This window comes from Dipteris shenzhenensis, chromosome 1 (assembly GCF_047967505.1).
Source record: "Dipteris shenzhenensis isolate YYH24624 ecotype China chromosome 1, Dip_SZ_1.0, whole genome shotgun sequence".
Lineage (NCBI taxonomy): Eukaryota > Viridiplantae > Streptophyta > Polypodiopsida > Gleicheniales > Dipteridaceae > Dipteris > Dipteris shenzhenensis.
In genome coordinates this window covers 38,379,617-38,451,705 of record NC_141596.1, presented here as the reverse complement: position 1 = coordinate 38,451,705, position 72,089 = coordinate 38,379,617, and the positions used below count along the sequence as shown (strand labels likewise).

Genomic DNA, 72,089 nt, shown 5'->3' with positions numbered 1-72,089 from the left:
AAGGCCACTGTGCCTGAACCCCAGTTATGTACACAATACTCAATATATATATATATATATATATAGGAATGGCATAGAAGACAAGGGTGGTTCAACACCCACCAATCTGTGTGTTCCTACTTGGCTCTCACTCTCTCTTATTTTTTGCAACTGTTGTGAACTCACAACTAGTATCAGACCTTTGGGGTTCTCAGTCTCCTTCGACGTAATGAAGAGATCGCATGAGCTTTCTAGTCATGCACTCTTGAGGTAGCAAGCCAGGAAGCAACAATGATATCCAAAGTTTGAGATGGAATTTCAACCTCATGTCTTTAGCTTCTACAAAAACAAGCATTAGAGAGGAGAAATGATGCCTTTTGTTGTGCATGTTCGATCCGCACTTTTGCGTCACTATTTTTCAATTTGTATGTTCCATCACATTCAGGACAGCTCAAAACCCCTTTTTGTAAGCTTTTGCGAGATTCAGAGGAGGATTGAGAGAGCTCTATCTCTCTGTGTAGTAGCAATTGTCTCGTTTTATCCATGTGTTGGATCCAACTCCACAGGTCACTAAATCTTATTCCATTTGTGAATCTCTATTGTTTCCATCGTCTCCTTTTTTGTGCAGGTTTCTCCAAAGTTCCAAGACCTTCTCTATGAATGCCATGTGGTAGATAAGGGTCACCCCTTATGTTTAATTTGCCTAAGTTTCAATTTCAAGTCAATTGCAAGGGTCGATTGGCTTTTACCCCCTCACCGGATAAGATCATGGAGTTGTGGCAGAAAGGAGAAATGTGCAAATTGCATCACTAACTCCGAATATGCAGTAACGTTCATGTTTTGAGGCATCTCATGATTTATTTTATAGCATCAGTCATTGCTATGAGATCATGATTTTGGGCATACCTTAAGTATGAAAATCACTCTGGTTGAAGTTTGAGCCATGTGCGCTCACTCATGGTTTGCATTGGGTCACAGTGGATGCTTTATACTCCATTTGGATGCATTGTGGTCCTTGTGGGATGCGCTGATAGGCCTAGATTGCCTTATGGGATACTATTTTGATGGACACTTAGCATATGGATGCTATTTTATGATGAGGGACAACTTTGACACATTGCAGTTGATGCACTAATAGTGCTATGCTCTCTTAGATGAGATATTGTTGATGCATATGCCCATTGATGGTGTTTATGCTTGAGGCATTTGGCACATTTTAGCATTTGGATTACCATTGTAGTTGCCATTTTCTTTTGAGCCAGATTTTCTCATATGGATGCAGAGTATATGCATATGAGTCTGTTGCATTTTGATGCTTTGACCTTTGAGTTTTCGTGATATTGCACTCTATTGTGGCATTCACATTTGGGTACACCTAGTATTTGGTGTAATTCTTTCTTGCAGGTAGCACTAACATTTGGGATTTTGCTTTATTTGCATCACGGCATCCTCTTCCATGTCTTAAAAGGAGTTTTTTAGCATTAAAAAGTTTGATGGGACAAACTTTTTTTTGTGGAAAGAACAAATAAGGGATGTGCTTATTCAAAAGAAGCAAATTAAACCCTTGGGAAGGGATTGCAGCTAAGTCTGCAACTATGTTTGCAGATGATTGGGATGAGTTGGATGCATTAGCAAAGTCTACCGTTAGACTTCATCTTGTAGAGTCATTTTATTTCACAATAGTAAATGAGAAGACTACAGAAGATTTGTGGAAGAAATTACGTGCCACTTATGAGAAGGAAAATGTCTCTAATAAAGTTTACCTCATGAAGAGGTTGTTTGAGCTACAGATGAAGGAAGGGGTCTCCATTGCTTCTCACTTGAATGAACTCAATGTTATTTTCAGCCAGTTTCAAGCTCAGAAGCTAAATTTTAAGACTGAGACAAAGGCAATATTCCTCTTATGTTCATTGCCATCCTCATGGGACACCTTCTATATAGTTATCAGTAAATATGCACGTGTTGAAATATTGAAGTTTGATGATGTTGTGGGTAGCTTGTTGGCCGAGGAGATTAGAAAGTCTATGGAATGCAACAAGCAAGATGGAGCCTTAAATGTGCAAAGGGGTGGATCACAATCCACAAGAAAGTTCCAAGAAAGAGGAAAGTCTCATAGTAACTCTAGGGCACAAAACATTGAGTATTATCATTGTGGCAAGAGCAGCCACATGAAAAAGGATTGCTACAAGCTGAAAATAGAGAAAAATGATAATAAAAAGAATGCAAATTGGGGTGCAAATAATATGGAAGAGGGTCCAAGGGAGGACAAAGGAAAAGTGAAGATCGAGGACGTCAATGTAGTCCTCACTGCTGCTGATGATAGTGATAATGATATTCTCTTCATGTCTAGTCTACTTGCATAGTTGCTTACCACTTGAGATGATGCATATTCCTAGGATTGGATTTTCGATTTTGGTGCTTCATTCCATGTTACTCCCCATAGGGAATGGTTCTCCACTTATGACAGTGGAAAGATAGGTTGTGTGCATCTTGGAAATAACTATGCAAGTGACATAATGGAAGCAAGTGATGTAAAGGCTTCAATTGCAAATGGATTTACATTTGTTTTAAAAAATGTGAGACATGTGCCTAAGCTGACCAAGATTCTAATTTTAGCAGGTCAGCTAGATGATGCAGGTTTTAAGACCATCTTTGGTTTTGGAAGTTGGAAACTTCAAAAGGTCTCTATACTTTTGGCTAGGGGTGCCAAGTGTGGGACTCTATATCCCTTACATGTATCAGGGATGTTTGATCATGTTGTTGCAATAAGTGAGCATCCAAGTACTTCTTTGTGGCATTGCCAGTTGGGCCATATCAGCCAAAATGGAATGAAACTCTTATGTCATTTGGGTTATGTACTACATTTGAGTTTTTTATACTTTGAATCCCTAAGAAAGTGAATCCTAGGAAGGCACGAATTAAATACCTTTTGAATCCTCTCATGGTCAATGTTCACGTACTGAACCCATGATCCTCTACGTCGATAACAAAAGTGCCAACGCTCTTGCAAGTCTCTAGCTACATGTAGTAAAGTCTTCTAAGTCATTTATATGCCAACATACAAAATAATGGTGAGGCTATCATGCATGTTTCCTTAATTGGTAGTTGAGATAATACAAGATAGTTTCATGTTCACATTATTGACTATTTTTTGGTTCTCTCTACATTCGACGTGGTATTTTATGTGGTGATTATTTTGGGAGAGCAGTACTGCATACCTTAAAGTGAATATCTTGGGTGTTAAAGTACATTGCATGCATCGATTTAGTACATCCCTGTTATCCCATATTTTCTTTATTAATGAGATCTCATCAAATTGATAGACAAGTCTATCATCCAAATGGAGCAAGATGTAAGCATGAGCATGCTCATCTTCCTCAGAACTTTCTAGATTGGATGCTCTCCCATAAATACATGACAAAAATCTCTTGATCATAAATATATCATGCTTAAAGTTATGAGAAAGATATTCTCCACCATTGTTAGTTTGTAGGCATTTAAGCATTCTACCTAACTGATTTTCAACCAAAGCCAGCCATTTTTGAAACATGTGGAAGACATCGCTCTTCTAAGCCATAGCATAAGCCCACACTTTCCTAGATGCATCATCAATGAATGTCACAAAGTACTCAACCCCACCTAATGACTATGTACGCATGGGACCACATACGTTTGAATGCACCAAATCAAGATTGTTAAGCTCTTTCTTTCCCCTTCTTTTATGGGCTGATTTAGTTTGCCTCCCATAGAGAAGCAAGGACCATAAAAGGTCATAGGGGCCTACTCTAGGATTAGAGAAAAAGAGGCAACTAGAACAAGGTGGCCCACTAAGGCCCTACCTTTTGGAATTCCATTATAAGCTTGACTTAGGATTCACTTGGGTTCAGAGGGGTGTGCCAATCAGGTATTTGGGCTGCCAAGTCATCTTGGATACTTCTTCCACACAACAGTTTGCTCCCGTGTTGGAGAGCATCAAAAGGAAGCTCCTTTTTTGGAGCTCAGCCAAGTTGGATCTTGCCTCTAGAGTTGTGATGGTCAACCAGGTCCTCTTGGCCACAGCCTAGATTGTTTGTTCATGCTGGTGCCGTTCTAGGGACTACATCACTCAGCTTAGGAGACCGATGATCAGGATTTTTCTTTGGAGTGGGCTTGATGGCACAGCAGATGCATTAGCCAGGGTGGCTTGGGAGACCCTCATCCTCCCTACATAGGAAGGAAGTCTCAATATTATTGATCCAGATTTACAGTGCAAAGCTTTACTCTGCAAGATGGTGGTGCACGGACTTATGCTAGGGCGAGAGCCGTGAAAGGAATTTCTTACTAGCAACATACAGATGTGCACACCTTTTTCAGGAGGAGACTAGATGAGTAGTATTAGGTGGATTTTTACCACAACACACCTTAGATCACCTTCGTCCCCTTTCATGGTTGCCATACTGAAAGCATGGGCCAATTTCAAGAGCACTCTTCGGAGGATTCCTCCTTCCTCTTGTGAAGAGATTGATAGGCAACCGGTCATGTGGAATGACAGTATATTGGATGATCATGGTAGACCACTTAGTGCCTCACTCTACATGCAGTGGTCCAGGTGGGAGAGGGGACCCACATCATCATTGGGGTCATGGAAAGCTTTCCGCAGGCTTCCAGAGGAGACCAAATCTCAATTGACTGGACATCTCAAAGGGAGTGCAGGGAGGGTCTTACAGATTGAGGCAGCCCTTCCAGCGGATTGGGTAGACACAGATGATATGCCACTCACTTGCTCCACTTGGGCAGGTACTTTTACGAGAGGCGGTGTTCCTCTTCAGGTTTTGGCCTTTTGAGATGCACATGAGGATGCTTTGGTTTTTAGTGTGCATGATGGTGGCAGATTGCTCAGGTCCACAGAGGACATCTTGCTTGAGTCTACTTTTCAGCCTATCAGGGTGGTAGGTCTTTTGGTGCAGGGATCAGATTCAGAGTGGTTCCTCGACCGAGACCCCCAGCTACTCTCCACTGGATCTTGGAGGCTTTGGCTCTACGGGGGAGTTCCCATTAGGTATTTGCAGTGGGACCCTGGAGAGTGGGACTGGATTGATTCAAGGCACCAAGAGAACAACATCCCCTTCTTTCGTTACATGGTTAGTAATGCCAGAAGATTCTAGCTCAGTAGTAGAGGTTGGAGACCTTCAAGAGTTCCTCATTGGGAGACATTTGATATCACTGTGGATTTGCAGAGGTGCTTCTAGAAGTGACTCTAGAAATCCCACATGAATAGAAAGATCACTCTCTTCTTTTGGCTATCTATCCATGGTGGGATTGCAGTGAACCTTTGGAGATCTAGGTTCGGAGCCGACCCTACTTGCCCTCGTTGCCTCTCTACCTTGGAGACTATTCAGCATTGCTTATGGGATTGTAGACAGGCGAGGATGATTTGGATGGGGGTAGCTAGGATTTTCAGTCACTTTGCCCACTCCCCATTCTTTATGACATGGGGCTCAGTGGCTTGGCTTTCTCTTACAGGACCTCAAGTATTCTATGAGAGACTTGACTCCTCTCGGGCCATTTCGATTTGACATCATCAAGTTGAGTCCTGTTCTTTGGATGTGATACCACACCTTCCTTTTGCAGCTACACATGCCTCTATGGATACCTCTTGGGAGATTCTAGCAAGCATAGAAGCCTAGCATATTTGGAGAGCTAGATGCACAGAGGCATTGGAGGGAACTCAGGTTCATCCCTTGCACACATTGGCTAGTATCTGGGCAGACACCATACATACCTTGATGGCCGTATGGATGAGTATGCATGGAGACTCCCGTGCAGCCTCGGCTAGGAGGGCTTCTTTCTTCAGGGAATGGAAGGATTCTCCTTTCTTCTCTAAGACTCCTACAGGGTTGAGGTGGCACTTTCACCCTCAGCCTTGGTTGTTTCCACCTCACTTTGAGGGGGTTTATTTATCCTCATGATTTCATGATGTATTCCACTTTGAGCTTGCTCTCGCGGGTTTTTTCTCTTACTTAATAGAAGTCTCTTTCTTGGAAAAAAAAAGTAGCTTGATAAAAAGGGGGGGTGTTGAAAAATGTGGTTCCATAGAGTAAGTGTGATGTAAGTGTAAATTAGCTTGATAAAAAGGGGGGGTGTTGAGAAATGTGGTGCCATACAGTATGAGTGATGTGAGAAGAGTGGTATGGAGAAAAGTTATGTGATTGGTAGAGTAGATTGCATCAATGGAGGGATGATATGTGTACTAGCAAAGATGATTTTGATCTTGTACTTGCCTATTTAAGGAAGCACCCTCTAATGGAATGGTATCACTTCTCTTTCACCTTCTATCTTGTCATGTTGTTTCCTTTTGACCCTCCCTAGGATTGGTATCTAGGTAGATGAGTGAAAGAGAAGAGAGAAAAGTGGTGAAAGAGGTGTGTGTGTGTGTGTGTGGTTGTTGGACCATTAAATAAAATTGGGGACGTGGCTATTTTGGCAAGAGTGGTGTCATACAAGAGACAAATAGAGCCTCCATCTCAAGAGAGAAATGCCCAAGGGATGATTTTTAGCGAGCATCTTTTAGCGAGAGCATGCCCAAAAATGGCGAGTGCACTCTCTCTCTTCTCTCTTTGAATGCATGTTTCCCTCTCTCTAATCGCGCACTCATCCCCCCCCCCTCTCTCTCTCTCTCTCTCTCTCCATCTTTCTCTCCCTCCTTCCCTCTCTCTCAGTCCCTCTCTCCTCACCTCCCTTGCTCCTCCCCCCCCCCCCCTCTCTCTCTCTCTCTCCCTCCCTCCCTCCATGACTCTTTCCCTCCACACACCTCTCTCTCTTCTCTCTTTGCATGTCTATTTCCCTCACTCTCATCTAACATGTACTCTCTCTTCTTCTCAACTCCCTTGCTCTCATCTCACATGTACTCTTTCTTCTTCTCTTCTCAACTCCTCTCTCTCTCTCTCTCTCTCTCTCTCTCTCTTTTACATAATTGCAAGAGAAGGGTGCAAGAAATCTCTTGAATATTTTTCTTGTGACGTAGGTCAAGGTCTAACTAAGGACATATATTAAACGCTAAAATAAGCATATGGAGAAACATGACCATTTTGCTTAAGTGATAGAAATGGTTTATAAGTAGGATGATGATCAATTATGCCAATAGGCATTGTTGGAGATGGTGTCCTTCACCCCTCAATTGAGATAAGGAGACCATGTTTTATTAGCAGGCATCATGCTACAAACATGTGGCATTGGTGGGATTTAAATCCATAAGGCCACAAAGGCCTTGGATATATTGGCTTGATTTGGGAGACAGAGGTATGTGTGGCTAGGAGACGAGGGATTGGCACCCTCCTACACTCGGAGTTGTCCTTAGGACACGTGGTAGCCATGCATACACATGGTAGGTGTTCCCTGAAGGTCTGTGGTGGATTTTTAGGTGGCCATTGCAATTACAGGACTATGGCAACAAACTGTCCTGATCCGTTTATGACTCTTTATGACATCTCTTTATGACTCTTTATGGCAACGACGACATCTCTTTATGACTCATGTCTGTCCCTCCTGTGGTCATTGGCAAACGTTCTACCCATATAGCGTTTGGTGGTGGCTTGCGTTTGATTGGCCCGACCTTATGTGGTTTGCTTTAACCAATTGGTCACATTTGTTTGCACCAGGGTTTGTCCACAAGGTGGTGTTGGAGGTGGTGGCCTTCACCCCTCAATTGAGGTAAGGGGAGCATAGTTTATTGGTGGGTGTCAGACTATAGTACATGTGGCATTGGTGGGATTTAAACCCATAAGAAATAATGTGGCCCTAGTGGCCTTGGATATATTGCCTTGATTTCCACTCTCTTCCTTATCCCTCCTGGGACCCTTTGGAGAGAGAGATGGGTATGCATGTCTAGGGGGAAGGGATTGGGACCTCCGACACTCATCGGTGTCCTTGGGATACATGGCAGCCATGGAGGCTGCCAGTAGGCATGACTATACATTTGAGCTTACTAGTTGTTGAAAGCAATCTAAGTTTGCCTTCTTAAAAATTACACCAAACACATATACACAACCCAAAAAAAAACACACCCACATAAAGTTACTTTATACTATTCAAAATGATTTCCATGTGGCATTTCAATCGATAAAATGCCATGTGGCAAGTGTTGCTCCATGTGTCAAGTTTTTTCCAACCGTCGAAGTGTAGAGGATGGTGGGAAGGGAGATGCGGGGAGAGAGAGAGAGAGAGAGAGAGAGAGAGAAAGAGAGAGAGAATGTGCACATGTGCGCACACACACACACACACACACACGGGTCTTTTAAATTCTCTTGCATCATTTCCATACATGGGCCTAAAACTGTATAGCTTGAAATAGACTTTTAATTGCCAATTTCCAAATATTATCACTTGAGTAGAAAGAGTTTGAATTTCAAGAACTTTTCATTTTTGAACCACCTCAAGCAAAAGTTATGAAAAATTACTCAGAATTTCAAGTCCTGTGGCTCCACAGAGCCATTCTAACGGCCTCTTTAAAGTTAATCTGCCGAAGATGCTGCATTTCTTCATTGCACAACTTCATGCAAGACTCGGGTGATCATACTCGAGGCTTGCATGAAGTTGTGCAACGAAGAAATGCAGCATTTTCGGCAGATTAACTTTAAAGAAGCCATTAGAATGGCTCTGTGGAGCCACAGGACATCACACAGGTTTAGCCACGAGCAGTTGGTGCTTCTTGTGGATGAGTCTCAGATGGTGGCTCCAGCATTGGCTCCGACCATGGGTGATGCACATGCAGATGCCTTTGTTAGGGATATGTTTGCAGCCTATCTATCACTATAAGAATTCTGATGCCAAGAATGACAACTGTGCACTCTTGCTCAGTTGTGCGGTTACACTGACCCCTCACTTGCACCACCACAGAGGGTTTGGTGTTACTACATGGGGGAAGCTGACTATCCTACTGTAAGGATTGGGGGCTGAAAGTGCAATTCTGCTTTTGGAACGGAGTTTGGATAGAGAATATGGGGACCTTTTGAAGTCCAAGCCCATGCTTGAGATATTGTCTTATACCTGCCAAGTTTCCTCCACGATATACACCAAGGTCTAGTTGTAAAAACTACCTCCATGACTACGTTTGATGAAGGGGACTACAAACGTGTGGCTACTGTGTTGAGGGTCTTACTAGAGGAATTTTTCCAGATCTGCTATGGTAATCACGGTCTGAGTGTTGGGTAAGAATGGTCCTTTGTTGTTACTGCATGTTTGACAGAGATACCAATTCCAGTTGAGGAACTGCAAGCATCTTTTGCTAGTTTGAAAGGATACATATATCCAAAGATGGTTAGTGAAACTCATTGCATTTTAAGAATGCCTTTTATATTACTCTAGATGTTCAGGGCTCATCTTGGGATTAAAAGGCTTCTTAGCTGGTATCCAGAGGTTCCAAAGGGATTTACCTTGCAGGATTATGTGGATGAGATCATTGGATGCGTATGAAGGTATTTTTGAAGTTAGGGCTCAAAGAGTTGAGATTGGGTGACCTACTTTGTCGTCCTGAAGGCCCAACCGATGTGTTGAACATTATGGTGCCTCTACTGCTTGATCCTAGAGTAGAGAGGGACACAACACAGTTTTTTGATAGGAATGTTGGTTCAGTTGACTCAACAGTAAAGCGAAAAACCGAAAAACTATTCAAGGCAAAAGCTGGCACTAAAGCAGTTGATCATAGGATGTAGATATCTGAGGAGGTGAGCATTCTCTTTCAGACAAAAGGTGTGAAGCATGGTATATCATTCTTAAAAGGGGAGGGCAGTCTACTCTCAGTCTGTGAGGCCACCCAACTCAGCAGAAAAGATCGAAGGTCATGGATCATGGTGTTTGTGCTATTGGGGCCGATTAGGCAAAAGGACAGAGACATGAAACTATTCTGAGCCAGGTTTCCAAGAATTTTGTTTTTACATGGCAAGGGGTTGAAGAAGTTTCTCCCTGCTGCAATCATCGACTTGTACAAAAGGGAGCCCAAAGAGAACTGAGTGAGTATTTTGCATGACTCTAGATGCTTGTGTCATTGGTGAGGGGCCGTGGTTGACCAGCAACAACTATAGTTTTTCCTTGGTCTTTTTCATTTCCTCCTTTGAGCCATAATTGGAACCACGAGTATACCCTCCTCTGTCCATTCACAATGAATCCTAAAGGAATGGCTAGGAGGGGGAAGGGAGAGAGGAGCATGACATGCTGATTAGGAGGCAGTTCTACAATAATTTCACTATCTTGATCGACAACTTTGGAGGAGTTTGCCACCATATTAAGCAATAATTTCAGGCATTCAAATCCACCCTCTTTCTTAGTTTGTCAACTCAAAAGGGTGGTCAGATTTAGCAAAGCAACAGGGCACCACCAATTTTAGGGGAAAATCGAGTGTTGGAAAAGGGGGAAAGAATCACTCAATTCTCTAGATCTCCGGCAGCTCCAACAGACTCTCTCACAATGATAGAGTCTCACAATGATGCTATCCTCTCATAGAATACACAACACATAGAGTACATCAGAGATAGAAGAGAACTCAAAATATATGCTCAACAAAACATCCAGCAAGGGTTGGGATAAACCAGAACTGAGATCTCTCTGCTCTCTGTGTGTATGCGCTGCCTGTGAATGATGAGAGAACGAGCCACTGGAGGGGGGTTTATATAGCCCTAACATTCAGCAAGGGTTGGGATAAACCAGAACTGAGATCTCTTTGCTCTCTGTGTGTATGCGCTGCCTGTGAATGATGAGAGAATGAGCCACTGGAGGGGGGTTTATATAGCCCTAGGGTAGCATGGGGGACCGACCCCTGCTGTCTGCACTGACTATGGTACGGCCAAAAATCGACATGCTTGGGCCGACACCACCTTGCAAGGCAATGAAGCAGGGATGGTCCTCGTAGAAGAAGAGAGAGGCCAACGCTGCGTCCTCGATCCTCCTCATTTCCTTTTCTCTTCCGGTGAAAACGAGTTTGGGCGCTGTGTATTCCTGTGCAGTGAGGAAATCCTGCTGCCCGGGCGGATCTGAAGGGTAAAATCGTTGTGCTAGTTTCTTTAGAATTTGCCAGGCTGCAAGCTGGTCCGTAGACCAGTTTGGGGGCGGAAGAAAAACCTCCCCATGCCGCCGCCGCCGCTGCTGCTGCTCCTGATGATTCTGATTCTGCCCCGTGACTAGTAGGCTTCGGGTCAGAGAAAGCAAGCTATGATGGGCAACTGTTGTGCTACGACAACAGAACTTGCGCAATAAGCGACCCGCCACAGCCCGCACTGCTCAAACTCTGCACTCACAGTCTTTAATTTCACGAGAGAAATTTTCATCAATATATATTAAAAGAACATATTTAATATGTATGAAGAAAACATTATTTTTAATAAAAACTTTTATGCTATATACCGTGACGACTACTTGAGTAAGGAACGAGAGAGACACATAGATCCAAGAGCGGCCAGCCAAACGCTGTTGGGCCAATGCGTGTTCACATCTTTAAGAAGTGTTACAACGAGGCCTGGCACCGTTACATCTATCCCCCCCTCAACTGATTCAACTGTTCGTACATGAAAATATTTTATGCACGAGTTTTGGGAAGTGGTTCTGGTCTGAGTAGAACAACGTTCTATTGCATAAGCGGTCCGTCCGACTAGCTTCAATATTTGATAAGGACCCACCCAATTTGCCAAGAATTTCTCGACCAATCCCTTCTTCCAAATTGGATAGTGGATCATCACCAAGTCGCCTATGTTAAACATAGTTTAGCGGTGCCTTTGATCATAATGTTTCTTCTGCCTAGCCTGGGCTCGTCGTAAATGCTGAATGGCATTCTGGCAGATAAAAGGAAGTACTTCTTGTAAACAAGATGAGTAGTATTCATTGGGCCTGCCCATGAGATATATGGTGGAATGGCTTATAGTATTGTAGAGTAGAGGAGAGAGTGATTAGACCAATAGATGAAGTTAGAGTTCATGGTCTCATTGGTTATCCAAATGTGATCAAGAGATGAGCCATAAGTAGTAGTTGGGCCTTTACTTATTAAGTGCATCTGTTTGGAAGTCATGAATTCTTTGAGTTTTGCAAATGAAGGGCTACAAGTATTTGAGTCAATGTTAAAGTCTCCTAGAATATATACGAATGTGTTAGGAGGTATGTTCTTGAAAGCATTGTCTAGGGACAATATGAGAGAATTAGTTTATGTTGCAGTCCCTTTGTAGATGTTAAGTATGACTATGGTAATCATGTCTTAGCCGTCACCGCCACAGCTTCCCCATTGACAAAGCTAACACCACTCACTCGATCCACTCTAAATTTTGTTAAGTATGATGGTAAGTGTGACCATCCAGCAATTTTCCAATTTATTCATCTCATTTTACGTTAGCGCGGATTCAAGATGAGCAAGATAAAGTCCACCTTGCAGCCCCTAATCTTACGAGTGAGGCGGTGACTTGGTGGCAACATTGGACTAGTAAGCATAGTGACCCAACAATGTTTAAGACGAATTTCATTTGGGCAATGTTTGTGGCCAACCTCAAAGCCCATTTTCTCCCACCCTAATATATGCTTAACTTGGAGGATGAGTTCTCTCATCTCTACCACAATGGTTTTCCTGTGTTTGCCATTTAAGAAGCTTGAACCTGTCATTTTGTCTTATGTAGGTCCTAGCTGCAAGTAAATCAAGCATCTCAAGCATTTTGTAATGGCCATAGCTGACACAATTCTAAGTATTCTTGCATTTTTTATTTCGGAATTGCGACATTTTTTCTTTGATTGCCCTAAGTATTGGTGGGCATACTGCTTGGGGACATACTACATCCTTGTGATAGCAAAAGAGTGCCAAGTTACATCCATATCATCTTCACTGGCTTGCATGAAAAAGGCCGAAGTGCTTGCTTCACCATTTCTGTAAAGTGTCAATGTTCTAGATAACTTTTATTAACAATGAGAAATCTTTGAATGGGCAGCCTAAGAGCAAGAGTGTGCATACCAAAATAGAGACCCATCCAAAGCGGTGAATGATCTCAAAGCACAAGCAAGTAATGCACCCACATGTCACAGCTGAAATCTTAATTAAATCTACACGAATCAAGTACCACCTATCCAATCGGCCTCAGTATTGTGAGTGTGCATTGTAATGAAATGTAAATCCTATATCAAAAGGTTGTGACAAGGCCCAGAGGAAAATATCAGACAAAACAATTATTCACTCATATGCGATCATGGTTGAGGCAATTATGTATAGGTGCGTGTGTATATGTGCTAATATATGTCAGCCTATAAGAGTGAGTGAATGTGTGCATGCGTGCGTGCGTGTGTGTGTGCGCGTGCGCTTGCGCGCACACACACATAAGGGGTGGGCATAGCCTTAAACATACCAAGAACATCCCCATGGGGAATTGCACTCAGGGGGGCGAAAGCCCTTGCCATGTGAGTTGCTATTGCAAGATGGACATGGAAATTCACTTCTTAGGCCGTATTCACACGCATTCGCCACCGTCCCGAGAACGTGTGAAGTCTGGCACTTGATGTCCGCACAATGAAAAGGGGCATGTCCCATTGGAGAGGTGGTCCATGTTCACATGTACAAAGAGCGCGCACACACACACACATAAGGGATGGGCATAGCCTTATACATACCAAGAACATCCCCATGGGGAATTGCACTCAAGGGGGTGAAAGCCCTTGCCATGTGAGTTGCTATTGCAAGGTGGACATGGAAATTCACTTCTTAGGCCGGTTTCACACGCATCTGCCACCATCACCGGGGATGTGTGAAGTCTGGCACTTGATGTTTGCACAATGAAAAGGGGCACGTCCATTAGAGAGGTGGTCCACGTTCACAAAGAGCGGGCGCTTACAAGCCTTTCACCAAGCAGACATCTCATTTATTATTAAATGGCATTGTCAGACATCATGCTGTCGTGAGACTGGTTGGATTCTATCGGACACTCTCTTGGGTCAACGCGTTCCTCGCCCCTCCCGAGCAGCGCGACTTCACCTGCCAGCTCATTTTCATATGCAGGGCGAGCGGATGGTTGTGAAGCTCTAGAAACACTGGAGTGATGGTCCACCGACATGCCGTGGCCTTAGCTTCCGGTTAAAAAGAGGTACATGTGGCAATTCGATAATAGCTATTGTTAGTGTGAAGGTTGATTAAGGATTGGCAGTTATAGGGACAACGGTCATTTCATGTCACGGGGACAGGAAAGCCGTTTCTTGCGGGGGCCAAAAGGCGCAGTTCAGCGGCTATGGCGAATTGCTGCGTCCCCTCGCCTTCTGCTCGCTTCCGCCTTCGGCCTTGCCCTCCTTGAATCTTGCTATGCCGAGAGTCGCTAGCTTGCATTCCATCACTAGACATCCCCTTCTCCATCCAGTCCTTGATCCACACACGATATGATTAACGTGAGACAGAGCATCGTTAACAGACGGCCCAAGGACCCTACGGTTACCAATGATGAGGTACTACGTCGGAATGGTCTCTTCTATGGAAGCTTGTCAATGAATTTCCCGACTCCACGTTTTTACTTCTTTCACACATATCTTGTCTAAAGTTACAAACCAGTTTCATGGGATTTTGTTTACGTCTTCGACCGAGGAATCCACCGTTTTCACAATACGGTTGTTTCTCGAGGGTTATAAGTTTAAGCACAAAAGTTTATCGGATAACTACCTTATGTTGCTGCGCACTATTACTTTACAGAGTATCGATAAAGAGTTCGACAAAGAGATGAGATCACTCCAAAAGAAGAAACAGCATTACGCTTGGAAAGAGGCAGAAGTGCGCCAATCTGTTTCCCCTCAAAGACACGAGACTTTAAGGCGGCAGTAAGGCTCTGCTAGTGTTATTGTCTCCTTCTTCTACACACGGCGTGTGGACTTCAATAATGCCTTTAGCTGAGTCATTTTTTGAAATTCCTACGAAAAACTCTCTGATCTTGAGTCTTCATTAAGCTTCTGGTCTGGGAATTATTCGTTTCTAGAACAATTGGAGTGCTCGTTGTTACATGGGCTGGCATAGAACTTCTGAAATTCGCAATTTCAAAAGATACTTGAGGATGAAATTCTATGATTCCTGAAATGAACGTCCTATATTATACATGTTATCTTTTTTATGATCGAGTCTTTTCTTCTCTACTGCAACTTGAAGAATGGCTTCAAAAGTTTGCCTTCAAATACTTTGTCTTGTATTTTTAAGGATCCTATGTAGATTGTAACCATGCCTTATAGCTTTTGCCTTCAACAAACTAGCCGACAGAAGTATGGAATTATATTATATTTTGTTTCCTAGGGTATCATTGACATTGCTTATGGTTGTTGCTAACAGAGCAGAATTGAAGGCAGCCATGGAAGAGCAACTGAGAATAAGAGAGGCAAACCATCAGCGGCTGGTTGAGGAAGAAAAAACATTCGATCGATACAACGAGTATCTAAGAAGGTAGTGAAGGAGAGGGCACTTGCATTGCAAGACAGCACTCGAATTGCAAGAGGTTATATGTTTACTTACCTTTGATAGATGTGCCGTCTTGTATGTTTAGGTTTTCTGGACCTCATTCTGTCGAAGAGGAATTAGCAAGGCAACAAGATAAAAAGGACCATCTAAAAGAACTAATGGATGAAAATATCCGGGTAAATATACTCTAACCATGATAATGGTGTTTCCAAGGTTCAGCTTTCGTTCCTTTAATGTTACAATTGTAATAAGATCTTAAATTTGGGATTATCTTATTCATTTCACACAGCTATTGATGGATAAGAAACGGGTCAGTGGTTGAAGAGATAGAAATAGCCTGTCAAAGCTGGTGGTTCTTTAGATATTGAAATTGCCTTGCCAAGATGTAGGCAGAAAAATTCAAGTATATTTAAGCTCTACCTCTGTGTGCACAATATCAACAATAGAAGACTGGGATTTCTCCAAAACTTGCATGCTGAAACAGGTGAGGGGCTGCTTCCCCTACCCATGTATTTGGCCAGATCTGGTCGTTCAGCCTACTGAAACTCACAATCCCACAAGGGGTCCTTTTGTCCTTTTGCTGGGATCTCCAACGCCCCAGCCACGGGCCTCGTAGGCCACCGATGTGTGTGTGTGTGTGTGTGTGCGTGTGTGCGTGTGTGTGTGTGTAGTGCCTTCTGGGCTGAATTGAAGGGTCCAATCTTGCAGCTCATTAATGTAGCCTGGCAGCATCAACATCTTCCTCTGCTTGGAAGCATGGTCTGGTCAAGCCTGTGCCCAAAAAACCTCTCTGTGAGGATATGGCTGACTGGAGACCCATCACTTTGATGCCTGTTATATATAAACTTATTACCAAAATGTTGGTTCACCGTATAAAGGATATTCTTTATGATGGCCAGGCAATATGGTTTTGTTCCAAGAAGGCATATACATTATAATATCTCCAATACTCTCACTGCAATGGAATATGCTAAATATAAAGATCAAGATGTGGCAAAGGCATTTGATACCATACAGTGGGATTATGTCTCTCAAACCATGTCCAAACTTGGTTTTGGGCCAAAGCTAGTTAATGTCATTTATTGGCTTTACTCTAATTCCACTGCTCAATGCCTTATAGGGCATCATTTTCCGAGTCCTGGACTCTGGGATGGTCAGTCCGATAGAAATGCCCTCTCAGTGCTTTGCTTTATGCTATTGCTTCTCATCCTTTGCTTCTTTATATGGATCATCTGGTTGATACTGGACAGCTTGTGGGGTTACAGATTCCAGGCTCACGGCACAGGCTTATGCAGATGATTCTTACTTCATGCCAAAGAATTGTCCTGTGGAGCTTCACTTATTGATGGATACCCTTTCTGATTTTGGTTTGGCAGCTAGTCTAAATATTAATTTTCAGGTCTGAAAGAGAACACAGTTGTATAGACATACTAGAATAGATATAGTGGTGCAAACCACGCCAAGTCTTGTATCAATACCTTCAACAAACAAACAGTGAGGGAAGGGTACCAAAAGATGGCTCCATTTTGTACACCCTCTAAAGTAGGCTCTTCCTCTTCTGCCACGTGCCTTTATATAGGCTTCAACAGCTCTCAAAGGTATAGCTCGTCTATTAAAGTTATGCTCTGATGTTGTTAGTAGATGAAGCTGCATTCAATGCGCTCACTATACTCTCCTATTGGGTGTATTGTGTGCACCTAGGAATGCTGAATTTGGTCCTTGACTCCGTAGTTCTTGGTACATCAAGTCCGGCTCCATACAAGCAAGCCACCTTGAAGCAACCGTTCCGTCCATGCAACACCAACCATCTTTGGCACTAGAGATCTCGATCCCGAACTTGCTAGCTTCTTCAGTCCATCTAGGTACTAAGAACAGGTCCGCCTAGCTGTCCCCCTCATGAATTGGGAACACACTGAATTCTGCAAAGCACCAAAGTTTCCCAGGTCTATTTCAACCCGTCTTTGAACGGACACCATCCATTAACTGATCCATTCAACACCTCCTGATCTCCAGCAGGTATACCAAAGTGCTTCTTTGGTCCTTCTGATCACCAATCTCCACCTGAAAGGATTCAATCGGTTCACCACTGGGTCTTCCAGGCATAATGCAACTAGGTAACCATGGTGAGGCTTCCAATCATCAGTACTAGTCAATGTTCCAAACTCATTGGAGTCTGAATTACCAATCTCTGTGGCAAACTTGTAGCGGGCATCGAATGCTTCTACAATAAGAACTCCCCGTGTGTCTATACAGAAGGTTTTCACTCTCCATTCTCGCTGGAACTGAGAACTTGTATAAACAACACCCCAATGCAAATTGCTGAAGGCTCCGATAAAAGAAATTGACATCACATACCCTTCACCATCCTGCACTGTGTAGTTATGAACCACCCATAGTGACCTGTCTTCATCTTCACCGATGGTACTGGCCTCATCCTCAGCTACCTCCGACTGAGCAATATCCCTAGTTTATGTTTCTTCTGGTATGAATCGAACCAAGTTTAAAGCTCCACTAATAGTCATAAATTTGAACCTTCAAGTTCAAAAAGAGTCCGAACAGCCTATAAGCCAAATCGAAAATTGGCAAATGTCACATTGCTTGCTGCTGAAGGTCACTTTGATATTCAGAAGTTTATTATGGGCAACCAAGTACCTCATTTCTGTCAAAGACCTTGGTGCCTTCAATCTCTAAAATGGGTAGACAAAGGGTCATAAGTATTTGGAAGAGAATCGCAGGAACATATACCTGAAGGGGTGGCAAGAGCGGAGTCTAATGACTCAGTCCAATCTCTGATGAAAGAGGTAGCTCAAAAACGGTGAGACTTTGTACTTGCAAGAGCAGAAATGTATTGATCTTGCCTTGAGGTAAGAAGGGCTGTAAACTTTGGTCAGTATGTTCAAACTATGGCTTACACTCAAGACTTCAAAATATAAAAGACTCAAAAGACGAGATTATTCTGCAGAAGTTCAAAGGTGAAACCACATCCCCGCATGAGCTACAAGAGGGGCTTACTAAATTGGAGTTCTTGAAGTTATATCCTAGAGATGACACATCAAAGATTCAGTTTGGCACTCTTGGCACTATGGGATGTCTGTGACCTAGGTGATCAGACCCTCTAGCCCCTCCGCCCTCAACGTTGGATATGCCTCCACTCCTGCCTTTCCCCCGCCCCCCCCAGCCAGTCCATCCCTCCCTCCCCTGCATTATATTTCTAAAGTGGAAAAGGAAGTAGCACAACAAGTGGCTTGTACGCATGTGCATTAAATACAGAAATCTCAACAAGGGCAATGTCGAAAAATAATTCCAATTCCGAGCATCGATGACTTGTTCAATGAACTCATGGGTGCTGAATACTGTACAAAATTAGATCTGAGGTTGAGCTACTATTAAATTTAAGTGGAAGAGAATGATAGCATAAGACAGCCTAATGCACAGAAAGAGCTCGTATGAGTTCAATATAATGCTATTTGGACTGTCTAATTAAATACATGGCATATAGGAGTACAACAGCCATATTTTGAGAAATTCACCTTGACTTCAAGTTGCATAATGGACTAGTGTATCTAGGGAAATACTTTGATTGGTTCGAAATGCACAATATAAATTATGGGTGTGAGGGAGTGCATGCCTCTCTAGTGGCATGGCATATCGGTGTATGGAAGACATCTAACCAATGAGTTAGAGTAATATATGGGATGTTCTTTCGTAAGATGTGGTGAAATTTGTATCAAATTGTTGTGATGCCTACAAGACATATTTCAACTCGCCTATTGCAGCCTTTGCCATTCTAGAGAGAGAATAATTATCAAGCTGTCTTCAACTTGAGGGCGATACGACATTTATGTGGTGGTCGTCAAAAGCTTACCGAACAAGACCATTTCATCCCTATCAAGATGAGATTCATCATCGTAGGTTGCCTGATTATTCAATGATCCTCGTGTTCTAAAGCGAGGGTTGTCTCAAGGGATTGTCGGTAATGGAAAGGGTATGGCAGGAACTATACAGAGTTTTGAGTACATACTAAGAGGATGAACAAATGGGTAGATGGGTATCCAAAGTCTCTTCTGCCACAATGCTCAAAATAAATGGCTTGGACTTGTAGAATCACCAAGAATTTAACCATTGCGAGGAGCCTGTTGGAGACATTCCATGGATGCAAAGCTGGATCATTGCTGTAAACATCAGCAATAAAAGACAATTTAGAGAAGATGGAAACTCTTTTGCAATTGGCCAAAATGAAGCCCAAGACAACTATAAGAAGGATACATATGAATATGGATGTATTCTTTATTCAAAGAACATGATTTTTGGTGCAATCAAGGCTCCACAAAAGTAGAGATGCATTATTGAAGGTTAATACCAACACTAAGCTAGCCTGCTGGTATTATAGCTCCTACAATGCCATTGCAAGGTTTGGGAATAGGAGCTGCCACTACCTCTAGGAATCATGAGGTAGTAGTCCATGTGTCCTTATTGAAACTACATGGGTCAACACGTTTAAGCCTTTTGTGAGCTGCCACCTTTGGATGAGGAGGGACACATGCTATACATCCCTAGGTGTATCATGGGCTTTAGGAAAAAGATCCTTGTAACAATTATTGCATGGAGTACCTCATCAAGATGGAATGGCCTTTCAAAGGATGAAAAGCCTTGGCAGCCAAAGACCATCGTGTAGAAGCCCACCTTTTTGGCAGATTGATGGACGACCTCCATGGCTCATCACAGCCAGAGCCTCTAATTTTGAGGGCAAATTTCTTTAGGTAGGGAAGGCTATAACAGAGAAATTTGTGCTACCCGGGCACTGGCACCTAAGAGGGGACTAATAAGTCGACCCTCATGCATTGTACTACATTTTGGTACAGCATCTTTGATGTGGCTCTCTCTGGATGGACGCCAGTAGGATACCACGTAGGGTGATGGAAGCTACACAAATCATGGGCTGGCACAAGAGGGAATGAAGTGGATGGAATCATGGAATATAACAGCCACTGATATACCAGAAGATGCCTTTGAAATAAGGGAAATTGTGACGCAGAAAATGCTACAAAAACAATGGCAAAACCCTGGGATGAAAATGCAATTCTATAAACAGGAAATCAGCTCAATGGACAGCTACGAGATGCAAAAGTACCTCGAGGAAGACATATCAGTATTTAAAAGGCATCTAATCTGTAAAATCAGAACTAGTTCACATAATCTCGGGGTAGAGAAGGGTAGGTGGGCAAGACCCAAGACCCCCAAAGAGGAAAGAACCTGCAAATTTTGCCCCATTATGAGCAGCATGTACTCCTAAGATGTAGATCCTATGCACACATAGAGAACGTTATAAGGTCACGAAAGATAATCTGAAAAATCTGCTGGAGCAACCAGCCAAAAAGCTAGGCAGCTACTTGAAAGAGATTTTGGAACACTGTAAACAAGATACTGGGACTAGCACATAAGCTAGCCCAACACGTAATCAATACGTAAGAAGTTGTAATATTTCTCTCAACTGATGTAAGGGATCACTATTTGGAGAACATGGAAAACGGCCTGAAAAAGCTAGCTAACCAGACACACAAGGGCTAGTAGCGGAGATGCTAACATGGGGCGATGAGACAACAAAGAAAATGCTTGCCAGGTTTATAAATATGGCTATAGAGCAAGGGTTTCCATTAACTTGGCACATAAGCAGGATTGTACAGATTCATAAGGAAGGAGATAGCAAGATGGCAAAGAACTATCAGACAATCATGGTAGGCAGCCTAATGGCAAAGTTATATGGAACTATTTGTGAGCAGAAAATCAGCAAATGGGCGGAGGAACAAGGAGTAAGGGCGCCATCCCAAGCAGGGTTTCGCCCCAAACACTCAACGGTTGATCATCTGGTTGCTATCAGAGCTGCAACTGAAGCAATCAAATGTAAGAAAGAGGCTATCTACTGTTGTTTCATAGATTTCAGGAAAGCCTTTGATACAATGCCGCATAAGAGGTTATGGGAAAGACTGGAAAGCTCAAAGTTCCTCAAGAACTTAGAGAAGCCACAGACCGTCTCTATGAGAAGGTGCTAGCTGAGTGAGCACAGCCGCTAGTAGACTGGTCATGCTCCAAGGGGAAAGCTGGAATAAGAAGTGACATAGGGGTTAAACGAGGTTGCCCCCTCTCACCGACACTCTTCAGTCTTTTGATCGATGAGTTGGGAGAATGGATGAGAATGAACAGCAAGGAGGGGGTCCAGATTGCAGGGTATGCTTTGTTAATGCTTATCTATGCAGATGACGTAGTATTCTTCGCACAGATAAGGAGCACCTGCAAGCACATTTGTTAATGCTTATCTATGCAGATGACGTAGTATTCTTCGCAAAGATAAGGATGCACTGAAAGATTTCTGCAAACACTCAAGGATGCAGGTCAATATAGACAAATCAAAGGTAATGGTCATCGGGACACGCAACAAGCTTGAAGAAAGTAGATGTCAGGTATTGAAGTGAGCCCCTAGACCTAGTCAACTCATATAAATATTTAGGACTGGATTTCATGGACAACTACAAGTGGAATGCATGCATGGAAAGGATTCTAGGGGATTTGAAAGCTCTATATAGGTTCGAAAACAAATGCAGGAAGGCACACTCTGGAATTGGGAAATGAGGAAGTTTCTGTACACCATGCTTGTTCAGATAGTAATCCTCTACAGATGCCCTGCTTGGGCACCCAGGGAAGAATAGAAACTATACATAAACATTTCCTAATAGGGGAGTTGGGGGTTAAGACACAGACACACTACCAAATCCTACTGGCTGAGATAGGTATGTTGCCTCTAGAGGGGGAAGCATTGTGTCAATTCATGGCTTACCTCAACAAAGTGGAGAAGATGGACGCTAGTAGGATACCACACAAGGCAATGGAAGCTACACAGAGCATGGGCTGGCACATGGAGGGAATGAAATGGATGGAAATATGGAGTATAACGGTCACTGATTTACCAGTCATGTGAAATAAGGGAGATTCATAGCTGGCTGACCTCCCCGTCCTGCCTCTCCCTGCTGCCCTCCGTCCTGCACCCTCTCCCCTCCCTCCCAGCCCTTCCCTTCCCCTCCCTCCTCCTCTCCCTGCCAGCCCCTCCTCCCGGGCTGCTACCCCCTCCTCCCGCTGCTGTCCCCCCTCGCTTCCTCTCCCGCTACCCTCCCTCCCTCTCTCCCTCCCTACCCCCGCTACCTCCTCTCCCTACCCCCGCTACCTCTCCCTCCCTACCCCGCTCCCTCTCTCCCTACCCCACTAGCTCCCCCTCCCCTTTCCTCTGCTTCTTCCTCCCTACACCATTCCCTCTCTCCCTACCCCGCTAGCTTCCCCTCCCTTCCCCGCTACCTCTCCCTCCCTACCCCACTCCTTTCCTCTCCCTTGCTGCTCACCCCACCTCTCCCTACCCCCTTGCTGCCCTTCCCTCCTTCCCCCTTGCTCCCCCTACCTGCCTCTACCTCCTACCCCGCTGCCCTCTCCTCTCCTCTCCCTACCCCGCCGCTGCCCCTCCTTCCTCTCCCCCTTCTCCCTCTACTCCCCGCTCCTCCTACCCCCCTCCCTTCCCCTCCCCCGCCCCCTTCTTTCTGCCCCTACCTCTGCTTCACCACCTCCCTCCCTCCCTTTCCCCCCTCTTCATCCTCTGACGGAATGTTATGCTCTAGCCGAGGTAGCATGACCTCGGAAGAATCAGTCGACATTTCCCTTAAAGTATCTATCTTTGTAATATATTTGTTTGCGCTTCATGTAAATGATCGGGAGGGATTTAATGTCAAGGTCCTAGGTGAGGGCTGATAGCACCTGACTAGGTAGATCTAAGGCCAAGGGCCAAGTGCAAAGATTGTGCCTAGGGGCAAAGGATTTAATGCATCCCAAGAGAGGGGTGAAATGTTGCATTAGGAAGGCCCTATATGGATGACATGTGGCATCTAGATCTATCTAGGGTATTGGGGCTTGTTGAGGCTAGAGAGAGAAGAGAAGGGAATTATTCACGTGGAATTTTGAACGAAGATCTCTGTCTGCTTGTTAGTCTCAGCGAGATATGGCTGGGAGGATATACATGGTGCTACTCCCGTGATACGAAGTAGAGAACTAGATCAATGTGTCTGACAATTGGTATCAGAGCTTGTGGAGAGAGCAAGGGACAAGTGACGTACAGAAGAAAGGTCGGGTTCATGGGCTTGGTGGCGAGTCGTCCAACGGTGGCCTACCCAACGGCGTCGAAGAGAAAGACTGTGACAGTTTGTAGGCTCATATAGGTGGTGAGGCGACGCGCTGATTGCAACGAAGCTGCTGACGAGGTCCGTGATAGATGGCGCTCCCGTAAGGTGATTTGACGAAACGAGGTAGATGAAGAGTGCCAGAGGGTCCTGCTACTCGTGACCTCCATGCGACGGACTCATTCGACGAATTGCAGACATGTGGATTGGACGATGTGTGGTCTACGAACGACGTGCTCCAGTCAAAGCCATGCATGGTCACGTAAATAGTTCGTAGGCAGAGGCGTGTTGACTGTTTTGTGGCTGGAGCTTGGGGGTCCCGTAAGGCAGCGACGACAGCGGGTCTGGAGTATAGGTGGAGCGGCTGGTAACCTGCGACGTCCACGAATTAGGAGCGGGACACGCAGGCGTTGAAGCTGCTGTTTGAGCGGAAGGTTCCGGTAAGGTCCTGCGACAGTAGTACTTTGTGGCTAACCAGATCGATAGGAAGCCCAAGGGAATGTGCTGGAATGGACAGCAGAAATTTGTGAGCAGGGAGATCATGTGGCACGATTACCCTGACGGACAGAGGATCAAACCTTCGATAATTCGGTGAAGCTGACACAGAATAGCAGAGGTCTAGGCGGGATTGGTGCACGTAAGCAGTGACCTGGGGCGCAGAGGCAACGCTGATAGCGTGGAGCGCTAGTCAATGGACAAGTGTCCCACATAGTCCGAAATTTGCCAGCGAGCGTGGAAACGGTGACTGCAGACTATTGGCAGGATCTACATGGAATTAGAAGGGCTGTGACGAAACCGTTCTTGACCAGGGAGCTTTCTTTGATCTCCATTAGTTTCATGTTGTTTTTTTTCTCCTTGACTTAGTCGGGTGATGCTCTATTTTCGTAGACAGGATCTCGTGAATGATCAGCCTGTATGAGGCTTTAATGCTGTAGCAGGGATAGATTATGCCTGTGCATATGCCTGTGTGCTTCAGTCAGAGTCAGTTTGCAGGAGTTTCCCTAGTATAGGGAAAAGCGCTATTTGGGTTATGCATGTATCGAATGCCTAGTCAGTGTGCATGTGGGATTGCAGGAATTCCCTAGTATAGGGAATTGTGCCAGACTGTTAGTACACTGAATTGGGTCAGCTTGTAAATACAGTTTTCTAGTGGTGTTAAAAAAAAAAAAAACCACAAAAACACCCATTGAACGGAATGGAAGTAGAAGAAGGGGCTTCCAGAAGGGACCCTGGTGAATCAGGAGTCCGGCCGACCCAGCAGGGATCGCACCCAGTAGCTCATACTTTAGCTGGCAGGACTGCATTGCTGGAGGATGCCTTGCAACAGTTGTTAGCGCAGCAATTACAGGCCAATGCAGGGCAGTCCGAACTTAGGAGAGCGATACATAGTATGTCTGCCAGACCTTCTCGAGAAGAGAAGGGAAAGGCTCCAATGGAACCGGAGTCTAGAGTTCATACGGTCGAGCCTAGGAAGGCTAAAGTGCCAAATATTGCAAATTACAGACCGGAAAAGTATTCTGGTCGGATGAACGACCGTAGCTCCGATGTCATTGAGACCTGGTTACACAAATGGGACGAGGCGTTCGCCATTTGTGAAATCAGAAACGACATCAAAAACATCCGCGAGGCCACGCACATATTTAGTGAGGCAGCGGATCGGTGGTGGATTAAACAACAAAAAGATGGGATAGCATCCACTACCTGGGAGGGGTTTAAAAGAGAGTTCAGGAAACACTTCTTATCTCTTGACGAAGCATCCCGAGCTTGGGATCAACATAGGAACCTTCGTCAGAGAAATTTATCAGTGGCAGAATACACTGAAAAGTTTCGAGAGAGTGTAATGAAGGTTGACGAACCCCTGCCTCAATCAATCCAAGTGAAAGATTTCATATTTGGATTGAATGATCGAATAAAAATGGAAGTTCGGGCTAAGTACGCGAACACGTTAGATGATGCAATAGCTATAGCCCTGAACTACGAGGATGCCAAGGGCAGCAAGCCAAGTGGGTTTGCACAGGTCAGAACCCAGTATGGGTATCTGAAGAAATCTGGGTTTAAGAAGAAGTGGGCTAGTAGAGGGAGTGGTTCGCAGCCGAGTGGTCAAGCCAAGCAGGCGAGACCGGCTGAAACTCCTAAACCAAGTACCACCATTGGAGTGAAGAGGAAAGTAACCCCAATGGCAGCCCGGGCTTGGTCTAAGTCTCCCTTGAACCCAGAACAAAGGGAAAAAGCGAGGAGAGAAGGCGTATGTTTTAGTTGCCTTCAGCCTCATCAGTGGAAGGATTGTCCACGTAATAAAGATCATCGGATGGCTGAGATGGTGATCTTAGAGTGCGACGTGGAGATGCAGGAAAGTCCCAGAGCGGAAGAGATGCAGATTCAGCTAGCGGGATCTTCTCAGAGGTTAGTACCTTGTTTGTTATGTGTGTCTGTTGCTAAGTTAGTGACGAGTGCACCTGATAACATCCTATCTAAGCCCGCAGCAACGGGGTATACGGCCTTTAATGATATGGAGTTAATTAAAATGAAAGGGCAAGTAGCCAATCATGATGTCATTGTGTTGTTTGACTCGGCGTCAACTCACAATGTGATTAACTCCAAGCTCGTGAAGAGGCTGTCCATCTGACTATGCGTATACAGTCAGGATGGCAGATGGAAGTTCAACTGAAGTATGGGACCAAAGGGTTATCCAGTTGGAGCTTCGTATTCAGGACTATGCTAAGAAGCTTGATTTTGAAATGACCAAGCTTGCTCATGCAGATATAGCCCTGGGTATGGCGTGGCATTCTAGGAAGAATCCAGCCATTGATTGGAAAAAGCACGTATATCAATTCAAGATGAATGATGTGCTTTATGTCTTGCGAGGTGAGAAAGATATACCTCAGAGACCGTTGGTTTCCGTGATGGAAATCCGAAAAGCTCAAGTAGAGTTTTTATTCCTTTGCACAGCATCGGTAGAGCCAGTTGATGATTCTTCGGCTAGTACTGATGTTATGCAAAGTGGTGAGATGGCCAAGCTGGCTAATCTTATAACAGAGGAGTTCTCTGAATGTTTTAGGGATGAACTACCTTATGGGTTACCTCCAGAGCGGAAAGTTCAACATAAGATTGAACTGATCCCGAGGGCAGAACGTGTAAACAGACCTCCCTATAGAATGAGTTTTATTGAAGAGGCGGAGGTGCGTAGACAACTGGAAGAATATCTCAAGTTGGGGCAGATTCAACCAAGTTTCTCACCTTTTGCTTCGCCAGTGATATTCTCACCTTTTGCTTCGCCAGTGATATTAAAGAAGAAAAAGGATGATACATTTCGCCTATGTATAGATTACAGAGCATTGAATAATATCACTGTTAAGCACAGGTATCCGATGGCTCGGATTGATGATTTGCTAGATGCATTACATGGAGCCGTGATTTTCCGTAAGATAGATCTTAAGTGTGGCTACCATCAAATCCGGATTAGAGCCGAGGATGTCCATAAAACCGCTTTCAGAAGCAGGTTTGGTCATTATGAGTTTTTGGTAATGCCCTTCAGACTTACCAATGCTCCAGCGACCTTCGTCATGCTTATGAACGATTTACTACGTCCGTATATCGGAAAGTTCGTAGTACATTTTATTGATGATATCCTGATATTCAGTAAAAGTCTTACTGAGCATCGTGAACACTTAAGAGTAGTGTTCAGTACTTTGAGGAAAGCCAGTCTTTATCTAAATAAAAAGAAAACTATACTGTGTATGGTTAGGCTTGAATATTTAGGGTTCAGAATTACTCCACAGGGGGTAGAAATGGATCCGAAGAAAGTGGTTGTGATACTAACTTGGCCAATCCCTCAGAGTCTGACCGCGTTGCGATCATTCTTGGGATTTGTCCAGTTTTATAGAAGGCATATCAAAGGATATTCCGGAATAGTATCACCATTGACTGATCTGACCTCAGATAAAGTACCTTTTATTTGGGGACAGAATCAACAAGAAAGTTTTAATACCATAAAACAAGCTATGGTCACAGGACCGGTGTTAAAAATAGTTGATCCCCAGAAACCATTGTTCCTAGAAACCGATGCAAGTGGCATAGCAGTAGGAGCAGTCCTCCTTCAAGAGGGAAGGCCAGTAGCTCAGCCACAGTCTCTTCTATTTTCTTGGTCGAACAGGAGAGTAAGGATGCTTATCCATCACGGATTAAGAGATTTTATGTGGATGATTGGGTACTGGACAGAGGTGGGACAATTAGCATCAGTGCAGGGGTTTCCACTTTTGATCATTTTCCGGTTGTTTTGATGGTTTCAGAGCCTCGGGCGAGAGGCCGCTCTGCCCCAGTATCAGGATTCCAGATGCGCTCTATGCAGAGGAGGGCCTCACAGAGGCAGTGCTACGGATTTGGGATTCTCACCTACAGGGTGGGCAGCCATCCCCGTCAAATGTGGCTATAGCCCTCACTAATATTAGCAGCTTTTATCATTCTGTTGCTAGTATTAGGAGAGATGAGATTCGTAGGAGAGAGATTGCCATTCGACAGTAGCTGGTAGCTCTTCAGAGAGAAGAGCAGAAACGGCCTACAGATGCTTGGATTCAGAAGCGCGTTGCTGCAGCAAGGGCTCATCAGCAGACATTTAGGTCAGAGAGCAGAGTATGCCTTTCACACCAAAGAGTCTTTCTGGACGCAGATCGGAGGTAGAGTCAACAAGCAATTCTTCTCTACTCTTAGCCCTAGACATAGTAGAGAGAGTGTTTTGCAGCTTGTTGACTTAGACGGGATACTTCAGACACATCCAGATGTCGTCATGCAGATTGCTTCAGATTACTATGCCTCCCTTCTGACTGCAGATCTTGATTCACAAGCCAGAGATGATGCTAGACAGGTTATTTGGCAGCATATTCCTATGTTGGTGGATAGAGGTTTGAGAGCCTCACTTGATGCACGCTTCACCAACATAGAGTCCAGGACCGCTCTTACTGCCCTTCATAAGGGTAGTTGTCTAGGGTCAGATGGGCTTACATCTTCCTTTTTTTTTATTTTTTGGGATCAGATTGGGGACTACATCACCTCAGCCCTGCAGGGCGTTTGGGACTCGGGTGAGATGCCGGACTCACTCTCGGAGGGTCTCATTCATCTTATCCCAAAAGGAGGTTGCAGAAATTTAGTGTCTCAGTGGAAACCGATCAATTTACTGGGCACTTTGTATAAGATCTTGGCAAAAGCCATTAGCCTGCGATTAGAGGGGTTTCTTCTTTTTACAGGTCAGCCCATAGCCAGGTACTCATTGGTGGAGTCAGGGGAGACAAGTTTCAAATATCCAGATCAGTCCGATAGGGATGCCTTCTAGCCCCCTTTCTATTCCTATTTGTGGTTGAAGCTATGAGCCTCTATATCAAAGCTCAAGCTGATATTTTTGGGTTGAGACTTCCGTTGAGACAGGAAGAGGAGTTGCTGGACAGTGAGCTAGCATATGACACAGCTATTTTTTTGGATGCCACTCCACAGACAGACACCTCTTTCAAGACTACCTTGGATTTATTTTGCATTGTAGCAGGGGCTCACATTAACTGGAACAAATCCAATGGTTTCTGGATTAGTGATGAGGACACTCTAGATTGGGGTGCTGATATTGGATTTACTTGGATTCAGAGGGGTGTCTCCGTAAGGTATCTTGGATGCCAAGTTGGGGTGGGCATTTCTCTAGCACAGCAGTTCGCTCCCGTGATGGAGGGCATTAGGAGGAAACTCCTATTTTGGAGTTCGGCCAGACTTGACCTTGCATCCAGAGTTGTGGTTGTAAACCAGGTACTGTTGGCTACAGCCTGGTTTGTTTGCTCTTATTGGTGCCGATCTACAAGCAGTATCACTCAGCTCAAGAGACCTATCAGGAATTTTTTGTGGAGTGGATTAGACGGCACTTCAGATATGATAGCCAAGGTGGCTTGGGAGACTCTTATTCTACCCACTGCGGAAGGGGGCCTCAATATTATTAATCCAGACTTGCAGTGTAGAGCCTTGCTCTGCAAGATGGTGATCAAAGGTTTGATGCCTGGTCACAGGAGCCTTGGAAGGATTTCTTCTTACGTAGTATACAGACATGCACACCTTCTCAGGGAGGATATTGGATGGACACCCCTAGATGGATCTTTACGTCAGCCTGTCTCAGATCTCCTACTTCCCCTCTCATGACTACCATTCTGAAGGCTTGGGACAGCTTCAGAAGTACTCTTCGGAGAGTTTCACCCTCCTCTCGTGAAGAAATTGACAGGCAGCCCATCATGTGGAATGATTGCATACTAGATGAGCATGGCAGATCACTGGGCATGTCACATTATATGCAGTGGTCTAGATGGGAGTTGAGACTTGCATCCACGGTGGGTGCTTGGAAAGCTTTCAGGATGCTTCCAGAGGATCAGAGAGCTCGTTTAGTTAGTCACCTCAGAGGAAGTGCAGCCAGGATGCAGCAGATAGATGTAGCCATACCAGTGGAGTGGATGGATACAGACCATTTGCCTATTTCTGAGTCCACCTGGTTGGGGGCTTTTTCGAGGACAGGTATCCCTCTGCAGGTTATAGCCTTGTGGGATGCACATGAGGATACCCTTGTCTTTCAGGTTTATGCAGGAGGTAGGCTCCACAAATCTTTAGAGGACATTCTTTTGGAGGCTCCTTTTCAGCTTGTCAGGATTGCAGGATACATGGAGATGGGTAGAGACTCACAGTGGTATCTTGATCCAGACCCCATTCTCCTGGCTATTGGATCTTGGAGGCTTTGGCTGTATGGAGGTTCCCCTATTAGATCCTTGCAGTGGGATCCAGGGGAATGGGAGTGGATAGTTGCAGGGCACCGAGAGAAAAGCATCCCCTTCTTTCGTTACACGGTTAGAAATGCCAGGAGATTCTAGCTCAGTTGTAGGGATTGAAGGCCCTCTAGAGCTCCTCATTGGGATACTTTTCAGATTTCTACAGAGATGTAGAAAATTTTTTGGAGGAAGCTTTGGAAATCCCTCATGAATAGGAAAGTCACGTTATTCATATGGCTTACTATTCATGGAGGGATTGCAGTGAACTTGTGGAGATCTAGGTTCGGCGGGGCTGAGCCTACATATCCTCGATGCCACTCAGCAGTTGAGTCAGTGCAACACTGCCTTTGGGAGTGCACTCAGGTGAGGACGGTTTGGAAGAGTGTTGCTAGGATACTTTGCACTTTTTATAGAGCACCCTTCTTCATGACTTGGGGATCAGTTGCTTGGTTGTCACTCACTGTTCCACAGGCTTTTATTTGAGGGACATGACACGAACACAACTTTCTTTGTTCGACAACATCTTGTGGAGTCATGCTTCCTCCAGGATGTTCCATTTACTCCATTCAGAGCTCCCCACACTTCTGTAGACACATCTTGGGAGATTCCGGCTAGTATCACAGCATGGAATAGTTGGAGAGCCAGATGTACAGAGGCTTTGGAGGACTCCGAGGTTCACCCTTCTCAGACTATGGCCAATATCTAGGTAGATACTATACACACTTTGATGACCATTTGGGTGAACATACAGGGAACCTCCAGGATTGCTTCTGCTAGGAGGGTTGCTTTTCTCAGGGTCTGGAAGGATTGTCCTTTCTTCTCTGACTCTCCTTCAGGGATGAGGTGGCATTTTCAGCCGCCACCCGGGATTTTTGTTTGCTCATTCTGAGCTGTTTTTTCTCATGCTTGACATGATGTACTCTTGCACTTGAGCTTGCTCTGCGGTTTTTATTCATACTTAATGAAGTACTTTTCTTGAAAATAAGGGGATTGTGATGCAGAAAATGCTACAAAAACTCTAGCAAAACCCGGGGGCAAAAATGCAGTTTCATAAACACGAAATTGACAGCCATGGAATGTAGAAATACCTCGGGGAAGACATATCAACATGTAAAAGAAATCTCATCTACAAAATCAGAACTGGCTCCCATGATCTTGAAGTAGAGAGGGGTAGATGGGCAAGACCACGGATTCCTAGAGAGAAAGAACTTGCAAACTCTTCCACACAAGGGAGGTGGAGAATGAACATCATGTACTCCTATGATGTAGAGCCTACGTACACATCAAAGAAGGGTATGGGTACAGCAAAGATCTAAAAAACGAACTGAAGTAGCCAGCCAGAAAGCTAGGAAGCTACTTGAAAGAGGTTTTGGAGCATCGCAACCAGGTACTGGGTCTAGCACACACGCTAACCCAATAAGTACTGAATACATGACAAGTTTGACATTTTTCTCACTGGATGTAAGGGTCCAGGAATCACTATTAATTGATAGTGATCACCAATCCCACAGATCCTAAAGGGTCTCCCGCGGACTTTAATACAATCATATCTTCTCTCTCTCTCTCTCTCTCTTTGAAAGGGTTGCGAGGACCGCAATTGGGGCTTTGGACAGTGCTATTGTTGTTATACGCAGATGATGTCGTTCTTTTTGCATACGATCCGGAATCTATGCATAAACTTTTACAAGTGCTTAAGACTTTTTGTAGGGAAAGCGGACTGCAAGTAAATGTCGGAAAAAGAAAGATGATGGCAGTCTGTACCAATCAGCCAGAACATCCCCCTGAGATCACTTTGATGGACAGATCATTGAGTATGTCAGCACCTTCAAATACTTAGGGGTTGATATCCCGGCAGATCACAGATGGTGGCAATGTATACATAGAAGGATGGACACTGGTTGGGGAAAGTACTACCAGCTTGAGAATGATTGCAGGCACACCGACACTAGGAACTGGAAAATTCGAAATGTATTGTTTGATGCATATGTAGTGCAGACAGTATTATATGGAGTGGAAGTATGGGGAGGCAGCATTTCAGCCTCTACATGGAATGATATTGAGAAAATGCAAAAAGCTTTCTTAAGGACACACCTTGGTGTCAAACCCACTACTCCATACTCAATACTTCTATTGGAAACGCGGGAAGGAGACCGATTGAATTTCATGCATTGATCAGAGTTATGCAATACCTAATAGAGGTGCAGCAAATGCAACCTGATAGGCTGCCTCATAAAGCATGGAATGCCAGCACAAAGCTTCAAAAGAACTACAAAAGTAAGGTCATTTGCACAGGATGGGCAACCGACATAAGAAAATGGTTCAGCAGATGGAAAGTGGAAGCATATTTGACCATGCCGCCTGAAAAGGTCAACATGCAAGAGTTTCAACTGTCTTTACTGAGCACTTTGTGGAATCACTGGTTGACAAGTGAAAAGAGGGTAAAGCTGGAATATTACCAAGACAACATAAATCGCACATGTTGGTCTACATACATGTCCATAGAGACTCATGCTCAGTCTTATATTAGCACACCTATCCCCCTTCTATATCGCAGAAACATCGCCAAGTTCCGTACCAGATCTCATACATTTGCCATTGAGCAGGGAGCTTGGATACACCAGCCCAGACATGCTAGAGTCTGTACCCTTTGTGACATGTAGACAGTTGAGACGGAGGCACATGTAGCTCTACAGTGCCCCCGATATGCACATATCAGGGAGGACTACCAGCAGATACTGGGGGACTCCGCTCAGTTGACATCAGTTCTCTTCACTGCCTCTCCGGCAGCGTTGGGATCTTTTGTCACTCGTCTTTTTACCTATCGTCAGGAACTCATAGACTCCTGACCCCTCTCCTTGAGGAGACTCTTTTTACATTGTATCGAGACGGGTCCCATAGGTCATTTTTTGGCCCCCCGAGGACGTTAATAAATTCTACTTCTACTTCTACTTCTCTCTCTCTCTCTCTCTGGTACCAGCACCATCCTTCCTCCTCTATTCTGCCCAAGCCCTGATGTTGGCTGCCAACCAAATTTTGAGGCATGCCCTAAGACTCCTGCCTTTCTCTAGGGATCCTAGAGTAGTGACCATGGGGATGGTATCTTGGTTCAGTTCAAGACGGATATGTTGGCTGCCAACCACATTCTGTGGCATGCCCTAAGATTCCTTTTGCATTTCTCTAGGGATCCTAGTGTAGTGACAGAAGGAATGGTACCTTGGTTCAGTTCCAGAAGGAGAGTGGTTCATCAGCCTACATGCTGAGGGAGATCTATAAGGTTTGAGATCACCTATGCATTTTGACACCCAAGCAGAGGTCTTCCCCTTAAATTGAGGATGCGGTGCTGAACTCGACAGTCAGGATCACAGCTTGGCACATCTGGGCACCCGGCAGATTCACAGATGAGGTAACGGGTAGTGGTAAAATCATTTCAATTGCATCTTTGTGGTGCAGCTGCTCCGAGATACTGATTTGTTTTTCATTTTCTCAAGCTGAATCAAAAGTTCCTATTTTTAAAAACAGAAAGAAATGGTGGCTGCAAGTTAGAACATGAGAGTGAAATCAAACAAACATCCTCTTCTCAAGTGCTTTTCTGGAAAGCTTGCGAATAAAGTAAGTATATTCTAGTGGTTTTTCATGATCTAGTTTAACATGCACATTGGTTACCCCTCTTGGCAGTTATCAACATTGAAGAAAGAAATACAGGAGAGAGAAAAGATGCTTGAAGCAGAGATGGATCGGATACGAGCAAAAACCCCTTGTACCTGGAACCGGAGGCATTATTTGTGATCCAATATGATTTATTAAGAAACAAGATTTCTATCTTTCAGAGCCTTGGAGTTGCATATTTACCTGGCAATTACATGGTCTACTATTTCTCTGTGCCTCCTTGTAATAGTGAAGCTTGGACACAAAAAGTGTGACAAAAGGAGAAGCCATGTCTGCCTCCAATGAAGAGTGGCTGGGCCTTTTCACAGGGAATCAACCAAAAGGATTTGGTTACCATCACAGGCCTAACATGTGGATTGTTTTTCCTAGTATTTGGAGTGTGCTGAAATTAGCACGATCTTGTAGATCATGATGATGTAGTGAGCTTTATTGCATGTATGGATTTATTATAACCCTTTTTGTTTGAATGACTGATTTCATGAGAATCTATGTTGAGAAGACAATGGCACTTTACATACACTATGAATAATTAGACTTAACCCAGTATTTTTTTCAGTTGTGGGAACTTAAGAATGTGCCCCCATTTTCTGAAATTAGTTTCATTGACTGTGGTACATTTAGTATATTACAAACATCTTCAAAAAAAAAGGGTTATGACATGCTTTCCCAGGAGCTTTTAGAAGCAAATATTTTGGGTTGTGGATAGGTTTATACTTGTAATGGCTTGACTACATTTATGCAAAAGGTTTCAAAAAGTTCAGGCTAGGTAGGAGGCCCTATATTCCCATGTAAAAGGATGATTTCAGCAAGTGAACATGCAGTGTGAAGCAGAGTGAAACATGCCAGCATTTCGTGAGTCTGCCTCAATAGTCAGACTGAGGTTTCTCTTGTTCCCAGTTCATCTCTGCCTGAGTAAGCGAGCTGTTCAGCTGATTCCTGAGGAGTGCACCTTTAGTCAAGGGTCACTCTCTCTCCTCCTCCACGTTTCATGTTGGTGTGTGTGAGTTGGTTCTTGTACACTCCCAACCCACTGTATTCTTGTCATATTTCTTGCCGCTCAAGCTCAGAGAGTGTGGATCATGTGTAGGTGTGGGGATGTGCAAGGAGTGGATCGTATAAATGGATGCTCAAGTATGTGTGGGTGTGTGGATTTGTATGTGTGAGAGCATATTTTTATACTATGGTCTACACCCACTGTTGGGCGCTGATGACGTCAGTGGGGATATCATAGTAGCTAGTCCCTGCTATGCATGATGGAGTTTATGGTTTTCAACCTTGTGACTATCATGAGATTGAAACTGCACCATGTTGTGTTTTTAGAGGATGAGTTTGGGAATGTTCCTGGATTCATCTAGGTACATGTGCAAGGAGTGGATCGTATGGGCATGCAAGAGACAGCATATGGTGGTATCTGTCATTGTGGAAGTTGAGCAAGCGAGGTCCCGAACCCTGGTGGAAACTCGTATCTGTGGACCCCAACCCGATAGGAAAATTGGTGCATATGATGGAGAGCAAAGAGAACCGTTGGTGCAGGAATTTGTGGTGGTGAAGCGCTGTAGAAAAACATGGGTAGTTGATTGCTATAGGCCAAGTCACCTGGTGACGGAAGTGTACCCCAAGAAACACAAGACCTTGATGAGAGAGAGAACTCAATGCATATGCTTACTAGACAGTAAAGAGAGGAACATAGATCTGAAAGAGGACTCAGATGTACAACCAAAAAAGAACAGATCTAATGGTGAAAACAAGTATAAAGACTCTCAACATATGTACCGACACCTTCAACAAGCAATCACGGAGGTAAGGTTCCAAATCTGGCTCCATTTAATGCACCCTTTGAAGTAGACGACTTCTCTTCTGCCATGTGCCTCTATACTTCAGTAATCGCTCGAAGGTAGAGCACTCTGGCAAAACTCAAAGCTCACTGCATACAAAGCTTTTCCTCTTTTGCCCTGTACCTCTGTGTAGGCTTCCATAGTAGCTGCTCAAAGGAAGAGCAGAGTGCACTCCTGCAAAGTTCTGCTTTGAGTTCACTGCAGAGAAAGCTCCCTCCTAAGTGTAGAAGTCTGGAACTATTTGCTCCTGCAAGATCCTCATCTGATCTCAACCTCTCCCTCTGCTCTTCACCTTCAGTGATGATTTTGCAGGCCGAGTGAATGGATCTCTGGAATACTGCTGCATGCATATAGCAGATTATGCATATAAAAAGAAGGCAGTCACTTTTTTTAAAAGCCCACAACCATCGTCAATTTGTCAAGCAGTCCAACTAAGGCTGTCATATGCCTTATCCAATTCTAGATGAGCACATATAGAGTGTCTCTTGGAAGGTTGGCACCTATTGGAGCAGACTATGTTAAGGACGGCGGTCTCCTGCATATTGCACCATGAATGAACCGATAATGGTTTGGCTGCCAGTAAATGGACCCATAGTAGTTTTGCCTAACCAAATTAGGCGTGCTGAATACAATCTCATAGCTAATCCTCTGGTAGGAGAAATTTGACATTGTGGGTTGCCCTCAACTGCTACTCTGGCAGTCCTTTTTGAAACAAGCTATTTATGCTTTTACCTTGGCCTCCTCTGCAAACGAAACTTGGGAGTGATCCATTCTTGCAGTTCTCGGGGATTCCTTCCAAAGGCCTCAAATAATTTGCTTCCAGTAGTGAGCTGCTGAGTGAGGACCCTCTCTCCCTCTGCCTCCTTCCCTTTTCTCCTAGGTCCTACTGTGACGCTGGAGATTTGTCTTCAACCACCTTCTGAAAAGGTGCTAGATCTCCATTATTATGTTTTTCTGGATCCTTACCGGCTATCATCTAGCTACAAACAAGGAATTTCATAGTAATTTGTTCAAGAACAATGCAGCACCCATTTTATGATTCATAGGGTAGAAGGATCAAATTTTTTGGGGCTACTTAGAGTCGCCCCACACTTCTCAAGTTGTGGCAGCTCAAGTTATTTTACGATCTTGTCAACCACTTGTAGATTTCAGGGGCCAGACATATGGTGGACAAATCCCCCCCTCCCTTCGTGTGGGAGGGCGCCCAAGGCCCAGCCCTGCTTCCCTGCACCACTACCCTCTTCTGTCAAGCCTCCAATTCTGTAGCACTAGGTCGTCTTTCTTGTAGCGCACTTGCATGCAATACCTATGGTAGGTGATAACCATCGATGGGCTACAACAGACCTGGAGATAGTGTATACAGACACCTTTCTATGGAGGACAGATGTGAATGTCGTGGGTCGGGTTCCTTGCATGCAGGTGAGAGAGCCACAGATCTCCCACTCAGCATTGGGGTCCCCCCGGTCTGGGCATGTTTGATTGTGAGGTCTGTAATTGGGTGTTTACTTTTCTTACCTGTGTTTGTGTTTGCAGTTCATTCATGTGTTGCCTGACTCGGTGCTTAGATGGGATCATGATATCTATTGCTGTTGGTCACGAATATGTCGAGCGAGAAAAGGAAAAGATGGTAGGAGCTGCTCCATGATCCGTGCTCCTCCATTGCGCGGCTATGGTTGGACAGAAGGATCTCCATGAGAGCACCGGCTATGGTTGAGAACCGTGTAATTTGAGGAGCCACTTAGCACACAAGCTATCTCCTTCAGTCTTGAAACCTTCCAGCCCGAGGCCTCCCTCGGCTTAGGAGTATGAGCGTATTGCCATGGGAAGGAATGCCATTGATTGCGCCATAAGAAGTCAGAAGCCAATCGTTCCACTTCAGTAAGACCAAGCTGTGAAAATGGAAGAACAGAGAATAGGAAAACCATAGTAGGTGATAGGATATGTTTTAGCACAGTCCGTCGACCCAATAAGGACAGACGCTTGTCCTTCATTTGTGAAGCTTGCTGCGAATTTTGGCCAAACACCAATCCAAGCGTTGTCTAATGGTAACATCCAGCCCAAGCAGACAACCAAGGTAGCGCAAAACAGTTCCCGGTTTTATCACTTGAAATCCACATTGCCCAATCCATTGTGGTTGGCTTTTGCAGTTCAAAAATAGCATCGTTGTTTTAGATCTATTGATGTTAGAATCACAGACCGAGGCGAACTCATCATAATCATTCAAAAGAATATCCAGATTGGCCGGAGTAGCTTGGAGAATGTTGGAGTTTGTCATCAGCAAAAAACTGCGCAGCAAAATTCGAACTGTTTGGTTAAGGAAATCTCGAGAGTGATGTGATGATCAATTTGCCTGAGAAACGGCTAGGTGACTATGGTAAAGAGTAAGGGTGCTAGGGGACACCCTTGACGTACTGGGGGAAACTATCATACATGTATCATTCATAGATACAGTAGCAGAAGCATTGATGAAGAGGAAGTAGAAGCCCAGGCCGAAAGCCAAGCTTTACCCTTGGGGTTTAACTCCCTTTAGTAAGAAAATCTATCAAAATCTTGAGTATGAGGTGAATTCAACAATATGCCATGAGTAGAAATTATTCAAATTAACATGGTTATGTTCTATACTAAAAGAGCTTCAAATATGTCTTTACACCTTGAAATTTGGGTGACACATGAAAAAGTTACAATAATTTGAAAGGAGATGGGTTTTCATATTTTAGTGTATATTTTGTTTTACCCCCCTTCATCTAAAAGACCCCCTACCCTTCGGCCTCACATATTATGAAAAATATGTACAAATCTTAAAATCTATCATATTTTTCAAGATATATACCTTATATTTGATAGGAGGGGGGACATGAAATTTTTATATTTTTCCCTTGCATATTTGAAATTTTTTAAGGAAATCCATGCATATTATATATGGCCTTGTCCCCACATACCCTATATTTTGGATGATGGTAGTAACATATTACATATTGAGTTGGTGCCCAAGGGCTTTACCACGACTTTCAATGCAAAGTCCCACCTTACTTGATCGTAAGAATTTTCCAGATCAAGATTTAACATCATAAATTGCTGATTTTGGAGCATGGTCAATAGCCAACAACACATTCAATATTGCGTCATGAATATTCCTGCCAGAATAAGAACCTGTAAATAAGAACCTGTACTGACATGAATGAAGGAGCCTTGAAAGAAGAAATCGGACCCTGAGAGCAAGAGCCTTAGCAATACAACGGGAATCGCTCACGGAACCTACAAATCATCAAATACACAATGACAACTATACAAAAAAATATGCACGATCTTCCAGAACTCACTAACAACAAAGATAACAAGCGCATTGGGTGCAATCTCCCCCCATAGGAGTGGTGCTCGTCTTCCACTTCCTATGTATTTGATTGATTCAATAATTTCAAGCAACAACGGATCCAAGCTCATGTACATCTTTTCCATGCACAAAACTAGAGATAAGCCACACACACCTTCCAAAATAGCTTGCCTTTTCTAGAAATAGAGTTTGCTTTTCTCACTTTAGTCAATATGCTTAGACTAAGTCTCTAATGTTTCAAAAATTAAAATACATACATGAGCATTTATAATTTCAAAAACTAGGCTTTTTGAAGTAAGCCTTGTTTATTCCCCGCATCACTCGTTACACCTTACGCACATAAAAGTATGGCGAATCATGCTTGTTGCCAATGGCCATCGCCCAGTTAGTTACTCTTGCCCTGAATTCACAACATCCATCAATAATGCAAATATTTCAAGGATAAGAAACCTTGGAATCAATCACCAATATTATTCAATCTTTCAGCATTTAAGCGATGCAAAATCAACAAATCATAGATGGATGGTGCACATATGTGAGACATACCATCACATGGTGTAGACACTGTTACACATGCGTAAAATCATATGGATGGTGCACACACTGCTACACATACCATCACCGTGTAAGTGGTGCACAAATTGCTACACTCATACAGCCATAGCCATATATCTAGCCATACGTACGGATGGTGCACACACTGCTACACATACCGTCACTCGTTGCGTAAGTGGTGCACACGTTGCTACACACTCATCGCATAAGTGGTGCACACACTGCTACACACTCATCGTGTAAGTGGTGCACACACTGCTACACACTCATATGAATAGCAAGCACACACTACATCAACTGTGCGACAAAATGCTAGATCTCACAACTAAATACTAAAAGATTAAAAAATAATGGGATAATCCCAATTCTCATAACATCCCTCTTGCTTGATACCACAATTATCCTCAATTGCATGACAAAAAGGTAGTCAACAAATCAGGGTATTGGCAAAAATATCTTGCAGGCATCCACTTGGCATCCTCTACAGGGTGGTTCTTGAATGTAACAAGATAAATGGGATATGAATTTCCACGTCTTGTCTCAGTGATTTGTGTATCAATGTACCAGTGTGGCTCTAATAGATGGGTCCCTCCTTGAAGAAAAGGTGCCTCCTCTACGGTAGGTCGACGAATCGGTGGCTTTCCACGAAAAGGTTTCAAGAGATGCACATGAAAATAATTTTGAATTTTCCAATGTGGCGGTAATTCTAACCGGATAGGCAATTGCCATTGATACACTCTAAAATTTTAAAGGGACCATAGGATTTAGGGGTGAACTTTACAATAGGATGTGTCCCAATACTCTTAAGTCGACGCTTTTCATTTCGTAACATCGCTAGGTCGCCTTTTTCAAATATAACTCTTTTTCTCCCCTTTTTGCTCGTTTAGTATATACAACTTGAGCATGCTCTATGTTCTTATGAACAGTAGTCAAAATTGTATAAAGTCCTTAGTGAATTAGTCAGCAGCCTCTACTTGATGCTTAAGACGGGTCAACGGAGTAGGAATAGTCTTGCCATAGACAACTTGAAATGGTGATTTACATGTAACAGAGTGCTTAGTATTGTTGTAGGCGGACTATAATATTTGTCCCATTTGCCTAGCTGACCCAATACATAAGCACACATCATGTCACAAATAGTATTTTGTGTGACTTCAGTTTGACCATTTGACTCTGGATCAAAAGTAGTGGAGAAGTCTAACTTTGTACCAAGATTATCTAAAAGTACTATCCAGACGTTACTACAGAATTTACTATCTCAGTCTGGCATGATTACTTTAGTAGGGAGGTGGTGAACAAAGATATGCTTGATGAACAAATGAGCAGCTTGAACTATTGTCAAAGTCTTTTTGCACGGAATAAAATAAGCATGTTTGCTAAATCTATCTATGATAGTCCAAATCATATCAAAACTTGAACTAGTTGTAGGAAATCCAGTAATGAAATCCATAGAGATTTGTTCCCATGGACAGTCAAGAATCGGTAAATGCATAAGCAAACCTTGATATTTGCCCTGGTAGCTCTTGACTTTCTAGCAAATAAGGCATTGTGCAACAAACGATGCAACATCGACTTTAAGATTAGGCCCAAAAAAATCTTGAACTACAGTTTGATACGTTGCAACGATACCTCTATGCCCCATGTAGGGTGGTTGATTCAGCTCTTCTAGTACCGAATGACGAATCAATGCAGTGATGCACAAGCGCTTTTTGTAGAAAAGTTAGTCATCATGAATGGAATATGAGGTCATAGGGGTACCATTGGCTTACTTAATTTTATGCCAAAATTTTTAAAAGTCTCGATCAGTGGCATAGGCATCCTTCATAGGCTCAAAAAGGTCTCCCTCGATGACTAAGATATTATATAAGCTAGGTCGTTGGCTCAGTGCATTGGCAACTGTCTTTGCCTAGTTGATATTGGATCATCGGTTTAAAACTATCAATAAAGGCAACCCATTTTCTTATCTATCAGAGATCACCGCTTGAGTAAGGAGATGTCTAAGGCTTTGGTGATCGGTCTTAATAAGTAATTCAGAACCCACAAGATAGTGCTTCCAAAGTTTAAGGGCATGGACTACAGTGGCTAACTCTTTATCATATGTGGAATAGTTTAGCTCCGCTGATTTAACCTTACGTGACTCAAATGCAATCCAATGGTTATCTTGCATAAGCATAGCCCCAAATCCCTGCCCACTAGCGTCAATGAGACCATGACAAAGAAAGGCCTCATGAAGTCTACCATGGTCAAAACTAGTGTTCAAGACATTGCCTCTTAAGTCATTGGAAGGATAAAGTATGTTGTTCTTCCCAAGAGAAAGCACGAGTCTTACATAGAATTTCAGTCAATGGATGTGCCTTATGTGCAAAATTCTTAACAAATCTTTGGTAAAAACTACACATACCTAGAAAAGATCGTAACTCATGAACGCCTTTAGGTTGTGGCCAATTCACTATTGCCTCTACTTTCTTGGGATCTAATTGATTACCTTCAGGTGAAATGATGTAACCAAGATATTCAATTTCAATTTTGAAAAATGAACTTTTCTCTGGGTTGGCATAGAGTTGGTTCTTGCATAAGAGGGAGAAGACAAGATCCAAGTGTTTCTCATGTTCCTCTTGAATCTTGCTATAGACTATGATATCATCTAAGAAAACTACCACAATGTCCTGATAGGGTAGGATAATGCAGTTCATCATCCAACTAAATGTGGCAGGTGCATTAGTCAGTCCAAAAGGCATAATAAGGAATTCGTAGTGACTAGTCTTGCAAAATATTGGGCTCACTCACTCTCACTTGATGATACCCTGACTTAAGATCGATCTTGGTAAATATTGTGGCTCCTTTCAACTTGTCAAGAAGATCGCTGACTCTCAAAATGGGGTATTGATTCTTCACAGTTATTTTATTTAAGGCACGATAATCAATGCACAACTAAAAAGTCCTATTTTTCTTCTTGACAAGAAGAACAGGTGCCTTGAATGGTGAACTGCTAGGTCAAATCAGGCCTTGAGCCAAAAGGTCTTCTATTTGGGATTGAATCTATTGTTGCTTAGTAGGATTATGTCTATATGGTGCCTTGCATGGCGGAGCGCTACCTGGGATAAGATCAATCTTATGGTCCTTAGGTCTAGACTGAGGAGGCCACGGGGTAAGTATTCCATAAAACAATCAGCATAGGTAGGATATAGAGGCTCTTGCGTAGGTTTTATAGTCGGGGGGCTAGCCTCGACCTTCTTGTCCATAAAAGATATGTTTTGTCATGTTTGCACAAAGCTCTTTTAGCTTGAGTATGCGACAACAAAGGCCAAGAGGGAAGGCTATTGTCGCATTCCAAAATCATGGTCTCAGTGTCCTGAGTCACGGAAATAGTGTGCTCAAGATAATCATGTTTGGCATTGTGATCAATGTGCCAAGGCATCCCAAGAATAAGATCTTGCTCGCGCAAAGGAGTGACTAAGAAATCATGCCTCTCGGCTAATGGCCCTATAATCACCTCAGGATCCTTCACCATTTGCAAACAATTGTAATGCGATGCTTGAAAAGCTGATTTGACTTTGTATTTTGTTTTGATGGATGGAAGACCTAGTTCCTCAACTAAACAATGTGAAATGAAATCGTGTGTGCTTCCGTCGTCAAACAAAACATTACATTCTTTTTCGTGTAATGATGCGGTCATGTGTAACAAAGAAGTATGAAAAAGAGATGCAGTTTTACCTAAAGAGCACTTACTTGAAGGAATGTAGTCGGTGTCCTCGGTTTCCTCCTCATCTCTCCCCTCTTGCTTGATAGATCCACATCCAGGGATCCTTAAGCAATATCATCGATGTGGTGCAGAGTTGTGCTGGCCATTACCATTAGTACGGCAATTGGCTCGTCCTCCATTGCCTCCACTATTATTGGTGGCATTCTTTCCTTGAGTACCTGGCTTGCGTGTAGCAATTGGGTTCTTCGTACATTCAAAAGAATAGTGCCCCTTATCCTTGCAACTATTACATTTGACAAGTATACCAATTCTTCGATTTATATTTGATTTAGCAGGCTTCCAATTAGACTTACCATCATAACCACCAACTTTACTTGTTGGACCCTCCTTCTTGAAGAAAGGAGTATGTTTCTTTGCTCGAGGAGTGTGAGTAGCAAACCTTCTTGCCTATTTCCTTTTTTATTCTAATGCTAAATCCATAGCATCAAAAGCTGTAGATGGTCGAAACATGCGCACATTAGCACAACTAGTAGGGTGCAAACCCTCAATAAAGGTACAGCATTTCTCCTTCCGTAGTACTTTTTCAATGGTCTTTAGTTAAAGTAGGACTGAAAGATATTTCTCAGTGTATGCATCCACGCTTTCATTGGCCAACTACCTCATTATTTGCCATCGCCTATGAGTATCCTCTTTGAACTGTGTAGGTAGGAAACGCTTCTTAATTTTGTCTTTGAATGATTCCATGTCTTTGGAATATCACAAGTACAATCCACCATAATTGTGCATTGCTTGTCATGTGTCTTGCAGCAAGTTTCACCTTCTCCATCTCTTGGTATTGTTCCCCAAAAAAGTATTGGTTGAAGGAATTAATCCAAGCACGTAGAGCGTGTCCATCTCTTTTACCATCATACTTTGGAAAAGTAAAAGTTTTGTGATTGATATTAACTGAATTCTTTTTATCACGAAGTCTTCACATGATGCTTCTTATCTCTTTGATGTCTTGTGCTACTTCTTCCACGCTCATTACGGTGGTGTCCAACAATTTGCTATTGTCACTTTCATCATTATCTTCATCTTTTCTATGCTTTTTTGTGACTTTAGTCAACTCTTTTAGTACTCGAGTTACATGCCTTTCATTGTCTTTGTGTGTGTTGCACATATTTTGCATGTACTCAAGTTGTTGCTCAAGGTCCTGTGCATGTTGTTTCCATGCCTCCAATGAATTCGACGTAATCATAAGGTCCTCTTCCTCCATAAATATACATGGCTTCCAAGTTGACATTGCTTATCGTAGTGCATATTCAGGCACTTGGCAATGTCACTTCTCATGTTGATAGAGTGCTTCCTCAGTAAGTGTCATTGGTGTTGGAATTCTCTTTGGCTGGTAGTGATCATTTCCCACATCCTCAACATGATGTAGGTCTTCAAGATGACTTATAGAATATGCTTTCCTGACATAGTTAGAATTGTGCATGGTGCGAGCATTAAAAATCACTATGAAAGGAAATACACACAGACACAAAACTTATCTCGATTCGGTTCCCAAGATTTGAAAGAGGCTATTGGTTGAGCATAGTATCTTTGTGGCCCCTTAGACTCACACAATTACAATGAGTGCATCCACATTGCAAAGTACAAAGCAAAGCTCAAGTCCAATAGCACTTGTAGTTTGTGTCTTGCGCTTGTAAACACGTGCTTGTCTACTTCCAAAATCCTTTGGGTTGCTCCCTTTCTTGTAGTTTTTCCCTTGAAAGATATCTTTATGGCCAGAACTATGGAACATAGAACACAAAGTGACTTTACATAGTGGATTGTCACAATTGTTAAGCGTGCATGGGCTAGAACAATATTGGGATGGGTGACCTCCCGGGAAGTTTTGAGAGCAATCTCAGAAGTCTCCCTTGCACAGCCAACGGTGCTAGCAGGTATGCCAAGGACTATGCTTCAATCATCACTTTGGTGGCGCTTTAGCTGATTGGCAGTGTTACAATCACTCTCTACGTTATACAGCCTTCTTTTGATGAAAATTTTTGCATTTTTGCATCGTCTTTCCCTGCGTCTTCTTTGGTGAAATTTTCTTTGTCCCTGCACCAACTTTCCTTGCATCTTGCTTGCCCCGCTTTCTTTTGTAGTTTCATTCTATCTGTATCTGATATTTGCTTGTAGGCCTATGCACTTACCATGCTACAACTTGACGAAGCCTGGCTATGATACCAGGACATGACACAAGTTTAGTCATCAACTGCTAAGTTTAGTCACAAGCAGTTGGTGCTCTTCTTTCTTCTTGTGGATGAGTCTCACATGGTGGCTCCAGCATTGGCTCCGGCCATGGGTGATGCATAGGCAGATGCCTTTGTTACAGATATATTTGCAGCTATCTATCACTATAAGAAATTTGATGCCAAGAATGACAATTGTGCACTCTTGCCCATTTGTGCGGTTGCACTGACCCCTCACTTGCACCGCCACAGAGGGTTTGGAGTTACTGCATGGGGGAAGCTGACTATCCCACTGTCAAGATTGGGGACTGAAAGTGCAATTTAGCTTTTGGAATGGAGTTTAGATAGAGAATATGGGGACCTTTAGAAGTCCAAGCCCATGCTTGAGATATTACACCATGTCTTATACCTACTAAGGTTCCTCAGGATATACACCGAGGTCTATTTGTAAAAAACTACCTCTAGGACTACGTTGATGAAGGGGACTACAAACACATGGCTACTATGCTAAGGGTCTTACTAGAGGAATCTGTCTGGACTTGCTATGGCAATCACAGTATGAGTGTTGGGCAAGAATGGTCCTTTGTTGTCACTGCATGTTTGACAAAGATACCACTTCTAGTTGAGGAACTACAAGTATCTTCTGCTAGTTTGAAAGGATACATATATCCAGAGATGGTTAATGAAACTCATTGCATTTTGAGAATGCCTTTTATATTGCTCCAGATGTTCAAAGCTCATCTTGGGATTAAAAGGCTTCCTAGCTGGTATTCAGAGGATCCAAAGGGATTTACCTTGGAGGATTATGTGGACGAGATCATTTGGATGCGTATGAAGGTATTTTTGAAGTTACGGCTCAAAGAGTTGAGATTGGGTGACCTACTTTGTGGTGCTGAAGGCCCAACTGATGTGTTGAACATTATGGTGCCTCTACCTCTTGATCCTAGAGTAGAGAAGGAGACACAATAATTTTTTGATAGGACTGCTGGTTCAGTCAACTCAATAGTAAAGGAGAAAACCAAATGTCTCTTCAGGGTAGTATCTGAGGAGGTGAGCATTCTCTTTCAGACAAAAGGTGTGAAGCATGGTATATCATTGTTAAATGGGGAGGGCAGTCTACTCTCGATCTGTGAGGCCACCCAGCTCGGCAGAAAAGATTGAAGGTCATGGATGATGGTGTTTGTGCTATTGGGGCCGATTAGGCAAAATGACAGAGACATGAAACTATTCCGAGCCAAGTTTCCAAGAGTTTTGTTTTTACATGGTGAGGGGCTGAAGAAGTTTCTCCCTGTTGCAATCATTGACTTATACAAAAGGGAGCCCAAAGAGAACCGAGTGAGTATTTTGCATGACTCTAGATGCTTGTGTCATTGGTGAGGTTAGTAATAAAGTAGCTTTACTTCTCATTTATTTCCAGCTTGTCTTCTATGTTGAATTTGTTTTGTGTCAACAAATAGCCTAGTTTGGGCTTGGTTTGAGGGGCCATGGTTGACCAACAACCACAGTTTTACCTTGGTCTTTTTCGTTTCCTCCTTTGAGCCATAATTGGAACCATGAGTCTACCTCCTCTATCCATTCACAATGAATCCTAAAGGAATGGCTAGGAGGAGGAGGGGAGAGAGGAGCAAATTGACATGCTGATTTGGAGGTAGTTCTACAATAATTTCACTATCTTGATTGACAACTTTGGAGGAGTTTGCCACCATATTAAGCAATAATTTTAGGCATTCATCTCCACCCTCTTTAAAAGGGTGGTCAAATTTAGCAAAGCAATAGGGCACCACCAATTTTAGGGAAAAATCGAGTGTTGGAAAAGGAGGAAAGAATCACTCAATTCTTTGGATCTCCACTAGCTCCAACAGACTCTCTCTCAATGATGCTATCCTCTCACAGAATACAAAACACATATAGTACATCAGAGATAGGAGAGACCTTAGAATATATGCTCAACAAAATATCCAGCAAGGGCTGGGATAAACCAGAAATGAGATTTCTCTGCTCTTTGTGTGTATGCACTGCTTGCGAATGTAAGCATCAACAAACTCTGGATGAGAGAATGAGGTAGTGGAGGGGGGTTTATATAGCCCTAGGGTAGGTCTAAAAACCAACCAGCATGGGGGACCGACCCCTGCTGTGTCTGCATTGACTATGGTAGGGCTGAAAATCGACCTGCTTGGGCTGACTTTTGTTGGCTTGTATAAAGACCCTGAGGTAGGGTCTTTTGCCATTGCTACCATGCTCCTTTGTTGCTACGTAGGCCCCTCTACTGGGCCCTGCTTCTGTCCTACATATGGTGCCTTTATCCCGTAGCCTATGCTACGTGTACATGTTGCTAAGTCTGTGTTGAGTTCCCCCGCAGCCCAATGCTGCCCCTTTGTCCCCTCAAATTAGGGGCTCACACGTGGGACATTGATCTCTAACCACCCCTGTCAATGATGCATCTGTGGGTTGATCCCCATACATTGAATGAGGTGTTCCTATGTGTATCCCTTCACCACCAATCTAGCCTTGTATAGATAGGACTACATTGCAAAGATAAAGCACTTAAACTCGTGATGTGAAGCTCATGAGAGAATAAGTGATGCACAATTATTGCCATGCTTTCTCATTGGTTTATTTGATTCAAAACTTCATGGTCATTTATTCACCATTTATTCACCATGAATCCAACATTGTTTGAGTTGTGCAATAAAACTACCATATGTTTAAGTGATAATATGAAGGAAATAACTCAAGGCGATAAGTCTTATATTCCTCATCTAGTGTGTCACAAACCCGAAAACCACTAATTCAGCAAAAACCAACTCCCCTAAGGAGATGAACATGGAGGAGTTGGCCACAAAACTATTAAATTAGTTGCTCTAATAGTGGAAAGGGGGAGCAACAAGGGAAGCATCAAACCCACTTTCCACAAAGAGATAATGTATGGAGTGGAATGTGGACTAGGAACCATCCCACCAATGAGTGCATGTGCCTCACGGCAAGGCCGCCACTTTATTGTGCCCATTGTGCATGTTGGGGAGTCATAACACTTTGCAATGTTAGTTTCCTAAGGTCATTCCTCAACCCATGTACCAAACAAGGTGAATCCTCAACCCACCCACCAAACAAGGTGAGTCCTCAACCAATGTACCAAACAAGGCCACAACTAGCCTTACGTGCCCTGCCTAACCAAAGGAACAATTATCAATACAAGTAGACCCACCTGCCAATCAAGGGCAATATAGGGCTCAAAACATTAATTTATCCCCACCAATATTGGGACCTCAACCACCATCATCGCAAATCACTCCAATGAATCAAGTGTTGGTACAAGAGATGCCTAATGATTGGGAAGACATGACCAAGATCCAAGTGGAATCAGATACCCCCAATACGAAGGGAGTACCAATTAGTATGGCATCAAAAGTCATTACATCATGCAAGATGACCAATGCTTACCAAACGGGCTCTATCTCTAAAAAAGAAAGAGATATGAACACCTTGGCAAGGAGACTACCAATGTAATGCTATACATGTCAAGCTCCTCATAGGGCTAATGAGTGTCCATATAAAGTAGCAAGTAACCCACTAGCTCCTCTTTTGAATGTCAAGGACCTCATTTCTTGAAGAATTGTCCTTACCTAAGTTGCATTAATTCATTCGAATTTGTTTTTGATTCGAAAAAAACACTCAAATTTGCATTTGTCTTAATTTAAAATGTATTGTCCAATTTATTCATATAAATAAAAGTATGCGTATGAATTTCTATATTGGGATAAATACTGCTACATTTTATTCCTACCTCCTTGCCACATCTATTGTTGCGTGCCTATCTGCTCATTCTACTTGTCAGCTCCCCCACTTGCCCATAGGTAAACTCTTCTTTCTTGTTTGAGACTTGCACTTGCGAGAGTTGTGTACTACAGTCTCTGCTTTGATATTAATGTTTGTTATTGTTTTGTGCTTGAGACAGACACTCAACTCTTTTGTGAGAGTTGTGTGTTGCAGTTTTAGTTTTAATATTAATGTTTGTTTCTAATCTAATGATGACACTCATCTCTCTTGAGAGAGTTTTGTGTTGCAGTCTTTGTTTTGATATTAATGTTTGTTATTATTTTGTGTTTGAGACTGGCACTTAACTCTCTTGTGAGAGTTGTGTGTTGCAATTTTAGTTTTAATATTAATGTTTGCTTTTAATCTGAGGTTGACATTCATCTCGAGAGAGAGAGTTGTGTGTTGCCATCTCAGTTTTGATATTAATGTTTGTTTATAGGAGTTTGTAGGTTTGCATAGTTTGGCACTCATCTCTCTTAAGATAGATGTGTGATACACTCTAAGATTAATATTTAGTCATGTTTCATAGACACTCATCTCTCTATTAAAATCTTGAGAGTTGTGTGAGGCAGTCTAAGTTTAGATATGTTTTCATAGATGCTTAGTCTGGCACTCATATCTCTCTTTAGAATTGTGTGATGCAGTCTAAGTTTAGAGATGTTTTCATAAATGATTAGTCTGGCACTCATCTCTCTCTTGAAAGTTTTGTGGTAGGTTTATCATGGTGTTCTTGTGCTGGTGCTTCATGCACCACTTCACCTTGGAGAGTCAATGATGTCTTGGTCAAATAGATGCTTCTGCACATGCTGATAGGTTTCCCTCACCTTCATACTCTTCTTCATGCTTGCCTGCTAAGATTAACACCAATACCAAAACACCATGATAAACCCTTCCATGCATGCTGATAGGTTTCCATGTCCTTTATAGTCACCATCACAAGCAGTAGCAGTAGCAACATTAGTACCAAAACACCATGATGAACATGCACCAGTGGAAATGCCTTAGTGACCCGTGCTGCTCCAATGAGGAGATGGTGGATTCACAGCCAATGCAGATGTAGGCACATGTGGAAATGTTAGCATGTGCAACATTCACATCAGCTCATTTGATCCTTATTCTATTTATGCCTACAAGGTGTTGAAGCACTCCAAGACACTCGATAATTTGAAGGCAAAAGCCTTGGAGGAAGCCACATACCTGCACGATGTCATACACCCAGGCATCATTCGAGCTATAGGTCTAGTATATGAGTGTAATCCAATGATAATATTCCTATTTTGGAATGGAGATCATTTGGAAATATGGATGACCTATCTCAAACATGACAGGAAGTGACCATCTTCAACGGGACACATAGATAATGTGAAAGTGCCTGTTAGAGCTCCACGTGTTTGTCAGCATGTGTTTGTTAAAAAATCGGTGTGCTTTACACCCAAGGAAAAGCAACAGGTTTTGCAATTGGTTGAAAAGACATGGAAGCAAATGCACACTGCACACCCCTTTGCATGTATCAGTGTTTGCAATACATCCACAGTAATTGCATGCTCAATCGCAGAATTTGAAAGTCATAAGTAACTTTCGAGAGGTTTGCAAGAACTTGCTTCTAGGAGATCAAGGCGAATTGTCCTACCAACAATGAGTGAAGTATACAAACTCTGAAGGTTCTTTTGGAGATCCTTGTAATCTTGATAGTATTAAGATGTTTATTGCACCGACTTGGTGTAAGGAATATGGTGGAGAGACATTGGAGTTGCAACATGTTGCAACATGTGTGCTCTCTATTGCTGTATCATCGGGTGCATGTGAGTGAAATTGGAGTGCATACGATTTTATTCATTTGAAGAGACGCAATTGGTCTAAGCCATCAAGAGCTATGGATTTGGTTTATTTCTCTGGGAATCTATGATTGTTGAAAGGGTTCGATGTTATGGCTAGGGCGGCAAGCAAATCCAATGCAACAAGAGTTTTTGAGCAACGATTGACTATAGAAGCAGTTGTTGAGGGTGCATTTAGTAAAGAAGAAGATGAGGTTGAGCTACTCATTGACAATAGTGAAGTCAAAGAGATCAACAACATGTGCTAACTACAATATAGAGTGTTGTATGTTGATAGATACGAGAATATGTTAAGTGAAAAATGGGAGAAAGCCATAAATAAAGAAATGGATGCCTTGGAAGCAAATGCTACATGGGAATTGGTGCCTTTGCCTAAAGATAAGAATGCAATTGGCTGTAAGTGGGTTTATAAGGTGAAGCACAATGCAAATGGTTCTGTGAACATATACAAGGCAAGATTAGTTATCAAGGGGTATGCACAGACATATGGCATTGATTATGAAGAAACATTTAGTCTAGTTGCAAGGATGGCAACTGTAAGAGCAGTCATTGCTATGGCTGCATCAAAGGGATGGTCTTTACATCAGATGGATGTAAAGAATGCCTTCTTGCATGGTGATTTGCAAGAAGAGGTCTTTATGGAGCAGCCACTAGGTTATGTTCATGCTGTTCATCCCGAGTTTGTTTGGAGGTTGAAGAAAGCCTTGTATGGCTTGAAGCAAGCACCTAGAGCATGGTCTGACAAGATAGGACAGTATCTTGTCGCTATTGGCTTTCAGATTTCCAAGGTAGATTTCTCACTTTATGTGAGAAAAACAGAGAAAGGTATTATGCTGCATCATTTATGTTGATGATTTGATCATCACAGGTGATAGTGATGAAGATATCCTTCATGTAAAAATGCTATTGAAGCAGAAGTTTGAGATGAAGGATTTGGGAGAGCTGTGTTATTTCTTGGGCATTGAGGTGATTAGATCACCAAGTGGGATACGGCTCTTGCAGAGGCAGTATGGATTAGACATGCTGTCCAAATATGGGATGGCAGGCTATAAGCCTATTTCAATTCCTTTGGAGCAGAATGTGAAGCTAAGCGTAGATGCAGGTGAGCTTTTGGAAGACCCTACTATGTACAGACACATAGTAGGAAGTTTGATTTATATAACTATTACCAGGCTAGATTTGAGTTATGCTATTGGATTGGTAAGTCAGTTTATGCAGGCTCCAAGGAAACCTCATTTGGATGCAGCTAGACACATACTTAGGTATGTGAAGTCCACATTGTAGTATGTACTATTTTATGAGACTGGGGTTCAGATACAGATGCATGGATACACTGATGCTGATTGGGCTGGTAGTATTTCTGATAGACGACCTACCAATGGATATGTGTTCTCTTTTGGGAGTGTTGTACTCACTTGGAGAAGCAAGAAATAGCCTACAGTTGCCTTGTTAAGCTCAAAGGCTGAGTATAGGGGTGCAACAATGGCTACATGTGAGGTAGCTTGGTTGCATAAGCTACTTTATGATATGCATCAGTCTACAGATGGGCCAGTTGTCATTTATTGTGACAACATGAGCAATATACACTTGGCAAATAGCCTAGTCTATCATGCTAGAACAAAGCACATTGAGGTGCATTATCACTATGTGCGGGAGAAGGATTTACTAGGTCTTATTGATCTAGTTTATGTCAGTACAGAGGATCAGGTAGCTGACATATTCACAAAGGCATTGGGCACAGAGAAGCTACGCAAGTTCAAGACCTGCTTGGTGTGCAAGAATTGGGATTGAGCTCGAGGGGGAGTGTTGAGATATCGAGCACAATTCTATGGATAATCTAGACTCAAAGATGTAATAAAGTTTTCAATAATGTATTGATGGATACTAAAAGATTATTTGAAACTTTATGCTTGACTTTAGGTACGAAGACCAAATGTTCGAAAGATTGGGCAGCTTCATGCTTACTTGCAAGAGTGCTTGGCTATAGAAGAGAAATATTCCAATGAAGAAACAATATTGTTAGACCAATCTCCAGCTCTGGTGGAGCTGCTGGTTGCAGAAAAGGACATCAAGAATATGCTAATTTGAAAATTATTCCCAATAGTGAGTAGATAATTGCAAAATCTCAATCATAGTCAAGGTTACATTCCTGTTTATGAATGCCTCCCATGCTTTTATTAGTGGAGCTCATCCCATCACCTTGATTTGACTCTAGAGATGATTGTAAGGGTCTTCTTCCTAGGTCTCCTTAAGATGTTGGAATTCTACTCACTATCTTTTAGCTTTGTAGTAGTCACCTCGAGGCTTCTTGGCCTTGATTGTTCCATTACATTACATTAAAGCTCTAGACTATGTCTTTGTCTTCTCATTGGGCATGTCTCCTTGTCTTTGGGATCCCCCTACTCACTACCACTAACTTGCATGTGCTTATAGTCATCATATGGACATGCTTTGACCTTAGTAATTAATTACTCCATACTTGACTCTAAGAGCCTGAACCTCATCTCTATCTCTGCCATCACCATTGCCATCCTCCATCCCAGAATGTGCCTTGCTTCAAATCCTCGACAATGTAGAATGGACCCTCATATCTAAGTTTCAACTTCCTCGGTGTTAGCCCTCTCTACTCTGAAGACTAACTCGAAACGCACTACTGCGACAGATTTACATGCGTAATCGTACTTCAGAACTGCGTATGAAAATTCATAGAGTAGAACGGTGATCGACAGAATCATTCATGATAAAACAACAAGGTAGATGCAATAGAATCTCTGTATTACATTTCTCCGAGCAGTACAACACCGTACTCTCTGATACATAGCACTGATCCTTGCTCCGATCCTCACCAATGATCCCCAATGAGCCCCAATGATCCTTCTGAATGATCGCTCTCTTCTCTCTTATCTAACCGGCACACATAACTCCTTCACGGTTGCCGTGACGGTTGCCATGACAGTTACCGTGCCTATTCAGTTCTCCGCCTAGTCCTAGAACTTCCGTCTTTTCATATCTCACTATAAACTAGATACAACGTATTAATGATAATAATCTAAGGACTAATGATCTAAGGACTCCCCCCCTAGTTCCTCTTTGCTATCGCTGCTTTTTTCCTTAACACTTGGCACTCCCGGTGAATCGGATTCCGGATCCGCATCCGAACCCACCGGTTCTCCGCTATGGTTCATCCTCGACATCGCCACCGTCATCGTCCACCGCCGCTGCTGCCGCTGTCGGAACTGCTGGCGCTGCCGCCGTCGGAACTGCTGGAGCCGCCGGCGCTGGTACTTGTACTGCCGGAGCCGCTTGCGCCGGTCGAAGTAAAGGTAGCTGCTGCGGGTTGAGAGCATGGGCATCCACAAAAATTTGGAGCTGTCCATAGAAAGGTGGTGCCGTCGCCCCCGCCTGCTGAGCTACTGCCGCCATCCGATGAATATAGCGGCATGCTGTCCGCAGGTCGACCAACAGAGCTGCTCTCTCAACATGACTCGTTCTCCGCAGCTGTTGTAGCGCCTCTTCATGCAGTCGGGTCTTCTCAGATAGAGCGAGTTGGAGATCGGTTACCTGCATAGTGCGATCTGCTTTCTGCGCCACACCATCCAGTCGTTTCATTACCTGCCCCAATTCCTTGGTTTGGGCACCTGTTGATTGTTCTGTCGTAGTAGCTCTGATCTTCAGCAAATCGGCCATGAGGCTCTTCACCTCAACTTCATGTTGCTGGTGCTCTTCTTTCCGGGCGAGCTTGAGTGCCAACAGCTGGGATCTGGCATCGTCACACTGCTGTTGCACCACCGCGACGTGTTCTTTCAGCTGCAAAAAATGCCTTGCGTCCAAGGATTCCCCGTCCGCTGGCTCCGGAAAAGCTGCCACAAAAGCGGCTGCTGCGTTTGCTTGGGGTCGTGGCTTCATCGCGGTCTCGGGTCTTTTTCCTCTGGCCTTCGCTCTTCGGAGGGCTTCTTCCAGCTCGGCGATCCGTTTGACATAGCCTTCGGAAGAATCCACCGGTCCCGCCGCTGTCTGCTTCCCGAGAGTATTTGCCGACGTAGAACTTCCACCCTCCGGTTGTGCCGCAGTCTCCGTCACCGGTACTGGTGGTAAAAATGCGGTTCCTGCGCCCCCTCCCGCCGGATCATCCTCATCCCTCCGGGCCAACCGTCGGTCGAGAGGCCTGCAAGCCCGCTCCAGCTCTACTCGCAATTGATGTTGATGATCAAGAAAAATACCCTGCATCTCTGCGACGAAGGCTTCCGATAAATCCAACAAAAGTGCCTCGTCCAGCATGCGTGTAGAGCTAGAGGGTTGCCGGTACGCCATCACTTCCGCTTCCAACAACTGCACCCTGGCGGTCGCAGTTGTAGCCTTCTCCGTCAATTGTTCCGTCAGCCACAGGTGTTCTTGAGTTTGGGCGACAATCGCCGTCCTTGCGTCCTCCATATCCTGCTGTCGCCGTGCATCCATCTGTTGGAGTCGTACCAACTGCTCCTGCAGCTGTTGATTGCGTTCGAGCAGCCTGGCATTTTCCTGGCGCAACCTCGCCTCATTCTCCTCCAGCTGCCCCTTCTGAAAACATTGGAGCAAGCGCTCCGCCAACCGTCGTGCCGTGACCAGATCATAGGTCTCCACCGGCGGAGATAGCTGCAGCTCACCACTCCCCCTTGGGACTACACGGGTTGCCTCCTGACCTGCCTGTCTCCCCGAACTGTCCTCCCGAGTGTGGACTGAGCTTTCCCCTTGCAAGGCCTCCGCTTCCGGGCGGGTTTTCTTCAACATTGCTCCTTCCGGCACGAGAGCCAACTTTCTTTTCAATAAACTGGCCATGCGGCTCGATGTTGCTGAGACCGCGGGCCTACTCCTCTGGCTGCCCTGTGGAACTTCTGCCGGGACCACCACCGCAGGTACCACCGCCGTAACCTCCACCGCAGGTACTACCGGAGTCACCTGGTTCCTTGGCATCAGCGTCAGAGCTCCCTCCGTTGTTGATCTCGCTGGTTCCACCTCCTTGGACTCCTTGTCCGAACCATCGTCTGTGGACTCCTCCACCTCCACATACGACCCTGGGACTACCGGTTCCGCATCTGGTCCGAACAAAAGAAATAAGACCTGCCCCATCCGGGAAGTTGCCATTGGCTTCAAGAGCTTCTTGGCCACCTCCAGAATTCTGTCCGCCAGCAGCTTCGCCCAGGGAACCGGTTTCCCTTGCTCCGCCCTCTGGAAATAGGTAAACTGGGTCTGTCCCAGTAGCTCTGCTTTCACCTTCTGCCAGAGGGCCTCCGCAATAAACTTGTAGCATGTCTTCGTCGAAGCATCCAGCTTCTTCATGTTGTACTCCCCCTTGCAACCTGCGCCGAGAGCTGCCTCCATGGCACTGCTGGTAAGCTTCGTGACTTTGCATGGACCATCCACCGGCAAGTGCAACCGGGCCGCTACCAGCTCCTTGCACAAGGTGAAAGTCTTTCCATACACCACGACCTTGCGCCCGCATGCAAGATGCGCCAAGATATCTTGCGCCAATGGATGAACTGGTGTCGTAGCCCATGGCAAACCCGCGAACTCCACCAGACGAGTTCGTGTCAGCCAAGACTGCACAGCCTCATCCCCAACAGGTAACGGATTGATCAGATGGAAGACCACCATAGCGGCGAGAAGCTGGGATGCGAGGGAGAAGAGTTCTGGAAAACAAAGAGTTGGAAATAAGCCACCTTTTGCTTCCAAATTGCCTTTTGGATGCCCTGGTGAACTCCTTGTTTGCATGCAACGATCAAGTGTCCCATCATCTTGATAAAAGCCCCACTTCGAAGATTCAGTAGATTGCATGGCGGCGTCCGCGCTCCGCAACACGAGGCTTTGCTCCCACCGTTTCTCGGAATAAAGTGAGTGAGACCACACGTGCGTACTAATAGCCCCCATCATCGGTTTCTCCACCGAAATGGCTACAAATGCATTGGAAATGATCATCACAGGTGGTTTCTCCGGAAATGGGTAAGGTGGCATGGGCCCTGTATATGGTCGGAGACGAAATCCATTTACCGGCTTCTGCAACAGCTCCCCCTGTAGTGTTCCTAATCGGAACGTGCCGTCACCATAACGCTCCACCACCCAATACGGACCTCCCCACCGTAACTTCAGCTTACCCGGATGCGGACCCATCCGAGTGTTAAACAATATCACGGCATCTCTCCGTTTGAAGGTCTTCTTCTTTGAATGACGGTCCACCCAGATCTTTCGTCTGTCCTGGACTACCTGTGCAAGATACGCACTGTTGACCGCTCCTCACCCAGCCGATCCAGCTGTTCAATCCTCCGGTCTACGGACTCATCCCAGCCCAATTTCTCTGCCGCTGCAATCCGCAGACTCGGTACTAGGAATTCCATGGGGACCACTGCTTCAACTCCGTAAACCAACTTGAATGGCGTGAACCCCGTCGCAACCTTATAGGAAGTCCGGAACGCCCATAATGCGGAGTAAAGTTTTTCATCCCAATCTGTCCGATTTTCATTGACCAGCTTTTTCAGAATGACTAGCAACACCTTATTCGAGGACTCCGCCTGTCCGTTTGCCTGAGGGTAATACACTGTGGACTTCTTATGAATGATTAGGTGCCGGGTAACCAGTTCCCGTAACACCGCATTAAGGAAATGCCCACCTTGATCCGTGACGAGCTCAACCGGACATCTGTACCGTGTCATAATGGCTTCATAAAGGAATCTGGCCACAGCCTTTGCCGAATTATCCTTCAGTGCTCTGGCCTCCACCCATTTGGTACAGTAATCCGTCGCCACCAGGATATACCGGTTACCTGTCCTCCGCGCCGGCGGCGAAAACGGACCTACAAAGTCCAGCCCCCACTTCATGAACGGTTCGAGGGCCAGTATGGGATTATGCGGCATCCGGTCCCGACCTGATGGCTGGCCCAACCTCTGGCACACATTGCATCTTTTGACGAACCTATGTGCATCCCCCATTAATGTTGGCCACCACAGACCTCCTTGGAGTACCTTCCGTCCGGTTACTTCTCCTGCGAAGTGTCCACCGCTGATTCCTTGGTGAGCCTCTTCCAGGATGACCTCCTGCTCATGTGGGTACACACACCGTCGCAACACACCATCTAGCCCCTGCTTATACAATTGGTCAGCAATGATCCGGAAGTCTCTGCTCTTGAGCGCGAGCCGTTTCCGCTGGTCTCGCGACATTCCGTCGCGCATCTGGCCCGTGTCGACAAAGTGAAACATGTCGTCGTACCACGTCTTTGGAGCTGCCGGTACCACCGCCTCCAGTTCGAACAGCTGGGCATCCAGAAAATCGTCTTCCACACCCATCGGGTCTTCGCCAGATTCCAACCGCGAAAGGTAATCCGCTACGGCATGTGTACTTCCTGGTCGATGGACCACCGTGAAGTCGAACTCCTGTAAAAGCAGCATCCACCGGGCCAACTTTCCAGTGAGCTCGGGCTTGTGTACCAAATACAACAAGGCGGAATGATCCACATGAAACGTGAACCGATTCCCCAACAGGTAGTGACGAAACTTTGTTACGGAATAAATCATCCCCAATGCTTCCCGCTCCGTCGTAGAGTAATTCCGTTCGGCTTTTGACAACCTGCGACTTGCATAATACACCGGTCGGAACCACTTGCTTGTCGCTTCCTGCATGAGGACACTACCAATAGCCACGTCCGAGGCATCCACGAAGACATGAAACATCTTCGTCCAATCTGGCGGCTGAACCACCGGTGCTGTCGCCAACATCAGTTTGAGCCGTCGAAAAGCTAAGTCACAAGCAGGAGACCAGACTACCGGTACTTTGTTGAGTTGGTCATACAGTGGTGTCGCCACATCCGCCAGATACCGCAGCATTCGGCTGTGCCATTTAACCTGCCCTAGGAATCTCCCGAGCTGCTTACCGTTGCCAGGAACCTTTGCCTGCCGAATCGCTTCGACCTTCGCCGGATCTACCGCAATGCCTTCCGCCGAGACAATGCAACCCAGCAGCATACCGCTGCCCACGGCGAATGCACATTTCATAGGGTTCAGACACAACCGTGCCTCCCTACACCGGGTTAAGCATTTCTTCAGATGCTCAAGGTGCTGCTCGCGACTCCCAAAAACACTGAAATCGTCCAGAAATACCTGCATAAAGATTAGTAGATAATCATGAAATATTTCTTGGACCATGCGTTGAAATGTTGCCGGAGCATTCTTTAGCCCAAATGCCATCACTAGGAAAACAAAGGCTCCCCACTCCGTGATGAAGGCTGTTTTCTCTCGATCTTCTGGTGCCATCTACACCTGGTTATACCCACTGAAGCCATCCAGAAAAGAATACATCTCGTGACCTGCCACTGTATCCAGCATAGTATCATTAAACGGCAATGGAAACGGATCCGTGATTGTCGCCGCGTTAAGCTTTCTGTAGTCAACACAGACCCGCAGCTTCAAATTCTTTTTCGGAACAATCACTATTGGCGAAAGCCACGTTGCACGGTCAACCGGACAGATAAACCCGACCTTTAGCAGCCTGCCCAGCTCCTCCTTCACCCTCTGGGCATAGTTCGGGTTCATTCTATACCGTTGTTGCCGAACCGGTATCGCATCCTTCTGCAGATTGATCCTGTGCTGATAGAATTTGGGATCGATGCCGAGCAAATCTGTGTAGTCCCAGGCGAACACGTCTTTGAAGGATTTCAGCAATGTCTCCAATTTTCCCCGAAATCCTTTATCGAGCTTCGCACTGACACGGACGTTCTTTGGCTCCTCCTCCGTCCCGAGGTTAAGATCCAGCAGCTCGTCTTCTTTGACCCTCCGCGAGCGACGGAGTTCCTGCTCGAAAACTCTTTCCGCCTCCGCCACTCCCGCTTCGTCCGGCATGTCTCCTGTGCCTTCCGGTAGACTCCCTTCGACTGGTTCTTTCGTGGAACTGGATGACTCCTGCATAGCCGAGGGAATCTGATGCTGATATTGCTTTAAAACGGCAACCACATCGACCTCGAACAAGCTTACCAACTCCGTATTCCTACTGAAGTAGTCATCCTCCTCTTCGACCCCCATTCCGTCCATCATATGGATACCTTCCGCCATCGTCGGTCGGAATGGTGTCCTCAGCCCTTGTTTGGTATGTACCGAGAGCTTCAGCTTCTTTTTTCCTTTCCGAATGGTGATGCGGTCGGATTGCCAGTCTTGTTTCACACGGGCCTGCCGCAACCACGGTCTTCCGAGCAATAACGGGTATGACCCGCTAATATCCTCCATCCGGAGAATCACCGCAGCGATTTCGAACTTCACGCCGCAAACCTCCATTTTCAATCCACGGAGCAATCCTAACGGCTGCACTCTCCATTGGTTTGCCATCCGAACGGCGAAGGGTGCTGATTCCCATTTTGTGATACCCAATGGCACCAGCATTTGTTCGGACAGGATGTTGACCCCAGACCCTCCGTCCAGCAACACCCCTCCCACACGGCTGTTCTCCAGTGTGACGGAAATTACCGGGACTGCTTCGTCAAAAACAGGAGGCTGTTCTTCCGCTTCAGGCTTTGCAGATCCGTCTGACGACACTTCCATTGTTACCGCTTCCATCTCCGACTCCATCGCCCTGACTGGTTCCGTCAATTGTTTGATGAGAGAACTCCGGAAATTGGGTACCAATGCTAACAATTGCTCCATTGTCATGTGTATTTGCTGTTTCCGCAAATCCTGCCATAAATCATATGGTTCAACACCCTCCTCGCCGGCTGTCCTTCGGACTGGTAGGTAGACAAGTCGCGTCTGGCTGCTCTCCTTGCAGGCGCCTTGCCACCTTCGCACCATTTTCTGTCACCGAGACTGCCTTTTCCGCGCTCGGCCTAGGTAACACCGTTGGGGTTTCCTGGACCCATTCACCGACCGTCGATTGCACCTTTTGTTGTGCCTGCCAGTCCAACGCCGTAGGTCTCCCCTTCTCTTGCTGGGCCTTGTATTCCTGCACCTTTTCCTGGGATCGTGTGACCACGAGCACATCTCCGCTCGCACTTCCTCCCACTTTGCCTTCAACAGGGACACCCGCCGGTACTTCCGGTACTTCTTCGGACTTCGGACTAGGCTCCTTGCTATCCTGTTGCTGACTGGCATCATCGCATTCGATAATCAGAACCGCATTCACTGCTGGTGCGGACTTGCCTTCTCCGGATCCCCGGGTTGCTTCCCTTTCCACCTTGTGGCGCTTGAATAATTCGCAATCTACCTTTCGATGTCCGGGTTGATTGCAATAAAAACATAGGAACGTCCGTTCCCCTGCTGGTTCATCTGCACCTGTTCCAGCCGTTCTCGGCCGCCAAGGTCTTTTCGCCGGTGCGGCTGGTACCGCGGCTGGTGCCGCAACTACCGCCGCCACCGCTGGTGTCGGGGCTATTCGTGCGTTATAGCAGCAGATCTCCGTGGTATGCGTCGCTGTTTGGCAAATCGCACACCACCGCTCATTCAAACCGCATTCCTCTGCTAAGTGTCCTGCATTCCGGCACCGATTACACCAAGTATCCTTGCGAACTTTTGAAGAGGACCCTATTCCACTATCCCGGCTTTTGGCTCCGGCAGCAGATCCTTCCGGAAATGACTTCCCTGCCGCTTTTCCAGCCTTCCGCCTCATGGAACGTTTGTCCTCCTCCTCATCCGACTGATCCGACTCCTCCTCAGTATCGGTATCGGAGTCTCCCTCAGCCTCCTCATACTTCACTTTTCCTTTCCTTCCCTTGGAAGTAAACAGAACTTGTTCCGCCCTCACCGCTGCTTGGACGACTTCTTCCAATGAAAGGGCTTCCAGATCCAACGATGCCAGGGACCTTTTCAATCCTTTATTCAGCCCCTCCATGAAGTAAGCATTTTGGATGGGGACTGCCGGGGTAGTTGCTGCATCGAGGCGGCGGATCAACGACCGAAACCTGGCCGCATACGCCTCCACTTCTTGGTTCTTCTGTTCCAGTTTCCCCAGTTTGGCCAGGACATGAACACGGGTCTTGTCCTCCCGAAACCGGAGCAAAAAGGCATCCTGCAGTAGATCAAACGTGGCGAAATGGGTAGCTCCATATTGCGCGATCCATACTGCCGCCTGCTTCTGCAGTGTCGGGATGAAAGTCGCCATCTTCATAAGATCTGTCGCCTGCACTGGTGGAGCCGTATTCACCATCCATGCCATCTCAAATGACAGTATATGTGCATCCGCATCCTCCTTATCCCGTCCCGAAAACTTGGGGTACTTCACCGTCATCCTGGGTACCAGTGGTGGAATAGCCGCGCTACTTACCGCCGGAACTCCACCCCCGCCTCCGCCTCCACCTCCCCTACCGGGATCTGGTGACGGACCTGGGGCTCCGCTTCCTGCAGGCACACCACCCCTCCGTCTCCTGGGACTCGGTGGTGGGGAATTCCGCAACGGTGACGCTTCGTCTTCCGGAGGAGTACTTGTTAAATCGAACGGGCTACTGCGTCCGGAGGATTCGCCTTCCTCCTGAACACCGGAAACGACTGGACCTTCCTCTCCTGGGATCAGCGGAGGTGTGTCAGAGCGGCTACTACTATCACTATCCGTGAAGAAGCCGAAGAGAAGATCACGTTGAGCCACATATCTGTCATGCCGTTCCTCGCGGGTTGTACGTGCCGATACTGGAGTTGCAGGCTCCCGAGGCCGTTCCGGAGAGCGCGATGTTCCCCCTGGCTCACTCCCAGCGTCATTCATGCGCTAGTCCACGCACCGAGGAATCAGAGTATTACAGATGGGGAGCATCCAACCTCTCCGGGGTATCCACCGCGACGAACATGGAAATCTTCCGTGGTCGCCAAAGTGTTAGCCCTCTCTACTCTGAAGACTAACTCGAAACGCACTACTGCGACAGATTTACATGCGTAATCGTACTTCAGAACTGCGTATGAAAATTCATAGAGTAGAACGGTGATCGACAGAATCATTCATGATAAAACAACAAGGTAGATGCAATAGAATCTCTGTATTACATTTCTCCGAGCAGTACAACACCGTACTCTCTGATACATAGCACTGATCCTTGCTCCGATCCTCACCAATGATCCCCAATGAGCCCCAATGATCCTTCTGAATGATCGCTCTCTTCTCTCTTATCTAACCGGCACACATAACTCCTTCACGGTTGCCGTGACGATTGCCGTGACAGTTACCGTGCCTATTCAGTTCTCCGCCTAGTCCTAGAACTTCCGTCTTTTCATATCTCACTATAAACTAGATACAACGTATTAATGATAATAATCTAAGGACTAATGATCTAAGGACTCCCCCCCTAGTTCCTCTTTGCTATCGCTGCTTTTGCCCTTAACACTCGGAAACCTTCCCAACTTAGAATTGTAGACCAACACCAAATCTCCTTTTTTTTTAATTTTGAATTTGATGTTACAGTTGACCCATGCACGGCGGCACTCCTAAATTACCTGAAATAGTAGGCGACTATTCACCAGTAGGATTGTGATCAAAATAAACGAGTTCGGGCCACTTTTATAGACCCATAGTTGCAAATTTACTGTGCAGTATTTTGAAATACCGCACTCAATTTTGCGGCAATCCAAATGTGCCACGTGCTATTTACTCATGTGAAAATACCTTGTGGTGTGGTAATACACTGCACAAGGTTTTATACTAGACACCGTACAATGTTTGGGTACACCTCACAGTATTTTTATCGCGATACTACATGGTGTATGTAGATACCACATGGTATTTTCCCGATCAACCGGTTCACCTTGATCGGTTCAAAAAACTGCATTTTTTTTGTTTTAAGCATTCCCAAACATTTTTTAATTTAAAAAAACTTATTTTTATTAAAAAAAACGTACTATAAAAATCCCAAGCTAGTGCAAATTGTCTTAATTAGTATATTCTCATTCTTCATTATTTTAATTAGTATCTCATTCTTAAGGTTTCTTGGATATGAAAACTATAATAGATTGTTGCAAAAGATGTTGTCTACCCCAAATACCATGCCAAACTCCAAAGATGAAGCAAAGAAGATGTTGACAATGATTGGCATGGATTATGACACCATTCATGCTTGTCCCAATGATTGTATTTTGTTTCGTTGTTGCGAGTATTGATATTTGGTTAATTTTTAAAGTGTGCAATAGGATTTGTTGGGTGACAAGATCCCAGTAAAGTTCTTGAGACACTTTCCCATCATCCCCAAAATAGAACACATGTTCAAATGCGCGTTCATTGTGCAATTGATGACATGGCATGCTCCACACTGGTCTACCAATGACACTTTGAGGGTTCCTAGAGATTGTGCTACATGGAAGGATATAGACACCATGTGGCCCACACAATTACCCTTTCGAGTTATGTTCCACATCTTGGTTGGCATGGCCCATAGTCTTAGTGAACTACAATATCCCACCATGACTTTTAATAAAGAAGGGGCACCTGATTCTTACCCTACTTATGCCCTTTAAGTATAAGGCCAAGGATATGGACATGTACATGGCACCCTTGATTGAGGAGCTTCAGACCCTATGGACAACCATACATGTCTTTGATGTCTTTATAGCTCCAAATCTCATCACAAAGATTTCCATCATGGGAATTTTGATGTGGACCATCACGACTATCCAAGATATGGAGAGTGTTTAGGTATGTGCTTGTGCATGCCTAATGATACTTTTGTGCTTTGTGGTGTGATCTATGCAATTCTAGTGATCTTTTTGTGCATGCATGTAGTAGGACTCAGAGCAAGTGGGGATACGTAGGTTGTCCTATTTGTATTCCTAACTTGAATGCATGACACTCCAAACATTTAAGAAAGATGGTTTATGAAGGCCATGCTAAATACCTTCCACTTGACCATCCTACACACGAACTTTGACTTGATGCACCATAGGCCTGTAGGAAGGCAAGTGACTGCATTGAAGCTTGGAGAACTAGAGAGGTACCTCATCTTGGGAAAGGGTAAGAAGCGAGTTTTTTTATGAAGTTTAGAAGCGAGGTTTTTTTGTGGGTTATGTTGCAAATCAGAGGTATATTGATACTTAAAGAAATATATAACCTTCTCCCTTCATATGCAATATTCTAGGTGGTATTGAAATCTTGTATAATTCTGCAAGTGGTTTTTGGAAGTCTTTGAGTAGTTTTGGCAAGCTATAGGTGGTTTTCTTGGAAGCAAAAGGCATTTTTGAAGAGCGTGTGATGATGTTTTTCACTTAGTGAGCCACGAACCATTTTGTGGGTTGTGGGTGCCTCCATTCTTTGGATCTAGAACCTGTTGCTCATTCTATGAGCATTGCAAACCTTTTGAGGGCCTACACAAGCTCAAGAGCTCATTTCATAAATCACCCTACTCCCTCTATGTCTAGATGTCCTGTGAACCCACGGCTCAAGCAAACACTTCCAAAGAATCTCTGGGCTTTCATTTAGCTTCCAACCAGCCTGGGACAAGGAGCAGGAGCAGGAAAAACTATTGGAAGCAACCATTTTGTATTCTTCTAGATCTTGTAAGGTTTGGACACCCATGAGCTTGACCTACTTGTTCAGGCTACCATTTCTAGATCTGTCTATTCCAATGGATTGGGCATGAGCCATAACTGTTGTCTATAAATTTTTGGGTAATTATGTGAAGGATTCTCTGATTTGTGATCCTCTGTGTCGACTATTCTTTTCTTTGTTGTAGATTTCTTCACATCTACACACAGGTGCCACGTGGATTTATCTAGTAAGGTTTCTTTCCTAAGGTTTTATTTCTTGGTCAATTCAAAGGGGGGTTTCCATTTTTTGAGCAAAAACCCCTGAGTGAAGAGTGGACAAAAGGTAGGAGGGGTCAAAATATATAGGCTCAAGTCATTTTTGGGGAGCAAAAAAATCCAAATTATTTCAAGGAATATGTAAGTAAATATGAAATACTAATAAATAGATATAGATATAAATATACCTTTATATAATATACATATAAAATGTCCAAGTGGTGACTTATTTTATCACTTTCAAAAATCCTTTCTTTTCCTTTCACCATTGATTGGATCATGAAATTTTGAGAAAATATCCTCTTTATAGTTCCTCAGGATGACCTAAGAAAATAATATAATACTTTTTTAATAGACCCTCTAAGTGTATTTTTCCAGAGGAATATGGTTTGAAGAGCTTGCCCCCCAACCTTATTCCGCTGGCGGAATACCCTTGGAGAGCCTACGTAGAAGGGGTCATAACTTTTGCTCCTTATCTCAGATTGAGGAGCTATAACAAGGAAAAATGTTCAAAATTTTATGATCTATGCAATGGTAGGCTTAAAATTATACTTTTGATAGTTATAAAAGATAAAAAGTAAAAATTTCAAGATGTATACGAGAGTTATAACTTCTCCCTAATTCATATTATGGTAGGAAGGAGTTCAATACAGACCACATTTCCTTAAAAGTACTTAGGTTTGGAGAATTGGGAATATTTTGAAAATTTGTTCCTTGCCTTCCCATATTTGATAATGTATTAGAGATTAATTTATGATCGATTATAATGGCCTCAAGTATAAGGTTTCCAATATCTTTTTCCTATTCATCCAAGGAATATGGTATACATTGTTATACGAGAGCTTCAAATATGGGATTGCTAAAGATTAGGGAAACTCTTTTAAATTGATTTAATTACCATAATCCTCAAAAGAGAGTATGGTAGGGAGGTATTTATAGGAGTTTCTAAAGTGTTCACTATTTGTTCATATATAGATGATGTTCTCTAAATGAGGGTTATAATGAAAAATAAGTAAGTATATGGTTCTATAAATGAGAAATTAAGAAAGAATTGTATATTCCTTTGAGAAATATACAAGCATGGTTGGTGTCAAAAATTATCGCTCGGACTTTTCTGCTCGTAGGTTTTTGCTCGAAAAGTGTGCACATCTACTTCAAAGGGTTGACTCCTTGTGTCCCATTCATCGATTAGGATTTTGGAGTTCCAGCAGAAGAGAGATATTTGTAGATTGTCTTGTTGAGTTCGATTATGCCACTGATGCCCATGTTTTAAGGCATCTCAAGTCCTATTTTCAGTAATAGCGATCATTGTCGTGGGGTCGTGAATTTTGGGACATACCTTATGCAGATCACTCCGAGGGTGATCATTTGTGGTTTGCATTAGGTTGTAGTGGATGCTTTACAGGCCATTTGGATGCATTGTGATCCTTGATGTGGAGCTTTACAAGCCATTTGGATGCATTATTGTGATCCTTGTTGGATGCACTGATAGACCCAGACTGCATTGTGGGATACTTTATTGATGGATGTTTAGCACATAGATGCTATTTTATGTTGAGAGATAGCTTTGACACATTGCAGTTGATGCACCAATAGTTCTATTCTCTCTTGGATGAGATATTATTGATGCTTATGCCCATGGATAGTGTTCATGCTTGAGGCATTTGGCTCTTATTGGCATTGGGTTTGCCATTATTTTGTCATTGTAGGTTGGCATTTTCTTTTTGGCTAGATTTGCTCATATAGATGCATAGTATATGCACAGAAGTCAGATTCATTTTGATGCTTTGAGTTTTGAGTTTTGGGTGATATTACCATCAATTGTGGTATAGACATATTTGGGTGCACCTGGTATTTGGTGTGATTCTTTGTTGCAGGCACTAGCATTTGGGATTTTGCTTTATTTGAATCATGGCATCCTCTTCCATGTCTGAAAAGGAGTTTTTCAGCGTTAAAAGTTTGATGGTATAAAATTTTCTTTGTGGAAATAATAGAAAGGGATGCACTTATTCAAAAGAAGCAAATAAAACCCTTGGAAGGGATTGCAGCTAAGTCTGTAGCAATGTCTGAGGATGGTTGGAATGAGTTGGATATAATAGCAAAGTCTATTATTAGAATTCATCTTACAGAGTCACTTTATTTCATAGTAGTAAATGAGAAGACTAAGGAAGATTTGTAAAAGAAATTATGTGCTGCTTATGAGAAGGAAACTTCTTCTAATAAAGTCTACCTTATAAGAGGTTGTTTGAGCTATAGATGAAGGAACAGATCTCCATTACTTCTCACTCGAATGAATTCAATATTATTTTCAGCTAGCTTCAGGCTCAAAAGCTAAATTTTGATGCGGAGACTAAGGCAATATTCCTCTTGTCTTCATTGCCATCCTCATGGGATTAGTAACTCTATACCTAGTGGAGTACTAAAGTTTTATGATGTTGTTGGTAGCTTATTGGCTGAGGAGATTAGAAGAAAGACTATGGATGGCAACAAGTAGGATGCAAACTTAAATGTGCAAAGGGGAAGATCACAGTTCAGGGGGAAGTCCCAAGAACGAGGGAAGTCTTGTTGCAATCCAAGGCATGGAAATTTGGTGTGTTACCATTGTGGCAAAAAGGGCCATATGTAAAAGGATTGCTACAAGCTAAAAAGAGAGCAAAAAGAGGAGAAAAAGAATGCAAATTGGGCTGCAAATAAGAAGGAAGAGAGTCTAAGGGAGGATAAAGGAAAAGTGAAGGTCGAGGAGATTAATGCAGTCATCACTAATGATAGTGACAATGACATTCTCTTCATGTCTAGTCTACCTGCATAGTTGCTTACCACTTCAGATGATCCATATTCCCAAGATTGGATTTTGGATTCTTGTGCTTCATTCCAAGTTTTTCCCCATAGGGAATGGTTCTCCACTTATGATAGTGGAAAGACAGGTTCTGTGCATCTTGGAAATAACTATGCATGTGACATAGTGGGCCCAAACAGGTGACATAAAATTTTCTTTTGCAAATGGGTCCGCTTTTGTTTTGAAAAATGCAAGGCATGTGTCTAAGCTGACCAAGAGTCTCATTTTAGCGAGTCAGCTAGATGATGCTAGTTTTCAGACCATCTTTGTTTTTGGGAGTTATATATTTCAAAAGGGCTCTATGCTTTTGGTTAGGGCTACCAAGTGTGGGATTCTATATCCCTTACATGTATCAAGGGTGTCTGATCATGTTGTTGCAATAGCCAAGTAGCCAAGTACTTCTTTATGGCATTTCTGGTTGGGCCATATGAGCCAAAAGGGAATGGATCTCTTATGCCGTTTGGGTCCCATGCCTACACAATCATTAGGCGGGGCTGAATACTCTATGAGATTGCCTATAGACTGACTGGTGGTGGAGAGTGTCTCTCTCATGACTTTTAACATTTCTATGATACATGTGGGATCAAGAGGGAGCTCACATCCCTTCATACTATAAAGCAAAATCCATTGCAAAAAAGATGAACTGCACCATTCAGGAAAGGTTGCAATGTATGCTTTCCAATGCAAGTCTTTCTAGTGGTTTTTGGGTTGAGGCAATGAAGACTACAGTGCATGTGATCAATAGATCACCTAGTAGGAAATTGAATGGTAAAATTCTTGAAGAGGCATGGAGTGGCAAGAAGCCCTCTTACTCTCATTTGCATATATTTGGGTGTGAATCATATGCACATGTGCCAAAAGAGTGTTGGAAGAAGCTAGATCCTAAGTCTAGGAAATGCATCTTTCTAGGTTATGGTAAAAGTGGAGAGATGGGCTATCATCTCTGGGATCTAGAAGCAAAGAAGATAATATGAAGCCATGATGTGGTCTTCAATGAGAAGAAGATGCATTAGACACCCATGAAGGATGTGGAAATGAGGAGAATCACTTTCTAGAATGTGAATCCACTTGCATATGGTGATAGAAAGCAAGGTGTCTATGCACCAAATGTGCATGAAATGGTGCCACCAGGTACTCCCATAGGTACACAATCAAGGGCAGATGATGGGTCATCTATTGGTGGAAATGATGAGCCAAATGTGGCTGATATGTAGGTGGGACAGCAAGTTGAAATGCCCTTGAGAAGATCAACTAGAATGTCTAGACCGCTTGATAGATTTGTTCCAAGGGTAGAATATGTGATGCTTACTGATTGCGGGGAGCCTTCTTGCTATAGAGAGTCTATGATGGATGAGGATCAGTGCAATTAGGATTATGGTATGCAATCAAAGATGAGGTCACTCATGAGGGAAAAGACTTGGGACTTGGTTTCTTTGCCACATGGAAATAAAGCATTGCCATGTAAATGGGTCTACAAGATGAAGGTCGCAAGTGATGATGTGTCTAAGTACAAGGCTCATTTGGTTGCTAAAGGGTTTAAGAAAGAGAAGGGTGTGGACTTTGATTAGATCTTCTCTTTGGTTGTGAAGATGACCACACTTAGATGTGTACTTGGACTTGTGGCAGCAAAGGATATGGAGTTTATGCAGCTGGATTGAGAGTGCTCACAAAAAAAGCAGCACGGAAGAGGGTGAGAGAGAGGAAGAGTGAGAAGAGAGAGCCACACAAGTTTTGGTGGGTGCACAACACCCTAATCTTCTATGTCATCGATATATATGTGTGTTTGAGTATTGTACATAATTGGGGTTAAGGTGCAGTGACCTTTAACCCCCACAACCTCCCACTTAAAGGCAAACGTGCCTTTAAGGGAGAATAGATGGTGAGCATACTATCCAATGCCCATCTATACATGATAATACTCACACCGTTGACTAGGTAAACTCTTCGTCAGCATATCTATAGGGTTATCATCTGTATGGACCTTGAGAAGCTCTATGCGCTTGTCCTCAAGTACCTCCCTGTGATGAAATGGTACATGAGCTCAATGTTTTTGGTCTTTGCATGAAAGACCGAATTTTGAGCTAGTAGTTAAATAACACTCATGGAATCACTATGCATTGTCAGTACACCTATATGAATCCCCAAGTCTCCCACTAGCCAATCAATCCATATAGCCTTCTTGCAACCCTCTATGTGGCTGTAACATACTCGGCCTCTGTGGTAGACAAAGCAATGCACACTTCTATGCACAAGACATCTAGAACATTGCACCACCTGCAAAGGATCTCTGTACCAAAGTACATGCATCTCTCCTCTATCAAAGCAGATGCACATCTCCTTGGTACCCTTCATGTACCTTATGATGCACTTAACTACCTCCCAATGCCTCTTCCTTGGATTATCCATATACTTGGTAACAACTCCCATTGTAAATGCAATGCATGATCTAATAGCTCTCATAGCATACATAAGACTCCCAACCACTGATGCATAAGGAACCTTGCCCATCATGGCCCTCTTCTCATCTGATTTGGGGCTATCTACCTGACTCAGTTTCACATATGGAGGCAATGGAGTACTTACTACCTTCCCTCCCCCCATATTGAAATGTTGTAATACTTTTGTGACATACTCCTTCTATGAACTCCGACGAAGGAGTTTCCTACTCCGGTCATGTGTGATGTGCATACCAAGAATATGACCTGCAGGTCCCAAATCCTTCATGTCAAAGGCCTCATAAAACTTGGCTTTCAATGGACCCATCTCATAAATGTTCTTGCTAGCCAATAGCATATCATCCACATAAAGTGCCAAGAATATCACACTATTATCCTTAGCCCTTTTAGTGTAGAGGCAGTGCTCAATCTCGCTTCTTGTGAAACCTTGGGACCCAGGAACAAATTGCTCTTCTGAGCTATAGCATAAGCCCACACTTTTCTAGTTGCATCATCAATGAATGTCACAGAGTATTCAGCGCCGACTAATGACTGTGTAGGCATGGGACCACATCGTCTAAATGCTCCAAATCAAGATTTTGGAGATCTTTATTTCCCCTTCTTTTATGGGCTGATTTAGTCTGCTTCCCATAGGGACAATGCTCACAAAATTCAAAGTTAGAAAAACTCAAAAGCGGTACATAACCCAAATGGTATAAGAGTTTCATTCCATTCTAGCTCATGTGTCC

At 44.1% G+C, this 72,089-nt stretch overlaps 1 protein-coding gene and 3 pseudogenes across 1 annotated transcript; all 4 read left to right on the top strand.

The window, feature by feature from the left end:
• Positions 1-9,270: 9,270 nt before the first annotated feature.
• On the top strand, positions 9,271-9,965 carry LOC147905795 (uncharacterized; annotated as a pseudogene).
• Positions 9,966-14,314: 4,349 nt separating this feature from the next.
• LOC147905794 (uncharacterized) lies at positions 14,315-34,560 on the top strand. Its single transcript, XM_087384535.1, has 5 exons — positions 14,315-14,406; positions 14,648-14,772; positions 15,272-15,382; positions 15,483-15,573; positions 34,068-34,560. The coding sequence occupies exons 1-5, from the start codon at positions 14,341-14,343 to the stop codon at positions 34,176-34,178; spliced, it is 504 nt and encodes a 167-aa protein (XP_087240661.1). The 5' UTR covers positions 14,315-14,340; the 3' UTR covers positions 34,179-34,560.
• A 10,776-nt stretch (positions 34,561-45,336) lies between these two features.
• LOC147905793 (uncharacterized) lies at positions 45,337-46,364 on the top strand (annotated as a pseudogene).
• Positions 46,365-46,376: 12 nt separating this feature from the next.
• LOC147905792 (uncharacterized) lies at positions 46,377-53,440 on the top strand (annotated as a pseudogene).
• Positions 53,441-72,089: the final 18,649 nt, after the last annotated feature.

Bases quoted from the DNA above. Each gene is read 5' to 3' on its own strand.
- LOC147905794 (XM_087384535.1), top strand. From the start codon at position 14,341: ATGATTAACGTGAGACAGAGCATCGTTAACAGACGGCCCAAGGACCCT. The intron at 14,407-14,647 runs GTACTACGTCGG...ATTACTTTACAG, and splicing joins CTACGGTTACCAATGATGAG to AGTATCGATAAAGAGTTCGA. The intron at 14,773-15,271 runs GTAAGGCTCTGC...TGTTGCTAACAG, and splicing joins CACGAGACTTTAAGGCGGCA to AGCAGAATTGAAGGCAGCCA.